Here is a 72,089-nt window from a genome sequence, read left to right as displayed (position 1 = left end):
AGTTGTTTCCAACTTCAATCTAGCAATAATGAAGCAACAAGTTGTTTACAGGCTCAACGAGTCAAGAATGAAACTACAAGTTGATTCTAATTTTAAACAACCGAAAATGAAGCTACAAGTTGTTTTCAACTTCAAACGAGTCTGGAATGAAGCTACAAGTTGTTCCAACTTCAATCTAGCCAATAATAAAGCAACAAGTTGTTTACAGGCTCAACGAGTCAAGAATGAAACTACAAGTTGATTCTAATTTTAAACAACGAAAATGAAGCTACAAGTTGTTTCAACTTCAAACGAGTCTGGAATGAAGCTACAAGTTGTTCCAACTTCAATCTAGACAATAATGAAGCAACAAGTTGTTACAGGCTCAACGAGTCAAGAATGAAACTACAAGTTGATCTAATTTTAAACAACCGAAAATGAAGCTACAAGTTGTTTTCAACTTCAAACGAGTCTGGAATGAAGCAACAAGTTGTTCCACGCAAGCTCAACGTGTTAAGAATGAAACTAAAAGTTGATTATAATTTTAAACAACTGAAAATGAGCTACAATTGTTTTCAACTTCAAACGAGTCTGGAATGAAGCTACAAGTTGTTTCCAACTCAATCTAGCCAATAATGAAGCAACAAGTTGTTTACAGGCTTAAACGAGTCAAGAATGAAACTACAAGTTGATTCTAATTTTAAACAACCGAAATGAAGCTACAAGTTGTTTTCAACTTCAAACGAGTCTGGAATGAAGCTACAAGTTGTTTCCAACTTCAATCTAGCCAATAATGAAGCAACAGTTGTTTACAAGCTCAAACGAGTCAGGAATGAAACTACAAGTTGATTCTCATTTTAAACAACCGAAAATGAAGCTACAAGTTGTTTTCAACTTCAAACGAGTCTGGAATGAAGCTACAAGTTGTTTCCAACTTCAATCTAGCAAATAATGAAGCAACAAGTTGTTTCCAGGCTCAAGCGAGTCAAGAATGAAACTACAAGTTGATTCTAATTTTAAACAACCGAAAATGAAGCTACAAATTGTTTTCAACTTCAAACGAGTCTGTAATGAAGCTACAAGTTGTTTCCAACTTCAATCTAGCCAATAATGAAGCAACAAGTTGTTTACAGGCTTAAACGAGTCAAGAATGAAACTACAAGTTCATTCTAATTTTAAACAACTGAAAATGAAGCTACAAGTTGTTTTCAACTTCAAACGAGTCTGGAATGAAGCTACAAGTTGTTCCAACTTCAATCTAGACAATAATGAAGCAACAAGTTGTTTACAGGCTCAAACGAGTCAGGAATGAAACTACAAGTTGATTCTCATTTTAAACAACCGAAAATGAAGCTACAAGTTGTTTTCAACTTCAAACGAGTCTGGAATGAAGCTACAAGTTGTTCCCAACTTCAATCTAGACAATAATGAAGCAACAAGTTCCTACAGGCTTAAACGTGTAAAGAATGAAATACAAGTTGATTCTAATTTTAAACAACCGAAAATGAAGCTGCAAGTTGTTTCCAACTTCAACTAGCCAATAATAAAGTAACAAGTTGTTTCCGGGCTCAAATGAGTCAAGAATGAAACTACAAGTTGATTCTAATTTTAAACAACCGAAAATGAAGCTACAAATTGTTTTCAACTTCAAACGAGTCTGGAATGAAGCTACAAGTTGTTCCAACTTCAATCTAGCCAATAATGAAGCAACAAGTTGTTTACAGGCTCAAACGAGTCAAGAATGAAACTACAAGTTGATTCTAATTTTAAACAACCGAAAATGAAGCTACAAGTTGTTTTCAACTTCAAACGAGTCTGGAATGAAGCTACAAGTTGTTTCCAACTTCAATCTAGCCAATAATGAAGCAACAAGTTGTTTCCAGGCTCAAACGAGTCAAGAATGAAACTACAAGTTGATTCTAATTTTAAACAACCGAAAATGAAGCTACAAGTTGTTTTCAACTTCAAACGAGTCTGGAATGAAGCTACAAGTTGTTTCCAACTTCAATCTAGCCCAATAATGAAGCAACAAGTTGTTACATGCCTAAACGATGTCAAGAATGAAACTACAAGTTGATTCTAATTTTAAACAACCGAAAATGAAGCTACAAGTTGTTTCAACTTCAAACTAGCTGGAATGAAGCAACAGTTGTTCCCGCGCTCAACGTGGTAAAGAATGAAACTAAAAGTTGATTATAATTTTAAACAACTGAAAATGATACTACAAGTTGTTTTCAACTTCAACTGAGTCTGGAATGAAGCTACAAGTTGTTTCCAACTACAATCTAGCCAATAATGGAGCAACAAGTTGTTTACAAGCTTAAACGAGTCAAGAATGAAACTAAAAGTTGATTCTAATTTTAAACAACCGAAAATGAAGCTACAAGTTGTTTTCAATTTCAAACGAGTCTGGAATGAAGCTACAAGTTGTTTCCAAGTTCAATCTAGCCAATAATGAAGCAACAAGTTGTTTACAGCTCAAACGAGTCAGGAATGAAACTACAAGTTGATTCTCATTTTAAACAACCGAAAATGAAGCTACAAGTTGTTTTCAACTTCAACGAGTCTGGAATGAAGCTACAAGTTGTTTCCCAACTTCAATCTAGCAAATAATGAAGCAACAAGTTGTTTCCAGGCTCAAGCGAGTCAAGAATGAAACTACAAGTTGATTCTAATTTTAAACAAACTGAAAATGAAGCCTACAAATGTTTTCAACTTCAAACGAGTCTGTAATGAACGCTACAAGTTGTTTCCAACTTCAATCTAGCCAATAATGAAGCAACAAGTTGTTTACAGCTTAAACGAGTCAAGAATGAAACTACAAGTTCATTCTATTTTAAACACTGAAAATGAAGCTACAAGTTGTTTTCAAATTCAAACGAGTCTGGAATGAAGCTACAAGTGTTCCAAACTCAATCTAGACAATAATTAAAGCAACAATGTCTGTTTACTAGGCTCAAACGAGTCAAGAATGAAACTACAAGTTGATTCTAATTTTAAACAACCGAAAATGAAGCTACAAATTGTTTTTCAACTTCAACGGACTCTGGAACGAAAACTACAAAGTTGTTTCAAACTTCAATCTAGCCAATAATGAAGCAACAAGTTTGTACGAGGCTTAAAAGAGTCAAGAATGAAACTCCAAGTTGATTATAATTTTAAACAACGAAATGAAGCTACAAGTGTTTTCAACTTCAACGAGTCTGAATGAAGCTACAAGTTGTTTCCAACTTCAATCTAGCCAATAATGAAGCAACAAGTTGTTTACAGGCTTAAACGAGTCAAGAATGAAACTAAAAGTTGATCTAATTTTAAACAACCGACAATGAAGCTACAAAGTGTTTTCAAATCTTCAAACGAGTCTGTAATGAAGCTACAAGTTGTTTCCAACTTCAATCTAGCAATAATGAAGCAACAAGTTGTTTACAGCTTCAACGAGTCAGAATGAAAACTACAAGTTCATTCTAATTTTAACAACTGAAAATGAAGCTACAAGTTGTTTTCAACTTCAAACGAGTCTGGAATGAAGCTACAAGTGTTCCAACTTCAATCTAGACAATAATGAAGCAACAAGTTGTTTACAGGCTCAAAGAGTCAGGAATGAAACTACAAGTTGATTCTCATTTTAAACAACCGAAAATGAAGCTACAAGTTGTTTTTCAACTTCAAACGAGTCTGGAATGAAGCTACAAGTTGTTTCCAACTTCAATCTAGCAAATAATGAAGCAACAAGTTGTTTCCAGGCTCAAGCGAGTCAAGAATGAAACTACAAGTTGATTCTATTTTATTTAAACAACTGAAAATGAAGCTACAAGTTGTTTTCAACTTCAAACGAGTCTGGAATGAAGCTACAAGTTGTTTCCAACTTCAATCTAGCCAATAATGAAGCAACAAGTTGTTTACAGGCTCAAACGAGTCAAGAATGAAACTACAAGTTGATTCTAATTTTAAACAACCGAAAATGAAGCTACAAGTTGTTTTCAACTTCAAACGAGTCTGGAATGAAGCTACAAGTTGTTTCCAAATTCCATCTAGCCAATAATAAAGCAACAAGTTGTTTCCGGGCTCAAACGAGTCAAGAATGAAACTACAAGTTGATTCTAATTTTAAACAACCGAAAATGAACCTACAAGTTGTTTTCAACTTCAAACGAGTCTGGAATGAAGCTACAAGTTGTTTCCAACTTCAATCTAGCCAATAATGAAGCAACAAGTTGTTTACAGGCTTAAACGAGTCAAGAATGAAACTAAAAGTTGTTCTAATTTTAAACAACCGAAATGAAGCTACAAGTTGTTTTCAACTTCAAACGAGTCTGGAATGAAGCAACAAGTTGTTCCCGCCTCAAACGTTTAAGAATGAAACTAAAAGTTGATTCTAATTTAAACAACCGAAAATGAGCTGCTACAAGTTGTTTTCAACTTCAAACGAGTCTGGAATGAAGCTACAAGTTGTTTCCAACTTCAATCTAGCCAATAATGAAGCAACAAGTTGTTTACAGGCTTAAACGAGTCAAGAATGAAACTACAAGTTGATTCTAATTTTAAACAACCGAAAATGAAGCTACAAGTTGTTTTCAACTTCAAACGAGTCTGGAATGAAGCTACAAGTTGTTTCCAACTTCAATCTAGCCAATAATGAAGCAACAAGTTGTTACAGGCTCAAACGAGTCAAGAATGAAACTACAAGTTGATTCTCATTTTAAACAACCGAAAATGAAGCTACAAGTTGTTTTCAACTTCAAACGAGTCTGGAATGAAGCTACAAGTTGTTTCCAACTTCAATCTAGCAAATAATGAAGCAACAAGTTGTTTCCAGGCTCAAGCGAGTCAAGAATGAAACTACAAGTTGATTCTAATTTAAACAACCGAAAATGAAGCTACAAATTGTTTTCAACTTCAAACGAGTCTGTAATGAAGCTACAAGTTGTTTCCAACTTCAATCTAGCCAATAATGAAGCAACAAGTTGTTTACAGGCTTAAACGAGTCAAGAATGAAACTACAAGTTAATTCTAATTTTAAACAACTGAAAATGAAGCTACAAGTTGTTTTCAACTTCAAACGAGTCTGGAATGAAGCTACAAGTTGTTCCCAACTTCAATCTAGACAATAATGAAGCAACAAGTTGTTTACAGGCTCAACGAGTCAGAATGAAACTACAAGTTGATTCTAATTTTAAACAACCGAAAATGAAGCTACAAGTTGTTTTCAACTTCAAACGAGTCTGGAATGAAGCTACAAGTTGTTTCCAACTTCAATCTAGCCAATAATGAAGCAACAAGTTGTTTACAGGCTCAAACGAGTCAAGAATGAAACTACAAGTTGATTCTAATTTTAAACAACCGAAAATGAAGCTACAAGTTGTTTTCAACTTCAAACGAGTCTGGAATGAAGCTACAAGTTGTTTCCAACTTCAATCTAGACAATAATGAAGCAACAAGTTGTTTACAGGCTCAAACGAGTCAGAATGAAACTACAAGTTGATTCTAATTTTAAACAACCGAAAATGAAGCTACAAGTTGTTTTCAACTTCAAACGAGTCTGGAATGAAGCTACAAGTTGTTTCCAACTTCAATCTAGCCAATAATGAAGCAACAAGTTCCTGCGCTCTCAAACGAGTAAAGAATGAACTACAAGTTGATTCTAATTTTAAACAACCGGAATGAAGCTACAAGTTGTTTCCAACTTCAACTAGCCAATAATAAGTCACAATGTTGTTTCCGGGCTCAAACTGAGTCAAGAATGAAACTACAAGTTGATTTAATTTTAAACACCGAAATGAAGCTACAAATTGTTTTCAACTTCAAACGAGTCTGGAATGAAGCTACAAGTTGTTTCCAACTTCAATCTAGCCAATAATGAAGCAACAAGTTGTTTACAGCTCAAACGAGTCAAGAATGAAACTACAAGTTGATTCTAGTTTTAAACACCGAAAATGAAGCTACAAGTTGTTTTCAACTTCAACGATGTCTAGAATGAAGCTACAAGTTGTTTCCAACTTCAATCTAGCCATATAATAGCAACGATGTTGTTACAAGGCTCAAACGAGTCAAGGAATGGAAAATACACAGTTATTCTAATTGTAAACAACGAAAATGAAGCTCTACAAGTTGTTTTCAACTTCACGATGTCTGGATGGAAACTACAAGTGTTTCTAACTTCAATCTAGCAATAATGAAGCAACAAGTTGTTTACAGCTTAAACGAGTCAAGAATGAAACTACAAGTTGATTCTAATTTTAAACAACCGAAAATGAAGCTACAAGTTGTTTTCAACTTCAAACGAGTCTGGAATGAAGCTACAAGTTGTTTCCAACTTCAATCTAGCCAATAATGAAGCAACAAGTTGTTTACAAGCTCAAACGAGTCAAGAATGAACTACAAGTTGATTCTAATTTTAAACAACCGAAAATGAAGCTACAAGTTGTTTTCAACTTCAACGAGTCTGGAATGAAGCTACAAGTTGTTCCAACTTCAATCTAGACAATAATGAAGCAACAAGTTGTTTACAGGCTCAAACGAGTCAAGAATGAAACTACAAGTTGATTCTAATTTAAACAACCGAAAATGAAGCTACAAGTGTTTTCAACTTCAAACGAGTCTGGAATGAAGCTACAAGTTGTTTCCAACTTCAATCTAGCCAATAATGAAGCAACAAGTTGTTTACAGGCTTAAACGAGTCAAGAATGAAACTAAAAGTTGTTCTAATTTTAAACAACCGAAAATGAATCTACAAGTTGTTTTCAACTTCAAACGAGTCTGGAATGAAGCAACAAGTTGTTCCGCGCTCAAAGTGTTAAGAATGAAACTAAAAGTTGATTATAATTTTAAAAAACAATGAAAATGAAGCTACAAGTTGTTTTCAACTTCAAACGAGTCTGGAATGAAGCTACAAGTTGTTTCCAACTTCAATCTAGCCAATAATGAAGCAACAAGTTGTTTACAGGCTTAAACGAGTCAAGAATGAAACTAAAAGTTGATTCTAATTTTAAACAACCGAAAATGATGCTACAAGTTGTTTTCAGATTCAAACGAGTCTGGAATGAAGCTACAAGTTGTTTCCAACTTCAATCTAGCCAATAATGAAGCAACAAGTTGTTTACAAGCTCAAACGAGTCAAGAATGAAACTACAAGTTGATTCTCATTTTAAACAACCGAAAAAATGAAGCTACAAGTTGTTTTCAACTTCAAACGAGTCTGGAATGAAGCTACAAGTTGTTTCCAACTTCAATCTAGCAAATAATGAAGCAACAAGTTGTTTCCAGGCTCAAGCGAGTCAAGAATGAAACTACAAGTTGATTCTAATTTTAAACAACCGAAAATGAAGCTACAAGTTGTTTTCAACTTCAAACGAGTCTGGAATGAAGCTACAAGTTGTTTCCAACTTCAATCAAGCCAATAATGAAGCAACAAGTTGTTTACAGGCTTAAACGAGTCAAGAATGAAACTACAAGTTCATTCTAATTTTAAACAACTGAAAATGAAGCTACAAGTTGTTTTTCAACTTCAAACGAGTCTGGAATGAAGCTACAAGTTGTTCCCAACTTCAATCTAGACAATAATGAAGCAACAAGTTGTTTACAGGCTCAAACGAGTCACGAATGAAACTACAAGTTGATTCTCATTTTAAACAACCGAAAATGAAGCTACAAGTTGTTTTCAACTTCAAACGAGTCTGGAATGAAGCTACAAGTTGTTCCAACTTCAATCTAGACAATAATGAAGCAACAAGTTCTGCGCTCAAACGAGTCAAGAATGGAACTACAAGTTGATTCTAATTTTAAACAACCGAATAAGCTACAAATTGTTTACAACTTCAAACGGCCAATAATAAGCAACATGTTGTTTCCGGCTCAAACGAGTCAAGAATGAAACTACAAGTTGATTCTAATTTTAACAACCGAAAATGAAGCTACAAATTGTTTTCAATTCAAACGAGTCTGGAATGAAGCTACAAGTTGTTTCCAACTTCAATCTAGCCAATAATGAAGCAACAAGTTGTTTACAGGCTCAAACGAGTCAAGAATGAAACTACAAGTTGATTCTAATTTTAAACAACCGAAAATGAAGCTACAAGTTGTTTTCAACTTCAAACGAGTCTGGAATGAAGCTACAAGTTGTTTCCAACTTCAATCTAGCCAATAATGAAGCAACAAGTTGTTTCCAGGCTCAAACGAGTCAAGAATGAAACTACAAGTTGATTCTAATTTTAAACAACCGAAAATGAAGCTACAAATTGTTTTCACTTCAAACGAGTCTGGAATGAAGCTACAAGTTGTTTCCAACTTCAATCTAGCCAATAATGAAGCAACAAGTTGTTTACAGGCTCAAACGAGGTCAAGAATGAAACTACAAGTGATTCTAATTTTAAACAACCGAAAATGAAGCTACAAGTTGTTTTCAACTTCAAACGAGTCTGGAATGAAGCTACAAGTTGTTCCAACTTCAATCTAGCCAATAATGAAGCAACAAGTTGTTTACAGGCTCAACGAGTCAAGAATGAAACTACAAGTTGATTCTAATTTAAACAACCGAAAATGAAGCTACAAGTTGTTTTCAACTTCAAACGAGTCTGGAATGAAGCTACAATTGTTTCAAACTTCAATCTAGCAAATAATGATAGCAACAAGTGTTTCAGGCTCAAACGAGTCAAGAATGAAACTACAAGTTGATTCTAATTTTAAACAACCGAAAATGAAGCTACAAGTTGTTTTCAACTTCAAACGAGTCTGAATGAAGCTACAAGTTGTTTCCAACTTCAATCTAGCAAATAATGAAGCAACAAGTTGTTTCCAGGCTCAACGAGTCAAGAATGAAACTACAAGTTGATTCTAATTTTAAACAACCGAAATGAAGCTACAATTGTTTTCAACTTCAAACGAGTCTGGAATGAAGCTACAAGTTGTTTCCAACTTCAATCTAGCCAATAATGAAGCAACAAGTTGTTTCCAGGCTAAACGAGTCAAGAATGAAACTACAAGTTGATTCTAATTTTAAACAACCGAAAATGAAGCTACAAGTTGTTTTCAACTTCAAACGAGTCTGTAATGAAGCTACAAGTTGTTTCCAACTTCAATCCAGCCAATAATGAAGCAACAAGTTGTTTACAGGCTTAAACGAGTCAAGAATGAAACTACAAGTTCATTCTAATTTTAAACAACTGAAAATGAAGCTACAAGTTGTTTTCAACTTCAAACGAGTCTGGAATGAAGCTACAAGTTGTTTCCAACTTCAATCTAGCCAAATAATGAAGCAACAAGTTGTTTACAAGCTCAAACGAGTCAGGAATGAAACTACAAGTTGATTCTCATTTTAAACAACGAAAATGAAGCTACAAGTTGTTTTCAACTTCAAACGAGTCTGTGGAATGAAGCTACAAGTTGTTTCCAAATTCAATCTAGCAAATAATGAAGCAACAAGTTGTTTCCAGGCTCAAACGAGTCAAGAATGAAACTACAAGTTGATTCTAATTTTAAACAACCGAAAATGAAGCTACAAATTGTTTTCAACTTCAAACGAGTCTGTAATGAAGCTACAAGTTGTTTCCAACTTCAATCTAGCCAATAATGAAGCAACAAGTTGTTTACAGGCTTAACGAGTCAAGAATGAAACTACAAGTTGATTCTAATTTTAAACAACCGAAAATGAAGCTACAAGTTGTTTTCAACTTCAAACGAGTCTGGAATGAAGCTACAAGTTGTTTCCAACTTCAATCTAGCCAATAATGAAGCAACAAGTTGTTTACAGGCTCAAACGAGTCAAGAATGAAACTACAAGTTGATTCTAATTTTAAACAACCGAAAATGAAGCTACAAGTTGTTTTCAACTTCAAACGAGTCTGGAATGAAGCTACAAGTTGTTTCCAACTTCAATCTAGACAATAATGAAGCAACAAGTTGTTTACAGGCTCAAACGAGTCAGGAATGAAACTACAAGTTGATTCTAATTTTAAACAACCGAAAATGAAGCTACAAGTTGTTTTCAACTTCAAACGAGTCTGGAATGAAGCTACAAGTTGTTCCCACTTCAATCTAGCCAATAATGAAGCAACAAGTTTCTGCGCTCAAACGAGTCAAGAATGAAACTACAAGTTGATTCTAATTTTAAAAAACCGAAAATAAAGCTACAAGTTGTTTTCAACTTCAACTGGCAATATAGAAGCAACAAGTTGTTTCCGGGCTCAAACGAGTCAAGAATGAAACTACAAGTTGATTCTCATTTTAAACAACGAAAATGAAGCTACAAGTTGTTTTCAACTTCAAACGAGTCTGGAATGAAGCTACAAGTTGTCCAACTTCAATCTAGCCAATAATGAAGCAACAAGTTGTTTACAGGCTCAAACGAGTCAGGAATGAAACTACAAGTGATTCTCATTTTAAACAACCGAAATGAAGCTACAAGTTGTTTTCAATTCAAACGAGTCTGGAAATGAAGCTACAGTTGTTTCCAACTTCAATCTAGCAAATAATGAGCGCAACAAGTTGTTTCCAGGCTCAAGCGAGTCAAGAATGAAACTACAAGTTGATTCTATTTTAAAACAACCGAAAATGAAGCTACAAATTGTTTTCAACTTCAAACGAGTCTGTAATGAAGCTACAAGTTGTTTCCAACTTCAATCTAGCCAATAATGAAGCAACAAGTTGTTTACCGGCTTAACACGAGTCAAGAATGAAACTCCAAGTTCATTCTAATTTTAAAACTGAAAATGAAGCCTACAAGTTGGTTTTCAAATTTCAACGAGTCTGGAATTGAAGCTACAAGTTGTTCCCAACTTCAATCTAGACAATAATGAAGCAACAAAGTTGTTTACAGGCTCAAACGAGTAAGAATAAACTACAAGTTGATCTAATTTAACAACGAAAATGAATAGCTACAAGTGCTTTTCAACTTCAAACGAGTCTGAGAAAAAGCTACAACTTGTTTCCAACTTCCATACTAGCCAATAATAAAGAAACAATGTGTTTCGGGGCTCAAACGAGGTCAGAATGATAACTACAAGTTGATTCTAATTTTAAACAACCGAAAATGAAGCTAAAAGTTGTTTTCAAACTTTTCAAACGAGTCTGGAATGAAAACTACAAGTTGTTTCCAACTTCAATCTAACCAATAATGGAAGCAACAAGTTGTTTTTACAGGCTTAAACGAGTCAAGAATAAACTAAAAGTGTACCTAATTTTAAAACAACCGAAAAATGAAACTACAAGTTGTTTTCAACTTCAAACGAGTCTGGAATGAAGCAACAAGTTGTTCCCGCGCTCAAAACGTGTAAGAATGAAACTAAAAGTTGATTATAATTTTTAAACAACTGAAAATGATGCTACAAGTTGTTTTCAACTTCAAACGAGTCTGGAATGAAGCTACAAGTTGTTTCCAACTTCAATCTAGCCAATAATGAAGCAACAAGTTGTTTACAAGCTTAAACGAGTCAAGAATGAAACTACAAGTTGATTCTAATTTTAAACAACCGAAAATGAAGCTACAAGTTGTTTTCAACTTCAAACGAGTCTGGAATGAAGCTACAAGTTGTTTCCAACTTCAATCTAGCCAATAATGAAGCAACAAGTTGTTTACAAGCTCAAACGAGTCAGGAATGAAAATACAAGTTGATTCTAATTTTAAACAACCGAAAATGAAGCTACAAGTTGTTTTCAACTTCAAACGAGTCTGGAATGAAGCTACAAGTTGTTTCCAACTTCAATCTAGCAAATAATGAAGCAACAAGTTGTTTCCAGGCTCAAACGAGTCAAGAATGAAACTACAAGTTGATTCTAATTTTAAACAACCCGAAAATGAAGCTACAAATTGTTTTCAACTTCAAACGAGTCTGTAATGAAGCTACAAGTTGTGTTCCAACTTCAATCTAGCCAATAATGAATGCAACAAGTATTTACAGGCTCAACACGAGTCAAGAATGAACTACAAGTTCATTCTAATTTTAAACAACTGAAAATGAAGCTTACAAGTGTGTTTACAACTTCAAACGAGTCTGGATGAAGCTACAAGTTGTTCCCAACTTCATCAGACAATAATGAAGCAACAAGTTGTTTACAGGCTCAAACGGTCAGGAATGAAACTACAAGTTGATTCTCGTTTAAACAACCGAAAATGAAGCTACAAGCTGTTTTCAACTTCAAACGAGTCTGGAATGAAGCTACAAGTTGTTCCCAACTTCAATCTAGACAAGAATGAAGCAACAAGTTCCTGCGCTCAAACGTGTAAAGAATGGAACTAACAGTTGATTCTAATTTTAAAAACAACCGAAAATGAAGTACAAGTTGTTTTCAACTTCAAACGAGTCTAGAATGAAGCTACAAATTGTTTCCAACTTCAACTAGCCAATAATAAAGCAACATGTTGTTTCCGGGCTCAAACGAGTCAGAATGAAACTACAAGTTGATTTTAATTTTAAACAACCGAAAATGAAGCACAAATTGTTTTTCAACTTGTTGTTTTCCAACTTCAAACGAGTCCTAGAATGAAGCTCACAAATGTTTCCAACTTCAAACTAGCCAATAATAACAGCAAATGTGTTTTCCGGGCTCAACGAGTCAAGAATGAACTACAAGTTGATTCTTTTTAAACAACCAAAATGAGCTCACAATGTTTTCAACTTCAAACGAGTCTGGAATGAAGCTACAAGTTGTTTCCAACTTCAATCTAGCCCATAATGAAGCAACAAGTTGTTTTACAGGCTCAAACGAGTTCAAAAATGAAAAAAAAAACTACAAGTTGATTCTAATTTTTAAACAACCGAAAATGAAGCTACAAATTGTTTTCAACTTCAAACGAGTCTTGAATGAAGCTACAATTGTTTCCAACTTCAATCTAGCCAATAATAAGCAACAGTTGTTTCCGGCTCAAACGAGTCAAGAATGAAACTACAAGTTGATTCTAATTTTAAACAACCGAAAATGAAGCTACAGTTGTTTTCAACTTCAAACGAGTCTGGAATGAAGCTACAAGTTGTTCCCAACTTCAATCTAGACAATAATGAAGCAACAAGTTCCTGCGCTCAAACATGTCAAGAATGGAACTACAAGTTGATTCTAATTTTAAACAACCTGAAAATGAAGCTACAAGTTGTTTTCAACTTCAAACGAGTCTAGAATGAAGCTACAAGTGTTTCCAACTTCAACTAGCCAATAATAAAGCAACATGTTGTTTCCGGGCTCAAACGAGTCAAGAATGAAACTACAAGTTGATTCTAATTTGAAACAACCGAAAATGAAGCTAAATTGTTTTCAACTTCAAACGAGTCTGGAATGAAGCTACAAGTTGTTTCCAACTTCAATCTAGCCAATAATGAAGCAACAAGTTGTTTACAGGCTCAAACGAGTCAAGAATGAAACTACAAGTTGATTCTAATTTTAAACAACCGAAAATGAAGCTACAAGTTGTTTTCAACTTCAAACGAGTCTGGAATGAAGCTACAAGTTGTTCCCAACTTCAATCTAGCCAATAATGAAGCAACAAGTTGTTCCTGCGCTCAAACGTGTCAAGAATGAAACTACAAGTTGATTCTAATTTTTAAACAACCGAAAATGAAGCTACAAGTTGTTTTCAACTTCAAACGAGTCTAGAATGAAGCTACAAGTTGTTTCCAACTTCAATCTAGCCAATAATAAAGCAACAAGTTGTTTCCGGGCTCAAACGAGTCAAGAATGAAACTACAAGTTGATTCTAATTTTAAACAACCGAAAATGAAGCTACAAGTTGTTTTCAACTTCAAACGAGTCTGGAATGAAGCTACAAGTTGTTTCCAACTTCAATCTAGCCAATAATGAAAGCAACAAGTTGTTTACAGGCTCAAACGAGTCAAGAATGAAACTACAAGTTGATTCTAATTTTAACAACCGAAAATGAAGCTACAAGTTGTTTTCAACTTCAAACGAGTCTGGAATGAAGCTACAAGTTGTTCCAACTTCAATCTAGCCAATAATGAAGCAACAAGTTGTTTCCGGCTCAAACGAGTCAAGAATGAAACTACAAGTTGATTCTAATTTTAAACAACCGAAAATGAAGCTACAAGTTGTTTTCAACTTCAAACGAGTCTGGAATGAAGCTACAAGTTGTTTCCAACTTCAATCTAGCCAATAATGAAGCAACAAGTTGTTTCCGGCTCAAACGAGTCAAGAATGAAACTACAAGTTGATTCTAATTTTAAACAACCGAAAATGAAGCTACAAGTTGTTTTCAACTTCAAACGAGTCTGGAATGAAGCTACAAGTTGTTTCCAACTTCAATCTAGCCAATAATAAGCAACAAGTTGTTTACCGGCTCAAACGAGTCAAGAATGAAACTACAAGTTGATTCTAATTTTAAACAACCGAAAATGAAGCTACAAGTTGTTTTCAACTTCAAACGAGTCTGGAATGAAGCTACAAGTTGTTTCCAACTTCAATCTAGCCAATAATGAAGCAACAAGTTGTTTACAGGCTTAAACGAGTCAAGAATGAAACTAAAAGTTGATTCTAATTTTAAACAACCGAAAATGAAGCTACAAGTTGTTTTCAACTTCAAACGAGTCTGGAATGAAGCTACAAGTTGTTTCCAACTTCAATCTAGACAATAATGAAGCAACAAGTTGTTTACAGGCTCAAACGAGTCAGGAATGAAATTACAAGTTGATTCTCATTTTAAACAACCGAAAATGAAGCTACAAGTTGTTTTCAACTTCAAACGAGTCTGGAATGAAGCTACAAGTTGTTCCCAACTTCAATCTAGACAATAATGAAGCAACAAGTTCCTGCGCTCAAACATGTCAAGAATGGAACTACAAGTTGATTCTAATTTTAAACAACCGAAATGAAGCTACAAGTTGTTTTCAACTTCAAACGAGTCTAGAATGAAGCTACAAATTGTTTCCAACTTCAACTAGCCAATAATAAAGCAACATGTTGTTTCCGGGCTCAAACGAGTCAAGAATGAAACTACAAGTTGATTCTAATTTTAAACAACCGAAAATGAAGCTACAAATTGTTTTCAACTTCAAACGAGTCTGGAATGAAGCTACAAGTTGTTTCCAACTTCAATCTAGCCAATAATGAAGCAACAAGTTGTTTACAGGCTCAAACGAGTCAAGAATGAAACTACAAGTTGATTCTAATTATAAACAACCGAAAATGAAGCTACAAGTTGTTTTCAACTTCAAATGAGTCTGGAATGAAGCTACAAGTTGTTCCCAACTTCAATCTAGCCAATAATGAAGCAACAAGTTGTTCCTGCGCTCAAACGTGTCAAGAATGAAACTACAAGTTGATTCTAATTTTAAACAACCGAAAATGAAGCTACAAGTTGTTTTCAACTTCAAACGAGTCTGGAATGAAGCTACAAGTTGTTCCCAACTTCAATCTAGACAATAATGAAGCAACAAGTTCCTGCGCTCAAACATGTCAAGAATGGAACTACAAGTTGATTCTAATTTTTACAACCGAAAATGAAGCTACAAGTTGTTTTCAACTTCAAACGAGTCTAGAATGAAGCTACAAATTGTTTCCAACTTCAACTAGCCAATAATAAAGCAACATGTTGTTTCCGGGCTCAAACGAGTCAAGAATGAAACTACAAGTTGATTCTAATTTTAAACAACCGAAAATGAAGCTACAAATTGTTTTCAACTTCAAACGAGTCTGGAATGAAGCTACAAGTTGTTTCCAACTTCAATCTAGCCAATAATGAAGCAACAAGTTGTTTACAGGCTCAAACGAGTCAAGAATGAAACTACAAGTTGATTCTAATTATAAACAACCGAAAATGAAGCTACAAGTTGTTTTCAACTTCAAACGAGTCTGGAATGAAGCTACAAGTTGTTCCCAACTTCAATCTAGACAATAATGAAGCAACAAGTTCCTGCGCTCAAACATGTCAAGAATGGAACTACAAGTTGATTCTAATTTTAAACAACCGAAAATGAAGCTACAAGTTGTTTTCAACTTCAAACGAGTCTAGAATGAAGCTACAAATTGTTTCCAACTTCAACTAGCCAATAATAAAGCAACATGTTTTTTCCGGGCTCAAACGAGTCAAGAATGAAACTACAAGTTGATTCTAATTTTAAACAACCGAAAATGAAGCTACAAATTGTTTTCAACTTCAAACGAGTCTGGAATGAAGCTACAAGTTGTTTCCAACTTCAATCTAGCCAATAATGAAGCAACAAGTTGTTTACAGGCTCAAACGAGTCAAGAATGAAACTACAAGTTGATTCTAATTATAAACAACCGAAAATGAAGCTACAAGTTGTTTTCAACTTTAAATGAGTCTGGAATGAAGCTACAAGTTGTTCCCAACTTCAATCTAGCCAATAATGAAGCAACAAGTTGTTCCTGCGCTCAAACGTGTCAAGAATGAAACTACAAGTTGATTCTAATTTTAAACAACCGAAAATGAAGCTACAAGTTGTTTTCAACTTCAAACGAGTCTGGAATGAAGCTACAAGTTGTTCCCAACTTCAATCTAGACAATAATGAAGCAACAAGTTCCTGCGCTCAAACATGTCAAGAATGGAACTACAAGTTGATTCTAATTTTTAAAAACTGAAAATGAAGCTACAAGTTGTTTTCAACTTCAAACGAGTCTAGAATGAAGCTACAAATTGTTTCCAACTTCAACTAGCCAATAATAAAGCAACATGTTGTTTCCGGGCTCAAACGAGTCAAGAATGAAACTACAAGTTGATTCTAATTTTAAACAACCGAAAATGAAGCTACAAATTGTTTTCAACTTCAAACGAGTCTGGAATGAAGCTACAAGTTGTTTCCAACTTCAATCTAGCCAATAATGAAGCAACAAGTTGTTTACAGGCTCAAACGAGTCAAGAATGAAACTACAAGTTGATTCTAATTATAAACAACCGAAAATGAAGCTACAAGTTGTTTTCAACTTCAAACGAGTCTGGAATGAAGCTACAAGTTGTTCCCAACTTCAATCTAGACAATAATGAAGCAACAAGTTCCTGCGCTCAAACATGTCAAGAATGGAACTACAAGTTGATTCTAATTTTAAACAACCGAAATGAAGCTACAAGTTGTTTTCAACTTCAAACGAGTCTAGAATGAAGCTACAAATTGTTTCCAACTTCAACTAGCCAATAATAAAGCAACATGTTGTTTCCGGGCTCAAACGAGTCAAGAATGAAACTACAAGTTGATTCTAATTTTAAACAACCGAAAATGAAGCTACAATTGTTTTCAACTTCAAACGAGTCTGGAATGAAGCTACAAGTTGTTTCCAACTTCAATCTAGCCAATAATGAAGCAACAAGTTGTTTACAGGCTCAAACGAGTCAAGAATGAAACTACAAGTTGATTCTAATTATAAACAACCGAAAATGAAGCTACAAGTTGTTTTCAACTTCAAATGAGTCTGGAATGAAGCTACAAGTTGTTCCCAACTTCAATCTAGCCAATAATGAAGCAACAAGTTGTTCCTGCGCTCAACGTGTCAAGAATGAAACTACAAGTTAATTCTAATTTTAAACAACCGAAAATGAAGCTACAAGTTGTTTTCAACTTCAAACGAGTCTAGAATGAAGCTACAAGTTGTTTCCAACTTCAATCTAGCAAATAATAAAGCAACAAGTTGTTTCCGGGCTCAAACGAGTCGAGAATAAAACTACAAGTTGATTTTAATTTTAAACAACCAAAAATGAAGCTACAAGTTGTTTTCAACTTCAAACGAGTCTGGAATGAAGCAACAAGTTGTTCCCGCGCTCCAACGTGTCAAGAATGAAACTACAAGTTGATTCTAATTTTAAACAACCGAAAATGAAGCTACAAGTTGTTTTCAACTTCAAACGAGTCTAGGATGAAGCTACAAGTTGTTTCCAACTTCAATCTAAGCCAATAATAAAGCAACAAGTTGTTTCCGGGCTCAAACGAGTCAAGAATGAAACTACAAGTTGATTCTAATTTTAAACAACCGAAAATGAAGCTACAAATTGTTTTCAACTTCAAACGAGTCTGGAATGAAGCTACAAGTTGTTTCCAACTTCAATCTAGCCAATAATGAAGCAACAAGTTGTTTACAGGCTTAAACGAGTCAAGAATGAAACTACAAGTTGATTCTAATTATAAACAACCGAAAATGAAGCTACAAGTTGTTTTCAACTTCAAATGAGTCTGGAATGAAGCTACAAGTTGTTCCCAACTTCAATCTAGCCAATAATGAAGCAACAAGTTGTTCCTGCGCTCAAACGTGTCAAGAATGAAACTACAAGTTGATTCTAATTTTAAACAACCGAAAATGAAGCTACAAGTTGTTTTCAACTTCAAACGAGTCTGGAATGAAGCTACAAGTTGTTCCCAACTTCAATCTAGACAATAATGAAGCAACAAGTTCCTGCGCTCAAACATGTCAAGAATGGAACTACAAGTTGATTCTAATTTTTAACAACCGAAAATGAAGCTACAAGTTGTTTTCAACTTCAAACGAGTCTAGAATGAAGCTACAAATTGTTTCCAACTTCAACTAGCCAATAATAAAGCAACATGTTGTTTCCGGGCTCAAACGAGTCAAGAATGAAACTACAAGTTGATTCTAATTTTAAACAACCGAAAATGAAGCTACAAATTGTTTTCAACTTCAAACGAGTCTGGAATGAAGCTACAAGTTGTTTCCAACTTCAATCTAGCCAATAATGAAGCAACAAGTTGTTTACAGGCTCAAACGAGTCAAGAATGAAACTACAAGTTGATTCTAATTATAAACAACCGAAAATGAAGCTACAAGTTGTTTTCAACTTCAAATGAGTCTGGAATGAAGCTACAAGTTGTTCCCAACTTCAATCTAGCCAATAATGAAGCAACAAGTTGTTCCTGCGCTCAAACGTGTCAAGAATGAAACTACAAGTTGATTCTAATTTTAAACAACCGAAAATGAAGCTACAAGTTGTTTTCAACTTCAAACGAGTCTGGAATGAAGCTACAAGTTGTTCCCAACTTCAATCTAGACAATAATGAAGCAACAAGTTCCTGCGCTCAAACATGTCAAGAATGGAACTACAAGTTGATTCTAATTTTAACAACCGAAAATGAAGCTACAAGTTGTTTTCAACTTCAAACGAGTCTAGAATGAAGCTACAAATTGTTTCCAACTTCAACTAGCCAATAATAAAGCAACATGTTGTTTCCGGGCTCAAACGAGTCAAGAATGAAACTACAAGTTGATTCTAATTTTAAACAACCGAAAATGAAGCTACAAATTGTTTTCAACTTCAAACGAGTCTGGAATGAAGCTACAAGTTGTTTCCAACTTCAATCTAGCCAATAATGAAGCAACAAGTTGTTTACAGGCTCAAACGAGTCAAGAATGAAACTACAAGTTGATTCTAATTATAAACAACCGAAAATGAAGCTACAAGTTGTTTTCAACTTCAAACGAGTCTGGAATGAAGCTACAAGTTGTTCCCAACTTCAATCTAGACAATAATGAAGCAACAAGTTCCTGCGCTCAAACATGTCAAGAATGAAACTACAAGTTGATTCTAATTTTAAACAACCGAAAATGAAGCTACAAGTTGTTTTCAACTTCAAACGAGTCTAGAATGAAGCTACAATTGTTTCCAACTTCAATCTAGCCAATAATAAAGCAACATGTTGTTTCCGGGCTCAAACGAGTCAAGAATGAAACTACAAGTTGATTCTAATTTTAAACAACCGAAAATGAAGCTACAAATTGTTTTCAACTTCAAACGAGTCTGGAATGAAGCTACAAGTTGTTTCCAACTTCAATCTAGCCAATAATGAAGCAACAAGTTGTTTACAGGCTCAAACGAGTCAAGAATGAAACTACAAGTTGATTCTAATTATAAACAACCGAAAATGAAGCTACAAGTTGTTTTCAACTTCAAACGAGTCTGGAATGAAGCTACAAGTTGTTTCCAACTTCAATCTAGCCAATAATGAAGCAACAAGTTGTTTCCGGCTCAAACGAGTCAAGAATGAAACTACAAGTTGATTCTAATTTTAAACAACCGAAAATGAAGCTACAAGTTGTTTTCAACTTCAAACGAGTCTGGAATGAAGCTACAAGTTGTTTCCAACTTCAATCTAGCCAATAATGAAGCAACAAGTTGTTTACAGGCTCAAACGAGTCAAGAATGAAACTACAAGTTGATTCTAATTTTAAACAACCGAAAATGAAGCTACAAGTTGTTTTCAACTTCAAACGAGTCTGGAATGAAGCTACAAGTTGTTCCAACTTCAATCTAGACAATAATGAAGCAACAAGTTGTTCCTGCGCTCAAACGTGTCAAGAATGAAACTACAAGTTGATTCTAATTTTAAACAACCGAAAATGAAGCTACAAGTTGTTTTCAACTTCAAACGAGTCTGGAATGAAGCTACAAGTTGTTCCCAACTTCAATCTAGACAATAATGAAGCGTGTCAAGAATGAAACTACAAGTTGATTCTAATTTTAAACAACCGAAAATGAAGCTACAAGTTGTTTTCAACTTCAAACGAGTCTAGGATGAAGCTACAAGTTGTTTCCAACTTCAATCTAGCCAATAATAAAGCAACAAGTTGTTTCCTGGCTCAAACGAGTCAAGAATGAAACTACAAGTTGATTCTAATTTTAAACAACCGAAAATGAAGCTACAAGTTGTTTTCAACTTCAAACGAGTCTGGAATGAAGCTACAAGTTGTTTCCAACTTCAATCTAGCCAATAATGAAGCAACAAGTTGTTTACAGGCTCAAACGAGTCAAGAATGAAACTACAAGTTGATTCTAATTTTAAACAACCGAAAATGAAGCTACAAGTTGTTTTCAACTTCAAACGAGTCTAGAATGAAGCTACAAGTTGTTTCCAACTTCAATCTAGCCAATAATGAAGCAACAAGTTGTTTCCAGGCTCAAACGAGTCAAGAATGAAACTACAAGTTGATTCTAATTTTAAACAACCGAAAATGAAGCTACAAGTTGTTTTCAACTTCAAACGAGTCTGGAATGAAGCTACAAGTTGTTTCCAACTTCAATCTAGCCAATAATGAAGCAACAAGTTGTTCCGGCTCAAACGAGTCAAGAATGAAACTACAAGTTGATTCTAATTTTAAACAACCGAAAATGAAGCTACAAGTTGTTTTCAACTTCAAACGAGTCTAGAATGAAGCTACAAGTTGTTTCCAACTTCAATCTAGCCAATAATAAAGCAACAAGTTGTTTCCGGCTCAAACGAGTCAAGAATGAAACTACAAGTTGATTCTAATTTTAAACAACCGAAAATGAAGCTACAAGTTGTTTTCAACTTCAAACGAGTCTGGAATGAAGCTACAAGTTGTTTCCAACTTCAATCTAGCCAATAATGAAGCAACAAGTTGTTTACAGGCTCAAACGAGTCAAGAATGAAACTACAAGTTGATTCTAATTATAAACAACCGAAAATGAAGCTACAAGTTGTTTTCAACTTCAAATGAGTCTGGAATGAAGCTACAAGTTGTTCCCAACTTCAATCTAGCCAATAATGAAGCAACAAGTTGTTCCTGCGCTCAAACGTGTCAAGAATGAAACTACAAGTTGATTCTAATTTTAAACAACCGAAAATGAAGCTACAAGTTGTTTTCAACTTCAAACGAGTCTGGAATGAAGCTACAAGTTGTTCCCAACTTCAATCTAGACAATAATGAAGCAACAAGTTCCTGCGCTCAAACATGTCAAGAATGGAACTACAAGTTGATTCTAATTTTTAACAACCGAAAATGAAGCTACAAGTTGTTTTCAACTTCAAACGAGTCTAGAATGAAGCTACAAATTGTTTCCAACTTCAACTAGCCAATAATAAAGCAACATGTTGTTTCCGGGCTCAAACGAGTCAAGAATGAAACTACAAGTTGATTCTAATTTTAAACAACCGAAAATGAAGCTACAAATTGTTTTCAACTTCAAACGAGTCTGGAATGAAGCTACAAGTTGTTTCCAACTTCAATCTAGCCAATAATGAAGCAACAAGTTGTTTACAGGCTCAAACGAGTCAAGAATGAAACTACAAGTTGATTCTAATTATAAACAACCGAAAATGAAGCTACAAGTTGTTTTCAACTTCAAACGAGTCTGGAATGAAGCTACAAGTTGTTCCCAACTTCAATCTAGACAATAATGAAGCAACAAGTTCCTGCGCTCAAACATGTCAAGAATGGAACTACAAGTTGATTCTAATTTTAAACAACCGAAAATGAAGCTACAAGTTGTTTTCAACTTCAAACGAGTCTAGAATGAAGCTACAAATTGTTTCCAACTTCAACTAGCCAATAATAAAGCAACATGTTGTTTCCGGGCTCAAACGAGTCAAGAATAAAACTACAAGTTGATTCTAATTTTAAACAACCGAAAATGAAGCTACAAATTGTTTTCAACTTCAAACGAGTCTGGAATGAAGCTACAAGTTGTTTCCAACTTCAATCTAGCCAATAATGAAGCAACAAGTTGTTTACAGGCTCAAACGAGTCAAGAATGAAACTACAAGTTGATTCTAATTTTAAACAACCGAAAATGAAGCTACAAGTTGTTTTCAACTTCAAACGAGTCTGGAATGAAGCTACAAGTTGTTCCCAACTTCAATCTAGCCAATAATGAAGCAACAAGTTGTTCCTGCGCTCAAACGTGTCAAGAATGAAACTACAAGTTGATTCTAATTTTAAACAACCGAAAATGAAGCTACAAGTTGTTTTCAACTTCAAACGAGTCTAGGAATGAAGCTACAAGTTGTTTCCAACTTCAATCTAGCCAATAATAAGCAACAAGTTGTTTCCGGGCTCAAACGAGTCAAGAATGAAACTACAAGTTGATTCTAATTTTAAACAACCGAAAATGAAGCTACAAGTTGTTTTCAACTTCAAACGAGTCTAGAATGAAGCTACAAGTTGTTTCCAACTTCAATCTAGCCAATAATGAAGCAACAAGTTGTTTCCGGCTCAAACGAGTCAAGAATGAAACTACAAGTTGATTCTAATTTTAAACAACCGAAAATGAAGCTACAAGTTGTTTTCAACTTCAAACGAGTCTGGAATGAAGCTACAAGTTGTTTCCAACTTCAATCTAGCCAATAATGAAGCAACAAGTTGTTTCCAGGCTCAAACGAGTCAAGAATGAAACTACAAGTTGATTCTAATTTTAAACAACCGAAAATGAAGCTACAAGTTGTTTTCAACTTCAAACGAGTCTGGAATGAAGCTACAAGTTGTTTCCAACTTCAATCTAGCCAATAATGAAGCAACAAGTTGTTTACAGGCTCAAACGAGTCAAGAATGAAACTACAAGTTGATTCTAATTTTAAACAACCGAAAATGAAGCTACAAGTTGTTTTCAACTTCAAACGAGTCTGGAATGAAGCTACAAGTTGTTTCCAACTTCAATCTAGCCAATAATGAAGCAACAAGTTGTTTCCAGGCTCAAACGAGTCAAGAATGAAACTACAAGTTGATTCTAATTTTAAACAACCGAAAATGAAGCTACAAGTTGTTTTCAACTTCAAACGAGTCTGGAATGAAGCTACAAGTTGTTTCCAACTTCAATCTAGCCAATAATGAAGCAACAAGTGTTCCTGCGCTCAAACGAGTCAAGAATGAAACTACAAGTTGATTCTAATTTTAAACAACCGAAAATGAAGCTACAAGTTGTTTTCAACTTCAAACGAGTCTGGAATGAAGCTACAAGTTGTTTCCAACTTCAATCTAGCCAATAATAAAGCAACAAGTTGTTTCCAGGCTCAAACGAGTCAAGAATGAAACTACAAGTTGATTCTAATTTTAAACAACCGAAAATGAAGCTACAAGTTGTTTTCAACTTCAAACGAGTCTGGAATGAAGCTACAAGTTGTTTCCAACTTCAATCTAGCCAATAATGAAGCAACAAGTTGTTTACAGGCTCAAACGAGTCAAGAATGAAACTACAAGTTGATTCTAATTTTAAACAACCGAAAATGAAGCTACAAGTTGTTTTCAACTTCAAACGAGTCTGGAATGAAGCTACAAGTTGTTCCAACTTCAATCTAGCCAATAATGAAGCAACAAGTTGTTTCCGGCTCAAACGAGTCAAGAATGAAACTACAAGTTGATTCTAATTTTAAACAACCGAAAATGAAGCTACAAGTTGTTTTCAACTTCAAACGAGTCTGGAATGAAGCTACAAGTTGTTTCCAACTTCAATCTAGCCAATAATGAAGCAACAAGTTGTTTCCTGGCTCAAACGAGTCAAGAATGAAACTACAAGTTGATTCTAATTTTAAACAACCGAAAATGAAGCTACAAGTTGTTTTCAACTTCAAACGAGTCTGGAATGAAGCTACAAGTTGTTCCAACTTCAATCTAGACAATAATGAAGCAACAAGTTCCTGCGCTCAAACATGTCAAGAATGAACTACAAGTTGATTCTAATTTTAAACAACCGAAAATGAAGCTACAAGTTGTTTTCAACTTCAAACGAGTCTGGAATGAAGCTACAAGTTGTTTCCAACTTCAATCTAGCCAATAATAAAGCAACAAGTTGTTTCCGGGCTCAAACGAGTCAAGAATGAAACTACAAGTTGATTCTAATTTTAAACAACCGAAAATGAAGCTACAATTGTTTTCAACTTCAAACGAGTCTGGAATGAAGCTACAAGTTGTTTCCAACTTCAATCTAGCCAATAATGAAGCAACAAGTTGTTTACAGGCTCAAACGAGTCAAGAATGAAACTACAAGTTGATTCTAATTTTAAACAACCGAAAATGAAGCTACAAGTTGTTTTCAACTTCAAACGAGTCTGGAATGAAGCTACAAGTTGTTCCCAACTTCAATCTAGACAATAATGAAGCAACAAGTGTTCCTGCGCTCAAACGATGTCAAGAATGAACTACAAGTTGATTCTAATTTTAAACAACCGAAAATGAAGCTACAAGTTGTTTTCAACTTCAAACGAGTCTAGAATGAAGCTACAAGTTGTTTCCAACTTCAATCTAGCCAATAATAAAGCAACAGTTGTTTCCTGGCTCAAACGAGTCAAGAATGAAACTACAAGTTGATTCTAATTTTAAACAACCGAAAATGAAGCTACAAGTTGTTTTCAACTTCAAACGAGTCTGGAATGAAGCTACAAGTTGTTTCCAACTTCAATCTAGCCAATAATGAAGCAACAAGTTGTTTACAGGCTCAAACGAGTCAAGAATGAAACTACAAGTTGATTCTAATTTTAAACAACCGAAAATGAAGCTACAAGTTGTTTTCAACTTCAAACGAGTCTAGAATGAAGCTACAAGTGTTTCCAACTTCAATCTAGCCAATAATAAAGCAACAAGTTGTTTCCGGCTCAAACGAGTCAAGAATGAAACTACAAGTTGATTCTAATTTTAAACAACCGAAAATGAAGCTACAAATTGTTTTCAACTTCAAACGAGTCTGGAATGAAGCTACAAGTTGTTTCCAACTTCAATCTAGCAATAATGAAGCAACAAGTTGTTTACAGGCTTAAACGAGTCAAGAATGAAACTACAAGTTCATTCTAATTTTAAACAACTGAAAATGAAGCTACAAGTTGTTTTCAACTTCAAATGAGTCTGGAATGAAGCTACAAGTTGTTCCCAACTTCAATCTAGACAATAATGAAGCAACAAGTTGTTTACAGGCTCAAACGAGTCAGGAATGAAACTACAAGTTGATTCTAATTTTAAACAACCGAAAATGAAGCTACAAGTTGTTTTCAACTTCAAACGAGTCTGGAATGAAGCTACAAGTTGTTCCCAACTTCAATCTAGACAATAATGAAGCAACAAGTTCCTGCGCTCAAACATGTCAAGAATGGAACTACAAGTTGATTCTAATTTTAAACAACCGAAAATGAAGCTACAAGTTGTTTTCAACTTCAAACGAGTCTAGAATGAAGCTACAAATTGTTTCCAACTTCAACTAGCCAATAATAAAGCAACATGTTGTTTCCGGGCTCAAACGAGTCAAGAATGAAACTACAAGTTGATTCTAATTTTAAACAACCGAAAATGAAGCTACAAGTTGTTTTCAACTTCAAACGAGTCTGGAATGAAGCTACAAGTTGTTTCCAACTTCAATCTAGCCAATAATGAAGCAACAAGTTGTTTACAGGCTCAAACGAGTCAAGAATGAAACTACAAGTTGATTCTAATTATAAACAACCGAAAATGAAGCTACAAGTTGTTTTCAACTTCAAATGAGTCTGGAATGAAGCTACAAGTTGTTCCCAACTTCAATCTAGCCAATAATGAAGCAACAAGTTGTTTCCTGGCTCAAACGTGTCAAGAATGAAACTACAAGTTGATTCTAATTTTAAACAACCGAAAATGAAGCTACAAGTTGTTTTCAACTTCAAACGAGTCTGGAATGAAGCTACAAGTTGTTCCCAACTTCAATCTAGACAATAATGAAGCAACAAGTTCCTGCGCTCAAACATGTCAAGAATGAACTACAAGTTGATTCTAATTTTAACAACCGAAAATGAAGCTACAAGTTGTTTTCAACTTCAAACGAGTCTAGAATGAAGCTACAAATTGTTTCCAACTTCAACTAGCCAATAATAAAGCAACATGTTGTTTCCGGGCTCAAACGAGTCAAGAATGAAACTACAAGTTGATTCTAATTTTAAACAACCGAAAATGAAGCTACAAATTGTTTTCAACTTCAAACGAGTCTGGAATGAAGCTACAAGTTGTTTCCAACTTCAATCTAGCCAATAATGAAGCAACAAGTTGTTTACAGGCTCAAACGAGTCAAGAATGAAACTACAAGTTGATTCTAATTATAAACAACCGAAAATGAAGCTACAAGTTGTTTTCAACTTCAAATGAGTCTGGAATGAAGCTACAAGTTGTTCCCAACTTCAATCTAGCCAATAATGAAGCAACAAGTTGTTTCTGCGCTCAAACGTGTCAAGAATGAAACTACAAGTTGATTCTAATTTTAAACAACCGAAAATGAAGCTACAAGTTGTTTTCAACTTCAAACGAGTCTGGAATGAAGCTACAAGTTGTTTCCAACTTCAATCTAGCCAATAATGAAGCAACAAGTTGTTTACAGGCTCAAACGAGTCAAGAACGAAACTACAAGTTCATTCTAATTTACCAAATGAAAATGAAGCTACAAGTTGTTTTCAACTTCAAATGAGTCTGGAATGAACGACAAGTTTGTCCCAACTTCAATCTAGACAATAATGAAGCAACAAGTTGTTTACAGGCTCAAACGAGTCACGAATGAAACTACAAGTTGATTCTAATTATAAACAACCGAAAATGAAGCTACAAGTTGTTTTCAACTTCAAATGAGTCTGGAATGAAGCTACAAGTTGTTCCCAACTTCAATCTAGCCAATAATGAAGCAACAAGTTGTTCCTGCGCTCAAACGAGTCAAGAATGAAACTAAAAGTTGATTCTAATTTTAAACAACCGAAAATGAAGCTACAAGTTGTTTTCAACTTCAAACGAGTCTGGAATGAAGCTACAAGTTGTTCCAACTTCAATCTAGACAATAATGAAGCAACAAGTTCCTGCGCTCAAACATGTCAAGAATGAACTACAAGTTGATTCTAATTTTAAACAACCGAAAATGAAGCTACAAGTTGTTTCAACTTCAAACGAGTCTAGAATGAAGCTACAAATTGTTTCCAACTTCAACTAGCCAATAATAAAGCAACATGTTGTTTCCGGGCTCAAACGAGTCAAGAATGAAACTACAAGTTGATTCTAATTTTAAACAACCGAAAATGAAGCTACAAGTTGTTTTCAACTTCAAACGAGTCTGGAATGAAGCTACAAGTTGTTTCCAACTTCAATCTAGCCAATAATGAAGCAACAAGTTGTTTACAGGCTCAAACGAGTCAAGAATGAAACTACAAGTTGATTCTAATTATAAACAACCGAAAATGAAGCTACAAGTTGTTTTCAACTTCAACGAGTCTGGAATGAAGCTACAAGTTGTTCCCAACTTCAATCTAGCCAATAATGAAGCAACAAGTTGTTTCCGGTCTCAAACGAGTCAAGAATGAAACTACAAGTTGATTCTAATTTTAAACAACCGAAAATGAAGCTACAAATTGTTTTTAACTTCAAACAAGTCTGGAATGAAGCTACAAGTTGTTTCCAACTTCAATCTAGCCAATAATGAAGCAACAAGTTGTTTACAGGCTCAAACGAGTCAAGAATGAAACTACAAGTTGATTCTAATTATAAACAACCGAAAATGAAGCTACAAGTTGTTTTCAACTTCAAATGAGTCTGGAATGAAGCTACAAGTTGTTCCCAACTTCAATCTAGCCAATAATGAAGCAACAAGTTGTTCCTGCGCTCAAACGTGTCAAGAATGAAACTACAAGTTGATTCTAAATTTAAACAACCGAAAATGAAGCTACAAGTTGTTTTCAACTTCAAACGAGTCTAGAATGAAGATACAAGTTGTTTCCAACTTCAATCTAGCCAATAATGAAGCAACAAGTTGTTTCCAGGCTCGAACGAGTCAAGAATGAAACTACAAGTTGATTCTAATTTTAAACAACCGAAAATGAAGCTACAAGTTGTTTTCAACTTCAAACGAGTCTGGAATGAAGCTACAAGTTGTTCCAACTTCAATCTAGCCAATAATGAAGCAACAAGTGTTCCTGCGCTCAAACGAGTCAAGAATGAAACTACAAGTTGATTCTAATTTTAAACAACTGAAAATGAAGCTACAAGTTGTTTTCAACTTCAAACGAGTCTAGAATGAAGCTACAAGTTGTTTCCAACTTCAATCTAGCCAATAATGAAGCAACAAGTTGTTTCCGGCTCAAACGAGTCAAGAATGAAACTACAAGTTGATTCTAATTTTAAACAACCGAAAATGAAGCTACAAGTTGTTTTCAACTTCAAACGAGTCTGGAATGAAGCTACAAGTTGTTTCCAACTTCAATCTAGCCAATAATGAAGCAACAAGTTGTTACAGGCTCAAACGAGTCAAGAATGAAACTACAAGTTGATTCTAATTTTAAACAACCGAAAATGAAGCTACAAGTTGTTTTCAACTTCAAACGAGTCTGGAATGAAGCTACAAGTTGTTTCCAACTTCAATCTAGCCAATAATGAAGCAACAAGTTGTTTACAGGCTCAAACGAGTCAAGAATGAAACTACAAGTTGATTCTAATTTTAAACAACCGAAAATGAAGCTACAAGTTGTTTTCAACTTCAAACGAGTCTGGAATGAAGCTACAAGTTGTTTCCAACTTCAATCTAGCCAATAATGAAGCAACAAGTTGTTTACAGGCTCAAACGAGTCAAGAATGAAACTACAAGTTGATTCTAATTTTAAACAACCGAAAATGAAGCTACAAGTTGTTTTCAACTTCAAACGAGTCTGGAATGAAGCTACAAGTTGTTCCAACTTCAATCTAGCCAATAATGAAGCAACAAGTTGTTTACAGGCTCAAACGAGTCAAGAATGAAACTACAAGTTGATTCTAATTTTAAACAACCGAAAATGAAGCTACAAGTTGTTTTCAACTTCAAACGAGTCTAGAATGAAGCTACAAGTTGTTCCAACTTCAATCTAGCCAATAATGAAGCAACAAGTTGTTTCCGGGCTCAAACGAGTCAAGAATGAAACTACAAGTTGATTCTAATTTTAAACAACCGAAAATGAAGCTACAAGTTGTTTCAACTTCAAACGAGTCTGGAATGAAGCTACAAGTTGTTTCCAACTTCAATCTAGCCAATAATGAAGCAACAAGTTGTTTACAGGCTCAAACGAGTCAAGAATGAAACTACAAGTTGATTCTAATTTTAAACAACCGAAAATGAAGCTACAAGTTGTTTTCAACTTCAAACGAGTCTGGAATGAAGCTACAAGTTGTTTCCAACTTCAATCTAGCCAATAATGAAGCAACAAGTTGTTTACAGGCTCAAACGAGTCAAGAATGAAACTACAAGTTGATTCTAATTTTAAACAACCGAAAATGAAGCTACAAGTTGTTTTCAACTTCAAACGAGTCTGGAATGAAGCTACAAGTTGTTTCCAACTTCAATCTAGCCAATAATGAAGCAACAAGTTGTTTCCAGGCTCGAACGAGACAAGAATGAAACTACAAGTTGATTCTAATTTTAAACAACCGAAAATGAAGCTACAAATTGTTTTCAACTTCAAACGAGTCTGGAATGAAGCTACAAGTTATTTCCAACTTCAATCTAGCCAATAATGAAGCAACAAGTTGTTTACAGGCTTAAACGAGTCAAGAATGAAACTACAAGTTGATTCTAATTTTAAACAATCGAAAATGAAGCTACAAGTTGTTTTCAACTTCAAACGAGTCTGGAATGAAGCTACAAGTTGTTCCCAACTTCAATCTAGCCAATAATGAAGCAACAAGTTGTTTACAGGCTCAAACGAGTCAAGAATGAAACTACAAGTTGATTCTAATTTTAAACAACCGAAAATGAAGCTACAAGTTGTTTTCAACTTCAAACGAGTCTAGAATGAAGCTACAAATTGTTTCCAACTTCAACTAGCCAATAATAAAGCAACATGTTGTTCTGCGCTCAAACGAGTCAAGAATGAAACTACAAGTTGATTCTAATTTTAAACAACCGAAAATGAAGCTACAAGTTGTTTTCAACTTCAAACGAGTCTGGAATGAAGCTACAAGTTGTTCCCAACTTCAATCTAGCCAATAATGAAGCAACAAGTTCCTGCGCTCAAACATGTCAAGAATGGAACTACAAGTTGATTCTAATTTTAACAACCGAAAATGAAGCTACAAGTTGTTTTCAACTTCAAACGAGTCTAGAATGAAGCTACAATTGTTTCCAACTTCAACTAGCCAATAATAAAGCAACATGTTTGTTTCCGGGCTCAAACGAGTCAAGAATGAAACTACAAGTTGATTCTAATTTTAAACAACCGAAAATGAAGCTACAAATTGTTTTCACTTCAAACGAGTCTGGAATGAAGCTACAAGTTGTTTCCAACTTCAATCTAGCCAATAATGAAGCAACAAGTTGTTTACAGGCTCAAACGAGTCAAGAATGAAACTACAAGTTGATTCTAATTTTAAACAACCGAAAATGAAGCTACAAGTTGTTTTCAACTTCAAACGAGTCTGGAATGAAGCTACAAGTTGTTCCAACTTCAATCTAGCCAATAATGAAGCAACAAGTTGTTCCTGCGCTCAAACGTGTCAAGAATGAAACTACAAGTTGATTCTAATTTTAAACAACCGAAAATGAAGCTACAAGTTGTTTTCAACTTCAAACGAGTCTAGAATGAAGCTACAAGTTGTTTCCAACTTCAATCTAGCCAATAATAAAGCAACAAGTTGTTTCCGGCTCAAACGAGTCAAGAATGAAACTACAAGTTGATTCTAATTTTAAACAACCGAAAATGAAGCTACAAGTTGTTTTCAACTTCAAACGAGTCTGGAATGAAGCTACAAGTTGTTTCCAACTTCAATCTAGCCAATAATGAAGCAACAAGTTGTTTCCGGCTCAAACGAGTCAAGAATGAAACTACAAGTTGATTCTAATTTTAAACAACCGAAAATGAAGCTACAAGTTGTTTTCAACTTCAAACGAGTCTGGAATGAAGCTACAAGTTGTTTCCAACTTCAATCTAGCCAATAATGAAGCAACAAGTTGTTTCCAGGCTCAAACGAGTCAAGAATGAAACTACAAGTTGATTCTAATTTTAAACAACCGAAAATGAAGCTACAAGTTGTTTTCAACTTCAAACGAGTCTGGAATGAAGCTACAAGTTGTTTCCAACTTCAATCTAGCCAATAATGAAGCAACAAGTTGTTTACAGGCTTAAACGAGTCAAGAATGAAACTAAAAGTTGATTCTAATTTTAAACAACCGAAAATGAAGCTACAAGTTGTTTTCAACTTCAAACGAGTCTGGAATGAAGCTACAAGTTGTTCCCAACTTCAATCTAGCCAATAATGAAGCAACAAGTTGTTTACAGGCTCAAACGAGTCAAGAATGAAACTACAAGTTGATTCTAATTTTAAACAACCAAAAATGAAGCTACAAGTTGTTTTCAACTTCAAACGAGTCTAGAATGAAGCTACAAGTTGTTTCCAACTTCAATCTAGCCAATAATGAAGCAACAAGTTGTTTACAGGCTCAAACGAGTCAAGAATGAAACTACAAGTTGATTCTAATTTTAAACAACCGAAAATGAAGCTACAAGTTGTTTTCAACTTCAAACGAGTCTGGAATGAAGCTACAAGTTGTTCCCAACTTCAATCTAGCCAATAATGAAGCAACAAGTTGTTTACAGGCTCAAACGAGTCAAGAATGAAACTACAAGTTGATTCTAATTTTAAACAACCGAAAATGAAGCTACAAGTTGTTTTCAACTTCAAACGAGTCTGGAATGAAGCTACAAGTTGTTCCAACTTCAATCTAGCCAATAATGAAGCAACAAGTTGTTTCCGGCTCAAACGAGTCAAGAATGGAACTACAATTTAATTCTAATTTTAAACAACCGAAAATGAAGCTCCAAGTTGTTTTCAACTTCAAACGAGTCTGGAATGAAGCTACAAGTTGTTTCCAACTTCAATCTAGCCAATAATGAAGCAACAAGTTCCTGCGCTCAAACGATGTCAAGAATGAACTACAAGTTGATTCTAATTTTAAACAACCGAAAATGAAGCTACAAGTTGTTTTCAACTTCAAACGAGTCTAGAATGAAGCTACAATTGTTTCCAACTTCAATCTAGCCAATAATAAAGCAACATGTTGTTTCCGGGCTCAAACGAGTCAAGAATGAAACTACAAGTTGATTCTAATTTTAAACAACCGAAAATGAAGCTACAAGTTGTTTTCAACTTCAAACGAGTCTGGAATGAAGCTACAAGTTGTTTCCAACTTCAATCTAGCCAATAATGAAGCAACAAGTTGTTTACAGGCTCAAACGAGTCAAGAATGAAACTACAAGTTGATTCTAATTTTAAACAACCGAAAATGAAGCTACAAGTTGTTTTCAACTTCAAACGAGTCTGGAATGAAGCTACAAGTTGTTCCAACTTCAATCTAGCCAATAATAAGCAACAAGTTGTTTCCGGGCTCAAACGAGTCAAGAATGAAACTACAAGTTGATTCTAATTTTAAACAACCGAAAATGAAGCTACAAGTTGTTTTCAACTTCAAACGAGTCTAGGATGAAGCTACAAGTTGTTTCCAACTTCAATCTAGCCAATAATAAAGCAACAAGTTGTTTCCGGGCTCAAACGAGTCAAGAATGAAACTACAAGTTGATTCTAATTTTAAACAACCGAAAACGAAGCTACAAGTTATTTTCAACTTCAAACGAGTCTTGAATGAAGCTACAAGTTCTTTCCAACTTCAATCTAGCCAATAATGAAGCAACAAGTTGTTTACAGGCTTAAACGAGTCAAGAATGAAACTAAAAGTTGATTCTAATTTTAAACAACCGAAAATGAAGCTACAAGTTGTTTTCAACTTCAAACGAGTCTGGAATGAAGCTACAAGTTGTTTCCAACTTCAATCTAGCCAATAATGAAGCAACAAGTTGTTTACAGGCTCAAACGAGTCAAGAATGAAACTATAAGTTGATTCTAATTTTAAACAACCGAAAATGAAGCTACAAGTTGTTTTCAACTTCAAACGAGTCTGGAATGAAGCTACAAGTTGTTTCCAACTTCAATCTAGCCAATAATGAAGCAACAAGTTGTTTACAGGCTGAAACGAGTCAAGAATGAAACTAAAAGTTGATTCTAATTTTAAACAACCGAAAATGAAGCTACAAGTTGTTTTCAACTTCAAACGAGTCTGGAATGAAGCTACAAGTTGTTCCCAACTTCAATCTAGCCAATAATGAAGCAACAAGTTGTTTACAGGCTCAAACGAGTCAAGAATGAAACTACAAGTTGATTCTAATTTTAAACAACCAAAAATGAAGCTACAAGTTGTTTTCAACTTCAAACGAGTCTAGAATGAAGCTACAAATTGTTTCCAACTTCAACTAGCCAATAATAATGCAACATGTTGTTTCCGGGCTCAAACGAGTCAAGAATGAAACTACAAGTTGATTCTAATTTTCAACAACCGAAAATGAAGCTACAAATTGTTTTCAACTTCAAACGAGTCTGGAATGAAGCTACAAGTTGTTTCCAACTTCAATCTAGCCAATAATGAAGCAACAAGTTGTTCCCGCGCTCAAACGTGTCAAGAATGAAACTACAAGTTGATTCTAATTTTAAACAACCGAAAATGAAGCTACAAGTTGTTTCCGGGCTCAAACGAGTCAAGAATGAAACTACAAGTTGATTCTAATTTTAAACATCCGAAAATGAAGCTACAAGTTGTTTTCAACTTCAAACGAGTCTGGAATGAAGCAACAAGTTGTTTCCAACTTCAATCTAGCCAATAATGAAGCAACAAGTTGTTCCCGCGCTCAAACGTGTCAAGAATGAAACTACAAGTTGATTCTAATTTTAAACAACCGAAAATGAAGCTACAAGTTGTTTCCGGGCTCAAACGAGTCAAGAATGAAACTACAAGTTGATTCTAATTTTAAACATCCGAAAATGAAGCTACAAGTTGTTTTCAACTTCAAACGAGTCTGGAATGAAGCAACAAGTTGTTCCCGCGCTCAAACGTGTCAAGAATGAAACTAAAAGTTGATTTTAATTTTAAACAACCGAAAATGAAGCTACAAGTTGTTTTCAACTTCAAACGAGTCTGGAATGAAGCTACAAGTTGTTCCCACCTTCAGTCTAGCCAATAATGAAGCAACAAGTTGTTCCTGCGCTCAAACGTGTCAAGAATGAAACTACAAGTTGATTCTAATTTTAAACAATCGAAAATGAAGCTACAAGTTGTTTTCAACTTCAAACAAGTCTAGAATGAAGCTACAAGTTGTTTCCAACTTCAATCTAGCCAATAATAAAGCAACAAATTGTTTCCGGGCTCAAACGAGTCAAGAATGAAACTACAAGTTGATTCTAATTTTAAACAACCGAAAATGAAGCTACAAGTTGTTTTCAACTTCAAACGAGTCTAGGATGAAGCTACAAGTTGTTTCCAACTTCAATCTAGCCAATAATAAAGCAACAAGTTGTTTCCGGGCTCAAACGAGTCAAGAATGAAACTACAAGTTGATTCTAATTTTAAACAATCGAAAACGAAGCTACAAGTTATTTTCAACTTCAAATGAGTCTTGAATGAAGCTACAAGTTGTTTCCAACTTCAATCTAGCCAATAATGAAGCAACAAGTTGTTTACAGGCTTAAACGAGTCAAGAATGAAACTAAAAGTTGATTCTAATTTTAAACAACCGAAAATGAAGCTACAAGTTGTTTTCAACTTCAAACGAGTCTGGAATGAAGCTACTAGTTGTTTCCAACTTCAATCTAGCCAATAATGAAGCAACAAGTTGTTTACAGGTTCAAACGAGTCAAGAATGAAACTATAAGTTGATCCTAATTTTAAACAACCAAAAACGAAGCTACAAGTTGTTTTCAACTTCAAACGAGTCTGGAATGAAGCTACAAGTTGTTTCCAACTTCAATCTAGCCAATAATGAAGCAACAAGTTGTTTACAGGCTGAAACGAGTCAAGAATGAAACTAAAAGTTGATTCTAATTTTAAACAACCGAAAATGAAGCTACAAGTTGTTTTCAACTTCAAACGAGTCTGGAATGAAGCTACAAGTTGTTTCCAACTTCAATCTAGCCAATAATGAAGCAACAAGTTGTTTACAGGCTCAAACGAGTCAAGAATGAAACTACAAGTTGATTCTAATTATAAACAACCGAAAATGAAGCTACAAGTTGTTTTCAACTTTAAATGAGTCTGGAATGAAGCTACAAGTTGTTTCCAACTTCAATCTAGCAAATAATGAAACAACAAGTTGTTTCCAGGCTCGAACGAGACAAGAATGAAACTACAAGTTGATTCTAATTTTAAACAACCGAAAATGAAGCTACAAATTGTTTTCAACTTCAAACGAGTCTGGAATGAAGCTACAAGTTATTTCCAACTTCAATCTAGCCAATAATGAAGCAACAAGTTGTTTACAGGCTTAAACGAGTCAAGAATGAAACTAAAAGTTGATTCTAATTTTAAACAACCGAAAATGAAGCTACAAGTTGTTTTCAACTTCAAACGAGTCTGGAATGAAGCTACAAGTTGTTCCCAACTTCAATCTAGCCAATAATGAAGCAACAAGTTGTTTACAGGCTCAAACGAGTCAAGAATGAAACTACAAGTTGATTCTAATTTTAAACAACCAAAAATGAAGCTAAAAGTTGTTTTCAACTTCAAACGAGTCTAGAATGAAGCTACAAATTGTTTCCAACTTCAACTAGCCAATAATAATGCAACATGTTGTTTCCGGGCTCAAACGAGTCAAGAATGAAACTACAAGTTGATTCTAATTTTAAACAACCGAAAATGAAGCTACAAGTTGTTTTCAACTTCAAACGAGTCTAGGATGAAGCTACAAGTTGTTTCCAACTTCAATCTAGCCAATAATAAAGCAACAAATTGTTTCCGGGCTCAAACGAGTCAAGAATGAAACTACAAGTTGATTCTAATTTTAAACAATTGAAAACGAAGCTACAAGTTATTTTCAACTTCAAACGAGTCTTGAATGAAGCTACAAGTTGTTTCCAACTTCAATCTAGCCAATAATGAAGCAACAAGTTGTTTACAGGCTTAAACGAGTCAAGAATGAAACTAAAAGTTGATTCTAATTTTAAACAACCGAAAATGAAGCTACAAGTTGTTTTCAACTTCAAACGAGTCTGGAATGAAGCTACTAGTTGTTTCCAACTTCAATCTAGCCAATAATGAAGCAACAAGTTGTTTACAGGTTCAAACGAGTCAAGAATGAAACTATAAGTTGATCCTAATTTTAAACAACCAAAAACGAAGCTACAAGTTGTTTTCAACTTCAAACGAGTCTGGAATGAAGCTACAAGTTGTTTCCAACTTCAATCTAGCCAATAATGAAGCAACAAGTTGTTTACAGGCTTAAACGAGTCAAGAATGAAACTAAAAGTTGATTCTAATTTTAAACAACCGAAAATGAAGCTACAAGTTGTTTTCAACTTCAAACGAGTCTGGAATGAAGCTACAAGTTGTTCCCAACTTCAATCTAGCCAATAATGAAGCAACAAGTTGTTTACAGGCTCAAACGAGTCAAGAATGAAACTACAAGTTGATTCTAATTTTAAACAACCAAAAATGAAGCTACAAGTTGTTTTCAACTTCAAACGAGTCTAGAATGAAGCTACAAATTGTTTCCAACTTCAACTAGCCAATAATAATGCAACATGTTGTTTCCGGGCTCAAACGAGTCAAGAATGAAACTACAAGTTGATTCTAATTTTCAACAACCGAAAATGAAGCTACAAATTGTTTTCAACTTCAAACGAGTCTGGAATGAAGCTACAAGTTGTTTCCAACTTCAATCTAGCCAATAATGAAGCAACAAGTTGTTCCCGCGCTCAAACGTGTCAAGAATGAAACTACAAGTTGATTCTAATTTTAAACAACCGAAAATGAAGCTACAAGTTATTCCGGGCTCAAACGAGTCAAGAATGAAACTACAAGTTGATTCTAATTTTAAACATCCGAAAATGAAGCTACAAGTTGTTTTCAACTTCAAACGAGTCTGGAATGAAGCAACAAGTTGTTTCCAACTTCAATCTAGCCAATAATGAAGCAACAAGTTGTTCCCGCGCTCAAACGTGTCAAGAATGAAACTACAAGTTGATTCTAATTTTAAACAACCGAAAATGAAGCTACAAGTTGTTTCCGGGCTCAAACGAGTCAAGAATGAAACTACAAGTTGATTCTAATTTTAAACATCCGAAAATGAAGCTACAAGTTGTTTTCAACTTCAAACGAGTCTGGAATGAAGCAACAAGTTGTTCCCGCGCTCAAACGTGTCAAGAATGAAACTAAAAGTTGATTTTAATTTTAAACAACCGAAAATGAAGCTACAAGTTGTTTTCAACTTCAAACGAGTCTGGAATGAAGCTACAAGTTGTTCCCAACTTTAGTCTAGCCAATAATGAAGCAACAAGTTGTTCCTGCGCTCAAACGTGTCAAGAATGAAACTACAAGTTGATTCTAATTTTAAACAATCGAAAATGAAGCTACAAGTTGTTTTCAACTTCAAACGAGTCTAGAATGAAGCTACAAGTTGTTTCCAACTTCAATCTAGCCAATAATAAAGCAACAAATTGTTTCCGGGCTCAAACGAGTCAAGAATGAAACTACAAGTTGATTCTAATTTTAAACAACCGAAAATGAAGCTACAAGTTGTTTTCAACTTCAAACGAGTCTAGGATGAAGCTACAAGTTGTTTCCAACTTCAATCTAGCCAATAATAAAGCAACAAGTTGTTTCCGGGCTCAAACGAGTCAAGAATGAAACTAAAAGTTGATTCTAATTTTAAACAACCGAAAACGAAGCTACAAGTTATTTTCAACTTCAAACGAGTCTTGAATGAAGCTACAAGTTGTTTCCAACTTCAATCTAGCCAATAATGAAGCAACAAGTTGTTTACAGGCTTAAACGAGTCAAGAATGAAACTAAAAGTTGATTCTAATTTTAAACAACCGAAAATGAAGCTACAAGTTGTTTTCAACTTCAAACGAGTCTGGAATGAAGCTACTAGTTGTTTCCAACTTCAATCTAGCCAATAATGAAGCAACAAGTTGTTTACAGGCTCAAACGAGTCAAGAATGAAACTATAAGTTGATCCTAATTTTAAACAACCAAAAACGAAGCTACAAGTTGTTTTCAACTTCAAACGAGTCTAGAATGAAGGTACAAGTTGTTTCCAACTTCAATCTAGCCAATAATGAAGCAACAAGTTGTTTACAGGCTTAAACGAGTCAAGAATGAAACTAAAAGTTGATTCTAATTTTAAACAACCGAAAATGAAGCTACAAGTTGTTTTCAACTTCAAACGAGTCTGGAATGAAGCTACAAGTTGTTTCCAACTTCAATCTAGCCAATAATGAAGCAACAAGTTGTTTACAGGCTCAAACGAGTCAAGAATGAAACTACAAGTTGATTCTAATTTTAAACAACCGAAAATTAAGCTACAAGTTGTTTTCAACTTCAAACGAGTCTGGAATGAAGCTACACGTTGTTCCCAACTTCAATCTAGCCAATAATGAAGCAACAAGTTGTTTACAGGCTCAAACGAGTCAGGAATGAAACTACAAGTTGATTCTCATTTTAAACAATCGAAAATGAAGCTACAAGTTGTTTTCAACTTCAAACGAGTCTGGAATGAAGCTACAAGTTGTTCTCAACTTCAATCTAGACAATAATGAAGCAACAAGTTGCTGCGCTCAAACGTGTCAAGAATGGAACTACAAGTTGATTCTAATTTTTAAGAACCGAAAAAGAAGCTACAAGTTGTTTTCAACTTCAAACGAGTCTAGAATAAAGCTACAAATTGTTTCCAACTTCAACTAGCCAATAATAAAGCAACATGTTGTTTCCGGGCTCAAACGAGTCAAGAATGAAACTACAAGTTGATTCTAATTTCAAACAACCGAAAATGAAGCTACAAATTGTTTTCAACTTCAAACGAGTCTGGAATGAAGCTACAAGTTGTTTCCAACTTCAATATAGCCAATAATGAAGCAACAAGTTGTTTACAGGCTCAAACGAGTCAAGAATTAAACTACAAGTTGATTCTAATTTAAAACAACCGAAAATGAAGCTACAAGTTGTTTTCAACTTCAAACGAGTCTGGAATGAAGCTAAAGTTGTTCCCAACTTCAATCTAGCCAATAATGAAGCAACAAGTTGTTTACAGGCTTAAACGAGTCAAGAATGAAACTAAAAGTTGATTCTAATTTTAAACAACCGAAAATGAAGCTACAAGTTGTTTTCAACTTCAAACGAGTCTGGAATGAAGCAAGAAGTTGTTCACGCGCTCAAATGTGTCAAGAATGAAACTAAAAGTTAATTCTAATTTTAAACAACCGAAAATGATGCTACAAGTTGTTTTCAACTTCAAACGAGTCTAGAATGAAGCTACAAGTTGTTTCCAACTCCAATCTAGCCAATAATGAAGCAACAAGTTGTTCCCGCGCTCAAACGTGTCAAGAATGAAACTACAAGTTGATTCTAATTTTAAACAACCGAAAATGAAGCTACAAGTTGTTTTTAACTTCAAACGAGTCTAGGATGAAGCTACAAGTTGTTTCCAACTTCAATCTAGCCAATAATAAAGCAACAAGTTGTTTCCGGGCTCAAACGAGTCAAGAATGAAACTACAAGTTGATTCTAATTTTAAACAACCGAAAATGAAGCTACAAGTTATTTTCAACTTCAAACGAGTCTGGAATGAAGCTACAAGTTGTTTCCAACTTCAATCTAGCCAATAATGAAGCAACAAGTTGTTTACAGGCTTAAACGAGTTAAGAATGAAACTAAAAGTTGATTCTAATTTGAAACAACCGAAAATGAAGCTACAAGTTGTTTTCAACTTCAAACGATTCTGGAATGAAGCTACAAGTTGTTCCCAACTTCAATCTAGACAATAATGAAGCAACAAGTTCCTGCGCTCAAACGTGTCAAGAATAGAACGACAAGTTGATTCTAATTTTAAATAACCAAAAATGAAGGTACAAGTTGTTTTCAACTTCAAACGAGTCTAGAATGAAGCTACAAATTGTTTCCAACTTCAACTAGCCAATAATAAAGCAACATGTTGTTTCCGGGCTCAAACGAGTCAAGAATGAAACTACAAGTTGATTCTAATTTTAAACAACCGAAAATGAAGCTACAAATTGTTTTCAACTTCAAACGAGTCTGGAATGAAGCTACAAGTTGTTCCCAACTTCAGTCTAGCCAATAACGAAGCAACAAGTTGTTCCTGCGCTCAAACGTGTCAAGAATGAAACTGCAAGTTGATTCTAATTTTAAACAATCGAAAATGAAGCTACAAGTTGTTTTCAACTTCAAACGAGTCTGGAATGAAGCTACAAGTTGTTCCCAACTTCAGTCTAGCCAATAACGAAGCAACAAGTTATTCCTGCGCTCAAACGTGTCAAGAATGAAACTACAAGTTGATTCTAATTTTAAACAATCGAAAATGAAGCTACAAGTTGTTTTCAACTTCAAACGAGTCTAGAATGAAGCTACAAGTTGATTCTAATTTTACACAACCGAAAATGAAGCTACAAGTTGTTTTCAACTTCAAACGAGTCTGGTATGAAGCTACAAGTTGTTCCCAACTTCAGTCTAGCCAATAACGAAGCAACAAGTTGTTCCTGCGCTCAAACGTGTCAAGAATGAAACTACAAGTTGATTCTAATTTTAAACAATCGAAAATGAAGCTACAAGTTGTTTTCAACTTCAAACGAGTATGGAATGAAGCTACAAGTTGTTCCCAACTTCAGTCTAGCCAATAACGAAGCAACAAGTTGTTCCTGCGCTCAAACGTGTCAAGAATGAAACTACAAGTTGATTCTAATTTTAAACAATCGAAAATGAAGCTACAAGTTGTTTTCAACTTCAAACGAGTCTGGAATGAAGCTACAAGTTGTTCCCAACTTCAGTCTAGCCAATAACGAAGCAACAAGTTGTTCCTGCGCTCAAACGTGTCAAGAATGAAACTACAAGTTGATTCTAATTTTAAACAATCGAAAATGAAGCTACAAGTTGTTTTCAACTTCAAACGAGTCTGGAATGAAGCTACAAGTTGTTCCCAACTTCAGTCTAGCCAATAACGAAGTAACAAGTTGTTCCTGCGCTCAAACGTGTCAAGAATGAAACTACAAGTTGATTCTAATTTTAAACAATCGAAAATGAAGCTACAAGTTGTTTTCAACTTCAAACGAGTCTGGAATGAAGCTACAAGTTGTTCCCAACTTCAGTCTAGCCAATAACGAAGCAACAAGTTGTTCCTGCGCTCAAACGTGTCAAGAATGAAACTACAAGTTGATTCTAATTTTAAACAATCGAAAATGAAGCTACAAGTTGTTTTCAACTTCAAACGAGTCTAGAATGAAGCTACAAGTTGATTCTAATTTTACACAACCGAAAATGAAGCTACAAGTTGTTTTCAACTTCAAACGAGTCTGGTATGAAGCTACAAGTTGTTCCCAACTTCAGTCTAGCCAATAACGAAGCAACAAGTTGTTCCTGCGCTCAAACGTGTCAAGAATGAAACTACAAGTTGATTCTAATTTTAAACAATCGAAAATGAAGCTACAAGTTGTTTTCAACTTCAAACGAGTCTGGAATGAAGCTACAAGTTGTTCCCAACTTCAGTCTAGCCAATAACGAAGCAACAAGTTGTTCCTGCGCTCAAACGTGTCAAGAATGAAACTACAAGTTGATTCTAATTTTAAACAATCGAAAATGAAGCTACAAGTTGTTTTCAACTTCAAACGAGTCTCGAATGAAGCTACAAGTTGATTCTAATTTTACACAACCGAAAATGAAGCTACAAGTTGTTTTCAACTTCAAACGAGTCTGGTATGAAGCTACAAGTTGTTCCCAACTTCAGTCTAGCCAATAACGAAGCAACAAGTTGTTCCTGCGCTCAAACGTGTCAAGAATGAAACTACAAGTTGATTCTAATTTTAAACAATCGAAAATGAAGCTACAAGTTGTTTTCAACTTCAAACGAGTCTGGAATGAAGCTACAAGTTGTTCCCAACTTCATTCTAGCCAATAACGAAGCAACAAGTTGTTCCTGCGCTCAAACGTGTCAAGAATGAAACTACAAGTTGATTCTAATTTTAAACAATCGAAAATTAAGCTACAAGTTGTTTTCAACTTCAAACGAGTCTGGAATGAAGCTACAAGTTGTTCCCAACTTCAGTCTAGCCAATAACGAAGTAACAAGTTGTTCCTGCGCTCAAACGTGTCAAGAATGAAACTACAAGTTGATTCTAATTTTAAACAATCGAAAATGAAGCTACAAGTTGTTTTCAACTTCAAACGAGTCTGGAATGAAGCTACAAGTTGTTCCCAACTTCAGTCTAGCCAATAACGAAGCAACAAGTTGTTCCTGCGCTCAAACGTGTCAAGAATGAAACTACAAGTTGATTCTAATTTTAAACAATCGAAAATGAAGCTACAAGTTGTTTTCAACTTCAAACGAGTCTGGAATGAAGCTACAAGTTGTTCCCAACTTCAGTCTAGCCAATAACGAAGCAACAAGTTGTTCCTGCGCTCAAACGTGTCAAGAATGAAACTACAAGTTGATTCTAATTTTAAACAATCGAAAATGAAGCTACAAGTTGTTTTCAACTTCAAACGAGTCTGGAATGAAGCTACAAGTTGTTCCCAACTTCAGTCTAGCCAATAACGAAGTAACAAGTTGTTCCTGCGCTCAAACGTGTCAAGAATGAAACTACAAGTTGATTCTAATTTTAAACAATCGAAAATGAAGCTACAAGTTGTTTTCAACTTCAAACGAGTCTGGAATGAAGCTACAAGTTGTTCCCAACTTCAGTCTAGCCAATAACGAAGCAACAAGTTGTTCCTGCGCTCAAACGTGTCAAGAATGAAACTACAAGTTGATTCTAATTTTAAACAATCGAAAATGAAGCTACAAGTTGTTTTCAACTTCAAACGAGTCTAGAATGAAGCTACAAGTTGATTCTAATTTTACACAACCGAAAATGAAGCTACAAGTTGTTTTCAACTTCAAACGAGTCTGGTATGAAGCTACAAGTTGTTCCCAACTTCAGTCTAGCCAATAACGAAGCAACAAGTTGTTCCTGCGCTCAAACGTGTCAAGAATGAAACTACAAGTTGATTCTAATTTTAAACAATCGAAAATGAAGCTACAAGTTGTTTTCAACTTCAAACGAGTCTGGAATGAAGCTACAAGTTGTTCCCAACTTCAGTCTAGCCAATAACGAAGCAACAAGTTGTTCCTGCGCTCAAACGTGTCAAGAATGAAACTACAAGTTGATTCTAATTTTAAACAATCGAAAATGAAGCTACAAGTTGTTTTCAACTTCAAACGAGTCTCGAATGAAGCTACAAGTTGTTCCCAACTTCAGTCTAGCCAATAACGAAGCAACAAGTTGTTCCTGCGCTCAAACGTGTCAAGAATGAAACTACAAGTTGATTCTAATTTTAAACAATCGAAAATGAAGCTACAAGTTGTTTTCAACTTCAAACGAGTCTGGAATGAAGCTACAAGTTGTTCCCAACTTCAGTCTATCCAATAACGAAGCAACAAGTTGTTCCTGCGCTCAAACGTGTCAAGAATGAAACTACAAGTTGATTCTAATTTTAAACAATCGAAAATGAAGCTACAAGTTGTTTTCAACTTCAAACGAGTCTGGAATGAAGCTACAAGTTGTTCCCAACTTCAGTCTAGCCAATAACGAAGCAACAAGTTGTTCCTGCGCTCAAACGTGTCAAGAATGAAACTACAAGTTGATTCTAATTTTAAACAATCGAAAATGAAGCTACAAGTTGTTTTCAACTTCAAACGAGTCTGGAATGAAGCTACAAGTTGTTCCCAACTTCAGTCTAGCCAATAACGAAGTAACAAGTTGTTCCTGCGCTCAAACGTGTCAAGAATGAAACTACAAGTTGATTCTAATTTTAAACAATCGAAAATGAAGCTACAAGTTGTTTTCAACTTCAAACGAGTCTGGAATGAAGCTACAAGTTGTTCCCAACTTCAGTCTAGCCAATAACGAAGCAACAAGTTGTTCCTGCGCTCAAACGTGTCAAGAATGAAACTACAAGTTGATTCTAATTTTAAACAATCGAAAATGAAGCTACAAGTTGTTTTCAACTTCAAACGAGTCTAGAATGAAGCTACAAGTTGATTCTAATTTTACACAACCGAAAATGAAGCTACAAGTTGTTTTCAACTTCAAACGAGTCTGGTATGAAGCTACAAGTTGTTCCCAACTTCAGTCTAGCCAATAACGAAGCAACAAGTTGTTCCTGCGCTCAAACGTGTCAAGAATGAAACTACAAGTTGATTCTAATTTTAAACAATCGAAAATGAAGCTACAAGTTGTTTTCAACTTCAAACGAGTCTGGAATGAAGCTACAAGTTGTTCCCAACTTCAGTCTAGCCAATAACGAAGCAACAAGTTGTTCCTGCGCTCAAACGTGTCAAGAATGAAACTACAAGTTGATTCTAATTTTAAACAATCGAAAATGAAGCTACAAGTTGTTTTCAACTTCAAACGAGTCTCGAATGAAGCTACAAGTTGTTCCCAACTTCAGTCTAGCCAATAACGAAGCAACAAGTTGTTCCTGCGCTCAAACGTGTCAAGAATGAAACTACAAGTTGATTCTAATTTTAAACAATCGAAAATGAAGCTACAAGTTGTTTTCAACTTCAAACGAGTCTGGAATGAAGCTACAAGTTGTTCCAACTTCAGTCTATCCAATAACGAAGCAACAAGTTGTTCCTGCGCTCAAACGTGTCAAGAATGAAACTACAAGTTGATTCTAATTTTAAACAATCGAAAATGAAGCTACAAGTTGTTTTCAACTTCAAACGAGTCTGGAATGAAGCTACAAGTTGTTCCCAACTTCAGTCTAGCCAATAACGAAGCAACAAGTTGTTCCTGCGCTCAAACGTGTCAAGAATGAAACTACAAGTTGATTCTAATTTTAAACAATCGAAAATGAAGCTACAAGTTGTTTTCAACTTCAAACGAGTCTGGAATGAAGCTACAAGTTGTTTCCAACTTCAATCTAGCCAATAATGAAGCAACAAGTTGTTCCTGGCTCAAACGAGTCAAGAATGAAACTACAAGTTGATTCTAATTTTAAACAACCGAAAATGAAGCTACAAGTTGTTTTCAACTTCAAACGAGTCTGGAATGAAGCTACAAGTTGTTTCCAACTTCAATCTAGCCAATAATGAAGCAACAAGTTGTTCCGGGCTCAAACGAGTCAAGAATGAAACTACAAGTTGATTCTAATTTTAAACAACCGAAAATGAAGCTACAAGTTGTTTTCAACTTCAAACGAGTCTGGAATGAAGCTACAAGTTGTTTCCAACTTCAATCTAGCCAATAATGAAGCAACAAGTTGTTTACGGCTCAAACGAGTCAAGAATGAAACTAAAAGTTGATTCTAATTTTAAACAACCGAAGATGAAGCTACAAGTTGTTTTCAACTTCAAACGAGTCTGGAATGAAGCTACAAGTTGTTCCAACTTCAATCTAGCCAAACGTTTCAAGAATGAAACCAAAAGTTGATTCTAATTTTAAACAACCGAAAATGATGCTACACGTTGTTTTCAACTTCAAACGAGTCTGGAATGAAGCTACAAGTTGTTCCCAACTTCAGTCTAGCCAATAATGAAGCAACAAGTTGTTCCTGCGCTCAAACGTGTCAAGAATGAAACTACAAGTTGATTCTAATTTTAAACAATCGAAAATGAAGCTACAAGTTGTTTTCAACTTCAAACGAGTCTAGAATGAAGCTACAAGTTGTTTCCAACTTCAATCTAGCCAATAATAAAGCAACAATTGTTTCCGGGCTCAAACGAGTCAAGAATGAAACTACAAGTTGATTCTAATTTTAAACAACCGAAAATGAACCTACAAGTTGTTTTCAACTTCAAACGAGTCTGGAATGAAGCTACAACTTGTTTCCAACTTCAATCTAGCCAATAATGAAGCAACAACTTGTTTACAGGCTTAAACGAGTCAAGAATGAAACTAAAAGTTGATTCTAATTTTAAACAACCGAAAATGAAGCTACAAGTTGTTTTCAACTTCAAACGAGTCTGGAATGAAGCTACAAGTTGTTCCCAACTTCAATCTAGCCAATAATGAAGCAACAAGTTCCTGCGCTCAAACGTGTCAAGAATGAACTACAAGTTGATTCTAATTTTAAACAACCGAAAATGAAGCTACAAGTTGTTTTCAACTTCAAACGAGTCTAGAATGAAGCTACAAGTTGTTTCCAACTTCAATCTAGCCAATAATAAAGCAACAAGTTGTTCCGGCCTCAAACGAGTCAAGAATGAAACTACAAGTTGATTCTAATTTTAAACAACCGAAAATGAAGCTACAAGTTGTTTTCAACTTCAAACGAGTCTAGGAATGAAGCTACAAGTTGTTTCCAACTTCAATCTAGCCAATAATAAAGCAACAAGTTGTTTCCGGGCTCAAACGAGTCAAGAATGAAACTACAAGTTGATTCTAATTTTAAACAACCGAAAATGAAGCTACAAGTTGTTTTCAACTTCAAACGAGTCTGGAATGAAGCTACAAGTTGTTTCCAACTTCAATCTAGCCAATAATGAAGCAACAAGTTGTTTACAGGCTTAAACGAGTCAAGAATAAACTAAAAGTTGATTCTAATTTTAAACAACCGAAAATGAAGCTACAAGTTGTTTTCAACTTCAAACGAGTCTGGAATGAAGCTACAAGTTGTTCCCAACTTCAATCTAGTCAATAATGAAGCAACAAGTTGTTTACAGGCTCAAACGAGTCAGGAATGAAACTACAAGTTGATTCTCATTTTAAACAACCGAAAATGAAGCTACAAGTTGTTTTCAACTTCAAACGAGTCTAGAATGAAGCTACAAGTCTTCAATCTAGACAATAATGAAGCAACAAGTTCCTGCGCTCAAACGTGTCAAGAATGGAACTACAAGTTGATTCTAATTTTAAACAACCGAAAATGAAGCTACAAGTTGTTTTCAACTTCAAACGAGTCTGGAATGAAGCTACAAGTTGTTTCCAACTTCAATCTAGCCAATAATGAAGCAACAAGTTGTTTACAGGCTCAAACGAGTCAAGAATGAAACTACAAGTTGATTCTAATTTTAAACAACCGAAAATGAAGCTACAAGTTGTTTTCAACTTCAAACGAGTCTGGAATGAAGCTACAAGTTGTTCCCAACTTCAATCTAGCCAATAATGAAGCAACAAGTTGTTCCTGCGCTCAAACGTGTCAAGAATGAAACTACAAGTTGATTCTAATTTTAAACAACCGAAAATGAAGCTACAAGTTGTTTTCAACTTCAAACGAGTCTAGAATGAAGCTACAAGTTGTTTCCAACTTCAATCTAGCCAATAATAAAGCAACAAGTTGTTTCCGGGCTCAAACGAGTCAAGAATGAAACTACAAGTTGATTCTAATTTTAAACAACCGAAAATGAAGCTACAAGTTGTTTTCAACTTCAAACGAGTCTGGAATGAAGCTACAAGTTGTTTCCAACTTCAATCTAGCCAATAATGAAGCAACAAGTTGTTTACAGGCTTAAACGAGTCAAGAATGAAACTAAAAGTTGATTCTAATTTTAAACAACCGAAGATGAAGCTACAAGTTGTTTTCAACTTCAAACGAGTCTGGAATGAAGCAACAAGTTGTTCCCGTGCTCAAACGTTTCAACAATGAAACTAAAAGTTGATTCTAATTTTAAACAACCGAAAATGATGCTACAAGTTGTTTTCAAGTTCAAACGAGTCTGGAATGAAGCTACAAGTTGTTCCCAACTTCAGTCTAGCCAATAATGAAGCAACAAGTTGTTCCCGCGCTCAAACGTGTCAAGAATGAAACTACAAGTTGATTCTAATTTTAAACAACCGAAAATGAAGTTACAAGTTGTTTTCAACTTCAAACGAGTCTGGAATGAAGCAACAAGTTGTTCCCGCGCTCTAACGTTTCAAGAATGAAACTAAAAGTTGATTTTAATTTTAAATAACCGAAAATGATGCTACAAGTTGTTTTCAACTTCAAACGAGTCTAGAATGAAGCTACAAGTTTTTTCCAATTTCAATCTAGCCAATAATAAAGCAACAAGTTGTTCCCGCCCTCAAACGAGTCAAGAATGAAACTACAAGTTGATTCTAATTTTAAACAACCGAAAATGAAGCTACAAGTTGTTTTCAACTTCAAACGAGTCTAGGATGAAGCTACAAGTTGTTTCCAACTTCAATCTAGCCAATAATGAAGCAACAAGTTGTTTCCGGGCTCAAACGAGTCAAGAATGAAACTACAAGTTGATTCTAATTTTAAACAACCGAAAATGAAGCTACAAGTTGTTTTCAACTTCAAACGAGTCTGGAATGAAGCTACAAGTTGTTTCCAACTTCAATCTAGCCAATAATGAAGCAACAAGTTGTTTACAGGCTTAAACGAGTCAAGAATGAAACTAAAAGTTGATTCTAATTTTAAACAACCGAAAATGAAGCTACAAGTTGTTTTCAACTTCAAACGAGTCTGGAATGAAGCTACAAGTTGTTCCCAACTTCAATCTAGCCAATAATGAAGCAACAAGTTGTTTACAGGCTCAAACGAGTCAAGAATGAAACTACAAGTTGATTCTCATTTTAAACAACCGAAAATGAAGCTACAAGTTGTTTTCAACTTCAAACGAGTCTAGAATGAAGCTACAAGTTGTTCCGAACTTCAATCTAGACAATAATGAAGCAACAAGTTCCTGCGCTCAAACGTGTAAAGAATGGAACTACAAGTTGATTCTAATTTTAAACAACCGAAAATGAAGCTACAAGTTGTTTTCAACTTCAAACGAGTCTGGAATGAAGCTACAAGTTGTTTCCAACTTCAATCTAGCCAATAATGAAGCAACAAGTTGTTTACAGGCTCAAACGAGTCAAGAATGAAACTACAAGTTGATTCTAATTTTAAACAACCGAAAATGAAGCTACAAGTTGTTTTCAACTTCAAACGAGTCTGGAATGAAGCTACAAGTTGTTCCAACTTCAATCTAGCCAATAATGAAGCAACAAGTTGTTCCTGCGCTCAAACGTGTCAAGAATGAAACTACAAGTTGATTCTAATTTTAAACAACCGAAAATGAAGCTACAAGTTGTTTTCAACTTCAAACGAGTCTAGAATGAAGCTACAAGTTGTTTCCAACTTCAATCTAGCCAATAATGAAGCAACAAGTTGTTTCCGGGCTCAAACGAGTCAAGAATGAAACTACAAGTTGATTCTAATTTTAAACAACCGAAAATGAACCTACAAGTTGTTTTCAACTTCAAACGAGTCTGGAATGAAGCTACAAGTTGTTTCCAACTTCAATCTAGCCAATAATGAAGCAACAAGTTGTTTACAGGCTTAAACGAGTCAAGAATGAAACTAAAAGTTGATTCTAATTTTAAACAACCGAAAATGAAGCTACAAGTTGTTTTCAACTTCAAACGAGTCTGGAATGAAGCTACAAGTTGTTCCAACTTCAATCTAGCCAATAATGAAGCAACAAGTTGTTTACAGGCTCAAACGAGTCAAGAATGAACTAAAAGTTGATTCTAATTTTAAACAACCGAAAATGAAGCTACAAGTTGTTTTCAACTTCAAACGAGTCTGGAATGAAGCTACAAGTTGTTCCAACTTCAATCTAGCCAATAATGAAGCAACAAGTGTTCCTGCGCTCAAACGTGTCAAGAATGAAACTACAAGTTGATTCTAATTTTAAACAACCGAAAATGAAGCTACAAGTTGTTTTCAACTTCAAACGAGTCTAGAATGAAGCTACAAGTTGTTTCCAACTTCAATCTAGCCAATAATGAAGCAACAAGTTGTTTCCGGGCTCAAACGAGTCAAGAATGAAACTACAAGTTGATTCTAATTTTAAACAACCGAAAATGAAGCTACAAGTTGTTTTCAACTTCAAACGAGTCTGGAATGAAGCTACAAGTTGTTTCCAACTTCAATCTAGCCAATAATGAAGCAACAAGTTGTTTCAGGCTCAAACGAGTCAAGAATGAAACTACAAGTTGATTCTAATTTTAAACAACCGAAAATGAAGCTACAAATTGTTTTCAACTTCAAACGAGTCTGGAATGAAGCTACAAGTTGTTCCCAACTTCAGTCTAGCCAATAACGAAGCAACAAGTTGTTCCTGCGCTCAAACGTGTCAAGAATGAAACTACAAGTTGATTCTAATTTTAAACAATCGAAAATGAAGCTACAAGTTGTTTTCAACTTCAAACGAGTCTGGAATGAAGCTACAAGTTGTTCCAAACTTCAGTCTAGCCAATAACGAAGCAACAAGTTGTTCCTGCGCTCAAACGTGTCAAGAATGAAACTACAAGTTGATTCTAATTTTAAACAATCGAAAATGAAGCTACAAGTTGTTTTCAACTTCAAACGAGTCTAGAATGAAGCTACAAGTTGATTCTAATTTTAAACAACCGAAAATGAAGCTACAAGTTGTTTTCAACTTCAAACGAGTCTGGAATGAAGCTACAAGTTGTTCCCAACTTCAGTCTAGCCAATAACGAAGCAACAAGTTGTTCCTGCGCTCAAACGTGTCAAGAATGAAACTACAAGTTGATTCTAATTTTAAACAACCGAAAATGAAGCTACAAGTTGTTTTCAACTTCAAACGAGTCTGGAATGAAGCTACAAGTTGTTCCCAACTTCAATCTAGCCAATAATGAAGCAACAAGTTGTTCCTGCGCTCAAACGTGTCAAGAATGAAACTACAAGTTGATTCTAATTTTAAACAACCGAAAATGAAGCTACAAGTTGTTTTCAACTTCAAACGAGTCTGGAATGAAGCTACAAGTTGTTCCAACTTCAATCTAGCCAATAATGAAGCAACAAGTTGTTCCTGCGCTCAAACGAGTCAAGAATGAAACTACAAGTTGATTCTAATTTTAAACAACCGAAAATGAAGCTACAAGTTGTTTTCAACTTCAAACGAGTCTGGAATGAAGCTACAAGTTGTTCCAACTTCAATCTAGCCAATAATGAAGCAACAAGTTGTTCCTGCGCTCAAACGAGTCAAGAATGAAACTACAAGTTGATTCTAATTTTAAACAACCGAAAATGAAGCTACAAGTTGTTTTCAACTTCAAACGAGTCTGGAATGAAGCTACAAGTTGTTTCCAACTTCAATCTAGCCAATAATGAAGCAACAAGTTGTTTACAGGCTCAAACGAGTCAAGAATGAAACTACAAGTTGATTCTAATTTTAAACAACCGAAAATGAAGCTACAAGTTGTTTTCAACTTCAAACGAGTCTGGAATGAAGCTACAAGTTGTTTCCAACTTCAATCTAGCCAATAATGAAGCAACAAGTTGTTTACAGGCTCAAACGAGTCAAGAATGAAACTACAAGTTGATTCTAATTTTAAACAACCGAAAATGAAGCTACAAGTTGTTTTCAACTTCAAACGAGTCTGGAATGAAGCTACAAGTTGTTCCAACTTCAATCTAGCCAATAATGAAGCAACAAGTTGTTTACAGGCTCAAACGAGTCAAGAATGAAACTACAAGTTGATTCTAATTTTAAACAACCGAAAATGAAGCTACAAGTTGTTTTCAACTTCAAACGAGTCTAGAATGAAGCTACAAGTTGTTTCCAACTTCAATCTAGCCAATAATGAAGCAACAAGTTGTTCCGGCCTCAAACGTGTCAAGAATGAAACTACAAGTTGATTCTAATTTTAAACAACCGAAAATGAAGCTACAAGTTGTTTTCAACTTCAAACGAGTCTAGGATGAAGCTACAAGTTGTTTCCAACTTCAATCTAGCCAATAATAAAGCAACAAGTTGTTTCCGGGCTCAAACGAGTCAAGAATGAAACTACAAGTTGATTCTAATTTTAAACAACCGAAAATGAAGCTACAAGTTGTTTTCAACTTCAAACGAGTCTGGAATGAAGCTACAAGTTGTTTCCAACTTCAATCTAGCCAATAATGAAGCAACAAGTTGTTTACAGGCTTAAACGAGTCAAGAATGAAACTAAAAGTTGATTCTAATTTTAAACAACCGAAAATGAAGCTACAAGTTGTTTTCAACTTCAAACGAGTCTGGAATGAAGCTACAAGTTGTTCCCAACTTCAATCTAGCCAATAATGAAGCAACAAGTTGTTTACAGGCTCAAACGAGTCAAGAATGAAACTACAAGTTGATTCTAATTTTAAACAACCGAAAATGAAGCTACAAGTTGTTTTCAACTTCAAACGAGTCTGGAATGAAGCTACAAGTTGTTCCAACTTCAATCTAGACAATAATGAAGCAACAAGTTGTTCCTGCGCTCAAACGAGTCAAGAATGAAACTACAAGTTGATTCTAATTTTAAACAACCGAAAATGAAGCTACAAGTTGTTTTCAACTTCAAACGAGTCTGGAATGAAGCTACAAGTTGTTTCCAACTTCAATCTAGCCAATAATGAAGCAACAAGTTGTTTACAGGCTCAAACGAGTCAAGAATGAAACTACAAGTTGATTCTAATTTTAAACAACCGAAAATGAAGCTACAAGTTGTTTTCAACTTCAAACGAGTCTGGAATGAAGCTACAAGTTGTTCCCAACTTCAATCTAGCCAATAATGAAGCAACAAGTTGTTCCTGCGCTCAAACGTGTCAAGAATGAAACTACAAGTTGATTCTAATTTTAAACAACCGAAAATGAAGCTACAAGTTGTTTTCAACTTCAAACGAGTCTAGAATGAAGCTACAAGTTGTTTCCAACTTCAATCTAGCCAATAATGAAGCAACAAGTTGTTTCCGGGCTCAAACGAGTCAAGAATGAAACTACAAGTTGATTCTAATTTTAAACAACCGAAAATGAAGCTACAAGTTGTTTTCAACTTCAAACGAGTCTGGAATGAAGCTACAAGTTGTTTCCAACTTCAATCTAGCCAATAATGAAGCAACAAGTTGTTTACAGGCTCAAACGAGTCAAGAATGAAACTAAAAGTTGATTCTAATTTTAAACAACCGAAAATGAAGCTACAAGTTGTTTTCAACTTCAAACGAGTCTGGAATGAAGCTACAAGTTGTTCCAACTTCAATCTAGCCAATAATGAAGCAACAAGTTGTTTACAGGCTCAACGAGTCAAGAATGAAACTAAAAGTTGATTCTAATTTTAAACAACCGAAAATGAAGCTACAAGTTGTTTTCAACTTCAAACGAGTCTGGAATGAAGCTACAAGTTGTTCCAACTTCAATCTAGCCAATAATGAAGCAACAAGTTGTTCCTGCGCTCAAACGTGTCAAGAATGAAACTACAAGTTGATTCTAATTTTAAACAACGAAAATGAAGCTACAAGTTGTTTTCAACTTCAAACGAGTCTAGAATGAAGCTACAAGTTGTTTCCAACTTCAATCTAGCCAATAATAAAGCAACAAGTTGTTTCCGGGCTCAAACGAGTCAAGAATGAAACTACAAGTTGATTCTAATTTTAAACAACCGAAAATGAAGCTACAAGTTGTTTTCAACTTCAAACGAGTCTGGAATGAAGCTACAAGTTGTTTCCAACTTCAATCTAGCCAATAATGAAGCAACAAGTTGTTTACAGGCTTAAACGAGTCAAGAATGAAACTAAAAGTTGATTCTAATTTTAAACAACCGAAAATGAAGCTACAAGTTGTTTTCAACTTCAAACGAGTCTGGAATGAAGCTACAAGTTGTTCCCAACTTCAATCTAGCCAATAATGAAGCAACAAGTTGTTACGGCTCAAACGAGTCAAGAATGAAACTACAAGTTGATTCTAATTTTAAACAACCGAAAATGAAGCTACAAGTTGTTTTCAACTTCAAACGAGTCTAGAATGAAGCTACAAGTTGTTTCCAACTTCAATCTAGCCAATAATGAAGCAACAAGTGTTTCCGGCTCAAACGAGTCAAGAATGAAACTACAAGTTGATTCTAATTTTAAACAACCGAAAATGAAGCTACAAGTTGTTTTCAACTTCAAACGAGTCTAGAATGAAGCTACAAGTTGTTTCCAACTTCAATCTAGCCAATAATGAAGCAACAAGTTGTTTCCGGGCTCAAACGAGTCAAGAATGAAACTACAAGTTGATTCTAATTTTAAACAACCGAAAATGAAGCTACAAGTTGTTTTCAACTTCAAACGAGTCTGGAATGAAGCTACAAGTTGTTTCCAACTTCAATCTAGCCAATAATGAAGCAACAAGTTGTTTACAGGCTAAACGAGTCAAGAATGAAACTAAAAGTTGATTCTAATTTTAAACAACCGAAAATGAAGCTACAAGTTGTTTTCAACTTCAAACGAGTCTGGAATGAAGCTACAAGTTGTTCCCAACTTCAATCTAGCCAATAATGAAGCAACAAGTTGTTTACAGGCTCAAACGAGTCAGAATGAAACTACAAGTTGATTCTCATTTTAAACAACCGAAAATGAAGCTACAAGTTGTTTTCAACTTCAAACGAGTCTAGAATGAAGCTACAAGTTGTTCCAACTTCAATCTAGACAATAATGAAGCAACAAGTGTTCCTGCGCTCAAACGTGTCAAGAATGGAACTACAAGTTGATTCTAATTTTAAACAACCGAAAATGAAGCTACAAGTTGTTTTCAACTTCAAACGAGTCTAGAATGAAGCTACAAGTTGTTTCCAACTTCAATCTAGCCAATAATGAAGCAACAAGTTGTTTACAGGCTCAAACGAGTCAAGAATGAAACTACAAGTTGATTCTAATTTTAAACAACCGAAAATGAAGCTACAAGTTGTTTTCAACTTCAAACGAGTCTAGAATGAAGCTACAAGTTGTTTCCAACTTCAATCTAGCCAATAATGAAGCAACAAGTTGTTCCTGCGCTCAAACGTGTCAAGAATGAAACTACAAGTTGATTCTAATTTTAAACAACGAAAATGAAGCTACAAGTTGTTTTCAACTTCAAACGAGTCTAGAATGAAGCTACAAGTTGTTTCCAACTTCAATCTAGCCAATAATAAAGCAACAAGTTGTTTCCGGGCTCAAACGAGTCAAGAATGAAACTACAAGTTGATTCTAATTTTAAACAACCGAAAATGAAGCTACAAGTTGTTTTCAACTTCAAACGAGTCTGGAATGAAGCTACAAGTTGTTTCCAACTTCAATCTAGCCAATAATGAAGCAACAAGTTGTTTACAGGCTTAAACGAGTCAAGAATGAAACTAAAAGTTGATTCTAATTTTAAACAACCGAAAATGAAGCTACAAGTTGTTTTCAACTTCAAACGAGTCTGGAATGAAGCTACAAGTTGTTCCCAACTTCAATCTAGCCAATAATGAAGCAACAAGTTGTTTACAGGCTCAAACGAGTCAAGAATGAAACTACAAGTTGATTCTAATTTTAAACAACCGAAAATGAAGCTACAAGTTGTTTTCAACTTCAAACGAGTCTGGAATGAAGCTACAAGTTGTTCCCAACTTCAATCTAGACAATAATGAAGCAACAAGTTCCTGCGCTCAAACGTGTAAAGAATGGAACTACAAGTTGATTCTAATTTTAAACAACCGAAAATGAAGCTACAAGTTGTTTTCAACTTCAAACGAGTCTAGAATGAAGCTACAAATTGTTTCCAACTTCAACTAGCCAATAATAAAGCAACATGTTGTTTCCGGGCTCAAACGAGTCAAGAATGAAACTACAAGTTGATTCTAATTTTAAACAACCGAAAATGAAGCTACAAGTTGTTTTCAACTTCAAACGAGTCTGGAATGAAGCTACAAGTTGTTTCCAACTTCAATCTAGCCAATAATGAAGCAACAAGTTGTTTACAGGCTCAAACGAGTCAAGAATGAAACTACAAGTTGATTCTAATTTTAAACAACCGAAAATGAAGCTACAAGTTGTTTTCAACTTCAAACGAGTCTGGAATGAAGCTACAAGTTGTTCCAACTTCAATCTAGCCAATAATGAAGCAACAAGTTGTTTACAGGCTCAAACGAGTCAAGAATGAAACTACAAGTTGATTCTAATTTTAAACAACCGAAAATGAAGCTACAAGTTGTTTTCAACTTCAAACGAGTCTGGAATGAAGCTACAAGTTGTTCCCAACTTCAATCTAGCCAATAATGAAGCAACAAGTTGTTCCGGCTCAAACGAGTCAAGAATGAAACTACAAGTTGATTCTAATTTTAAACAACCGAAAATGAAGCTACAAGTTGTTTTCAACTTCAAACGAGTCTGGAATGAAGCTACAAGTTGTTCCCAACTTCAATCTAGCCAATAATGAAGCAACAAGTTGTTTCCGGCTTAAACGAGTCAAGAATGAAACTAAAAGTTGATTCTAATTTTAAACAACCGAAAATGAAGCTACAAGTTGTTTTCAACTTCAAACGAGTCTAGAATGAAGCTACAAATTGTTTCCAACTTCAACTAGCCAATAATAAAGCAACATGTTGTTTCCGGGCTCAAACGAGTCAAGAATGAAACTACAAGTTGATTCTAATTTTAAACAACCGAAAATGAAGCTACAAATTGTTTTCAACTTCAAACGAGTCTGGAATGAAGCTACAAGTTGTTCCCAACTTCAATCTAGCCAATAATGAAGCAACAAGTTGTTCCTGCGCTCAAACGTGTCAAGAATGAAACTACAAGTTGATTCTAATTTTAAACAATCGAAAATGAAGCTACAAGTTGTTTTCAACTTCAAACGAGTCTCGAATGAAGCTACAAGTTGTTCCAACTTCAATCTAGCCAATAATGAAGCAACAAGTTGTTCCTGCGCTCAAACGTGTCAAGAATGAAACTACAAGTTGATTCTAATTTTAAACAATCGAAAATGAAGCTACAAATTGTTTTCAACTTCAAACGAGTCTAGAATGAAGCTACAAGTTGATTCTAATTTTAAACAACCGAAAATGAAGCTACAAGTTGTTTTCAACTTCAAACGAGTCTGGAATGAAGCTACAAGTTGTTCCCAACTTCAGTCTAGCCAATAACGAAGCAACAAGTTGTTCCTGCGCTCAAACGTGTCAAGAATGAAACTACAAGTTGATTCTAATTTTAAACAATCGAAAATGAAGCTACAAGTTGTTTTCAACTTCAAACGAGTCTGGAATGAAGCTACAAGTTGTTCCCAACTTCAGTCTAGCCAATAACGAAGCAACAAGTTGTTCCTGCGCTCAAACGTGTCAAGAATGAAACTACAAGTTGATTCTAATTTTAAACAATCGAAAATGAAGCTACAAGTTGTTTTCAACTTCAAACGAGTCTGGAATGAAGCTACAAGTTGTTCCCAACTTCAGTCTAGCCAATAATGAAGCAACAAGTTGTTCCTGCGCTCAAACGTGTCAAGAATGAAACTACAAGTTGATTCTAATTTTAAACAACGAAAATGAAGCTACAAGTTGTTTTCAACTTCAAACGAGTCTGGAATGAAGCTACAAGTTGTTCCAACTTCAATCTAGCCAATAATGAAGCAACAAGTTGTTCCGGCGCTCAAACGTAGTCAAGAATGAAACTACAAGTTGATTCTAATTTTAAACAACCGAAAATGAAGCTACAAGTTGTTTTCAACTTCAAACGAGTCTAGAATGAAGCTACAAGTTGTTTCCAACTTCAATCTAGCCAATAATAAAGCAACAAGTTGTTTCCGAGCTCAAACGAGTCAAGAATGAAACTACAAGTTGATTCTAATTTTAAACAACCGAAAATGAAGCTACAAGTTGTTTTCAACTTCAAACGAGTCTGGAATGAAGCTACAAGTTGTTCCCAACTTCAATCTAGCCAATAATGAAGCAACAAGTTGTTCCTGCGCTCAAACGTGTCAAGAATGAAACTACAAGTTGATTCTAATTTTAAACAACGAAAATGAAGCTACAAGTTGTTTTCAACTTCAAACGAGTCTGGAATGAAGCTACAAGTTGTTCCCAACTTCAATCTAGCCAATAATGAAGCAACAAGTTGTTCCTGCGCTCAAACGTGTCAAGAATGAAACTACAAGTTGATTCTAATTTTAAACAATCGAAAATGAAGCTACAAGTTGTTTTCAACTTCAAACGAGTCTGGAATGAAGCTACAAGTTGTTTCCAACTTCAATCTAGCCAATAATGAAGCAACAAGTTGTTCCTGCGCTCAAACGAGTCAAGAATGAAACTACAAGTTGATTCTAATTTTAAACAACCGAAAATGAAGCTACAAGTTGTTTTCAACTTCAAACGAGTCTGGAATGAAGCTACAAGTTGTTCCCAACTTCAATCTAGCCAATAATGAAGCAACAAGTTGTTTCCTGCGCTCAAACGTGTCAAGAATGAAACTACAAGTTGATTCTAATTTTAAACAACCGAAAATGAAGCTACAAGTTGTTTTCAACTTCAAACGAGTCTGGAATGAAGCTACAAGTTGTTCCCAACTTCAATCTAGCCAATAATGAAGCAACAAGTTGTTCCTGCGCTCAAACGTGTCAAGAATGAAACTACAAGTTGATTCTAATTTTAAACAACGAAAATGAAGCTACAAGTTGTTTTCAACTTCAAACGAGTCTAGAATGAAGCTACAAGTTGTTTCCAACTTCAATCTAGCCAATAATAAAGCAACAAGTTGTTTCCGGGCTCAAACGAGTCAAGAATGAAACTACAAGTTGATTCTAATTTTAAACAACCGAAAATGAACCTACAAGTTGTTTTCAACTTCAAACGAGTCTGGAATGAAGCTACAAGTTGTTTCCAACTTCAATCTAGCCAATAATGAAGCAACAAGTTGTTTACAGGCTTAAACGAGTCAAGAATGAAACTAAAAGTTGATTCTAATTTTAAACAACCGAAAATGAAGCTACAAGTTGTTTTCAACTTCAAACGAGTCTGGAATGAAGCTACAAGTTGTTCCCAACTTCAATCTAGCCAATAATGAAGCAACAAGTTGTTTACAGGCTCAAACGAGTCAAGAATGAAACTACAAGTTGATTCTAATTTTAAACAACCGAAAATGAAGCTACAAGTTGTTTTCAACTTCAAACGAGTCTGGAATGAAGCTACAAGTTGTTCCAACTTCAATCTAGACAATAATGAAGCAACAAGTGTTCCTGCGCTCAGACGAGTCAAGAATAGAACTACAAGTTGATTCTAATTTTAAACAACCGAAAATGAAGCTACAAGTTGTTTTCAACTTCAAACGAGTCTAGAATGAAGCTACAAATTGTTTCCAACTTCAACTAGCCAATAATAAAGCAACATGTTGTTTCCGGGCTCAAACGAGTCAAGAATGAAACTACAAGTTGATTCTAATTTTAAACAACCGAAAATGAAGCTACAAGTTGTTTTCAACTTCAAACGAGTCTGGAATGAAGCTACAAGTTGTTTCCAACTTCAATCTAGCCAATAATGAAGCAACAAGTTGTTTACAGGCTTAAACGAGTCAAGAATAAAACTAAAAGTTAATTCTAATTTTAAACAACCGAAAATGAAGCTACAAGTTGTTTTCAACTTCAAACGAGTCTGGAATGAAGCTACAAGTTGTTCCCAACTTCAATCTAGTCAATAATGAAGCAACAAGTTGTTTACAGGCTCAAACGAGTCAGGAATGAAACTACAAGTTGATTCTCATTTTAAACAACCGAAAATGAAGCTACAAGTTGTTTTCAACTTCAAACGAGTCTGGAATGAAGCTACAAGTTGTTCCGAACTTCAATCTAGACAATAATGAAGCAACAAGTTCCTGCGCTCAAACGTGTCAAGAATGGAACTACAAGTTGATTCTAAATTTAAACAACCGAAAATGAAGCTACAAATTGTTTTCAACTTCAAACGAGTCTGGAATGAAGCTACAAGTTGTTTCCAACTTCAATCTAGCCAATAATGAAGCAACAAGTGGTTTACAGGCTCAAACGAGTCAAGAATGAAACTACAAGTTGATTCTAATTTTAAACAACCGAAAATGAAGCTACAAGTTGTTTTCAACTTCAAACGAGTCTAGAATGAAGCTACAAGTTGTTTCCAACTTCAATCTAGCCAATAATAAAGCAACAAATTGTTTCCGGGCTCAAACGAGTCAAGAATGAAACTACAAGTTGATTCTAATTTTAAACAACCGAAAATGAACCTACAAGTTGTTTTCAACTTCAAACGAGTCTGGAATGAAGCTACAACTTGTTTCCAACTTCAATCTAGCCAATAATGAAGCAACAAGTTGTTTACAGGCTTAAACGAGTCAAGAATGAAACTAAAAGTTGATTGTAATTTTAAACCACCGAAGATGAAGCTACAAGTTGTTTTCAACTTCAAACGAGTCTGGAATGAAGCAACAAGTTGTTCCCGCGCTCAAACGTTTCACGACTGAAACTAAATGTTGATTCTAATTTTAAACAACCGAAAATGATGCTACAAGTTGTTTTCAACTTCAAACGAGTCTAGAATGAAGCAACAAGTTTTTTCCAACTTCAATCTAGCCAATAATGAAGCAACAAGTTGTTCCCGCCCTCAAACGTGTCAAGAATGAAACTACAAGTTGATTCTAATTTTAAACAACCGAAAATGAAGCTACAAGTTGTTTTCAACTTCAAACGAGTCTAGGATGAAGCTACAAGTTGTTTACAACTTCAATCTAGCCAATAATAAAGCAACAAGTTGTTTCCGGGCTCAAACGAGTCAAGAATGAAACTACAAGTTGATTCTAATTTTAAACAACCGAAAATGAAGCTACAAGTTATTTTCAACTTCAAACGAGTCTGGAATGAAGCTACAAGTTGTTTCCAACTTCAATCTAGCCAATAATGAAGCAACAAGTTGTTTACAGGCTTAAACGAGTCAAGAATAAAACTAAAAGTTGATTCTAATTTTAAACAACCGAAAATGAAGCTACAAGTTGTTTTCAACTTCAAACGAGTCTGGAATGAAGCTACAAGTTGTTCCCAACTTCAATCTAGTCAATAATGAAGCAACAAGTTGTTTACAGGCTCAAACGAGTCAGGAATGAAACTACAAGTTGATTCTCATTTTAAACAACCGAAAATGAAGCTACAAGTTGTTTTCAACTTCAAACGAGTCTAGAATGAAGCTATAAGTTGTTCCGAACTTCAATCTAGACAATAATGAAGCAACAAGTTCCTGCGCTCAAACGTGTCAAGAATGGAACTACAAGTTGATTCTAATTTTAAACAACCGAAAATGAAGCTACAAGTTGTTTTCAACTTCAAACGAGTCTAGAATGAGGCTACAAGTTGTTTCCAACTTCAATCTATCCAATAATGAAGCAACAAGTTGTTTACAGGCTCAAACGAGTCAAGAATGAAACTACAAGTTGATTCTAATTTTAAACAACCAAAAATGAAGCTACAAGTTGTTTTCAAGTTGAAACGAGTCTAGAATGAAGCTACAAGTTGTTTCCAACTTCAATCTAGTAAATAATGAAGCAACAAGTTGTTTACAGGCTTAAACGAGTCAAGAATGAAGCTAAAAGTTAATTCTAATTTCAAACAACCGAAAATGAAGCTACAAGTTGTTTTCAACTTCAAACGAGTCTGGAATGAAGCTACAAGTTGTTCCCAACTTCAATGTAGCCAATAATGAAGCAACAAGTTGTTTACAGGCTCAAACGAGTCAGGAATGAAACTACAAGTTGATTCTCATTTTAAACAACCGAAAATGAAGCTACAAGTTATTTTCAACTTCAAACGAGTCTGGAATGAAGCTACAAGTTGTTCCCAACTTCAACCTAGACAATAATGAAGCAACAAGTTCCTGCGCTCAAACGTGTCAAGAATGGAACTACAATTTAATTCTAATTTTAAAGAACCGAAAATCAAGCTCCAAGTTGTTTTCAACTTCAAACGAGTCTAGAATGAAGCCACAAATTGTTTCCAACTTCAACTAGCCAATAATAAATCAACATGTTGTTTCCGGGCTCAAACGAGTCAAGAATGAACCTAAAAGTTGATTCTAATTTTAAACAACCGAAAATGAAGCTACAAGTTGTTTTCAACTTCAAACGAGTCTCGGATGAAGCTACAAGTTGTTTCCAGCTTCAATCTAGCCAATAATGAAGCAACAAGTTGTTTCCGGGCTCAAACAAGTCAAGAATGAAACTACAAGTTGATTCTAATTTTAAACAACCGAAAATGAAGCTACAAGTTGTTTTCAACTTCAAACGAGTCTGGAATGAAGCTACAAGTTGTTTCCAACTTCAATCTAGCCAATAATGAGTCAAGAATGAAACTAAAAGTTGATTCTAATTTTAAACAACCGAAAATGAAGCTACAAGTTATTTTCAACTTCAAACGAGTCTGGAATGAAGCTACAAGTTGTTCCCAACTTCAATCTACCCAATAATGAAGCAACAAGTTGTTTACAGGCTCAAACGAGTCAGGAATGAAACTACAAGTTGATTCTCATTTTAAACAACCGAAAATGAAGCTACAAGTTGTTTTCAACTTCAAACGAGTCTGGAATGAAGCTACAAGTTGTTCCCAACTTCAATCTAGACAATAATGAAGCAACAAGTTCCTGCGCTCAGACGTGTCAAGAATAGAACGACAAGTTGATTCTAATTTTAAAGAACCGAAAATCAAGCTCCAAGTTGTTTTCAACTTCAAACGAGTCTAGAATGAAGCCACAAATTGTTTCCAACTTCAACTAGCCAATAATAAAGCAACATGTTGTTTCCGGGCTCAAACGAGTCAAGAATGAACCTAAAAGTTGATTCTAATTTTAAACAACCGAAAATGAACCTACAAGTTGTTTTCAACTTCAAACGAGTCTCGGATGAAGCTACAAGTTGTTTCCAGCTTCAATCTAGCCAATAATGAAGCAACAAGTTGTTTCCGGGCTCAAACAAGTCAAGAATGAAACTACAAGTTGATTCTAATTTTAAACAACCGAAAATGAAGCGACAAGTTGTTTTCAACTTCAAACGAGTCTGGAATGAAGCTACAAGTTGTTTCCAACTTCAATCTAGCCAATAATGAAGCAACAAGTTTTTTACAGGCTTAAACGAGTCAAGAATGAAACTAAAAGTTGATTCTAATTTTAAACAACCGAAAATGAAGCTACAAGTTATTTTCAACTTCAAACGAGTCTGGAATGAAGCTACAAGTTGTTCCCAACTTCAATCTACCCAATAATGAAGCAACAAGTTGTTTACAGGCTCAAACGAGTCAGGAATGAAACTGCAAGTTGATTCTCATTTTAAACAACCGAAAATGAAGCTACAAGTTGTTTTCAACTTCAAACGAGTCTAGAATGAAGCTACAAATTGTTTCCAACTTCAACTAGCGAATAATAAAGCAACATGTTGTTTCCGGGCTCAAACCAGTCAAGAATGAAACTACAAGTTGATTCTAATTTTAAACAACCGAAAATGAAGCTACAAATTGTTTTCAACTTCAAACGAGTCTGGAATGAAGCTACAAGTTGTTTCCAACTTCAATCTAGCCAATAATGAAGCAACAAGTTGTTTACAGGCTCAAACGAGTCAAGAATGAAACTACAAGTTGATTCTAATTTTAAACAACCGAAAATGAAGCCACAAGTTGTTTTCAACTTCAAACGAGTCTGGAATGAAGCTACAAGTTGTTCCCAACTTCAATCTAGCCAATTATGAAGCAACAAGTTGTTCCTGCGCTCAAACGTGTCAAGAATGAAATTACAAGTTGATTCTAATTTTAAACAACTGAAAATGAAGCTACAAGTTGTTTTCAACTTCAAACGAGTCTAGAATGAAGCTACAAGTTGTTTCCAACTTCAATCTAGCCAATAATGAAGCAACAAGTTGTTTCCGGGCTCAAACGAGTCAAGAATGAAACTACAAGTTGATTCTAATTTTAAACAACCGAAAATGAACCTACAAGTTGTTTTCAACTTCAAACGAGTCTGGAATGAAGCTACAAGTTGTTTCCAACTTCAATCTAGTAAATAATGAAGCAACAAGTTGTTTACAGGCTTAAACGAGTCAAGAATGAAACTAAAAGTTGATTCTAATTTTAAACAACCGAAAATGAAGCTACAAGTTGTTTTCAACTTCAAACGAGTCTGGAATGAAGCTACAAGTTGTTCCCAACTTCAATCTAGCCAATAATGAAGCAGCAAGTTGTTTACAGGCTCAAACGAGTCAAGAATGAAGCTAAAAGTTAATTCTCATTTTAAACAACCGAAAATGAAGCTAGAAGTTGTTTTCAACTTCAAACGAGTCTGGAATGAAGCTACAAGTTGTTCCCAACTTCAACCTAGACAATAATGAAGCAACAAGTTCCTGCGCTCAAACGTGTCAAGAATGGAACTACAATTTAATTCTAACTTTAAAGAACCGAAAATCAAGCTCCAAGTTGTTTTCAACTTCAAACGAGTCTAGAATGAAGGCACAAATTGTTTCCAACTTCAACTAGCCAATAATAAAGCAACATGTTGTTTCCGGGCTCAAACGAGTCAAGAATGAACCTAAAAGTTGATTCTAATTTTAAACAACCGAAAATGAACCTACAAGTTGTTTTCAACTTCAAACGAGTCTCGGATGAAGCTACAAGTTGTTTCCAGCTTCAATCTAGCCAATAATGAAGCAACAAGTTGTTTCCGGGCTCAAACAAGTCAAGAATGAAACTACAAGTTGATTCTAATTTTAAACAACCGAAAATGAAGCTACAAGTTGTTTTCAACTTCAAACGAGTCTGGAATGAAGCTACAAGTTGTTCCCAACTTCAATCTAGCCAATAATGAAGCAACAAGTTGTTTACAGGCTCAAACGAGTCAGGAATGAAACTACAAGTTGATTCTCATTTTAAACAACCGAAAATGAAGCTACAAGTTGTTTTCAACTTCAAACGAGTCTGGAATGAAGCTACAAGTTGTTCCCAACTTCAATCTAGACAATAATGAAGCAACAAGTTCCTGTGCTCAGACGTGTCAAGAATAGAACGACAAGTTGATTCTCATTTTAAACAACCGAAAATGAAGCTACAAGTTGTTTTCAACTTCAAACGAGTCTGGAATGAAGCTACAAGTTGTTCCCAACTTCAATCTAGCCAATTATGAAGCAACAAGTTGTTCCTGCGCTCAAACGTGTCAAGAATGAAATTACAAGTTGATTCTAATTTTAAACAACTGAAAATGAAGCTACAAGTTGTTTTCAACTTCAAACGAGTCTGGAATGAAGCTACAAGTTGTTTCCAACTTCAATCTAGCCAATAATGAAGCAACAAGTTGTTTCCGGGCTCAAACGAGTCAAGAATGAAACTACAAGTTGATTCTAATTTTAAACAACCGAAAATGAACCTACAAGTTGTTTTCAACTTCAAACGAGTTTGGAATGAAGCTACAAGTTGTTTCCAACTTCAATCTAGTAAATAATGAAGCAACAAGTTGTTTACAGGCTTAAACGAGTCAAGAATGAAACTAAAAGTTGATTATAATTTTAAACAACCGAAAATGAAGCTACAAGTTGTTTTCAACTTCAAACGAGTCTGGAATGAAGCTACAAGTTGTTCCCAACTTCAATCTAGCCAATTATGAAGCAACAAGTTGTTCCTGCGCTCAAACGTGTCAAGAATGAAATTACAAGTTGATTCTAATTTTAAACAACTGAAAATGAAGCTACAAGTTGTTTTCAACTTCAAACGAGTCTGGAATGAAGCTACAAGTTGTTTCCAACTTCAATCTAGCCAATAATGAAGCAACAAGTTGTTTCCGGGCTCAAACGAGTCAAGAATGAAACTACAAGTTGATTCTAATTTTAAACAACCGAAAATGAACCTACAAGTTGTTTTCAACTTCAAACGAGTCTGGAATGAAGCTACAAGTTGTTTCCAACTTCAATCTAGTAAATAATGAAGCAACAAGTTGTTTACAGGCTTAAACGAGTCAAGAATGAAACTAAAAGTTGATTCTAATTTTAAACAACCGAAAATGAAGCTACAAGTTGTTTTCAACTTCAAACGAGTCTGGAATGAAGCTACAAGTTGTTCCCAACTTCAATCTAGCCAATAATGAAGCAGCAAGTTGTTTACAGGCTCAAACGAGTCAAGAATGAAGCTAAAAGTTAATTCTCATTTTAAACAACCGAAAATGAAGCTACAAGTTGTTTTCAACTTCAAACGAGTCTGGAATGAAGCTACAAGTTGTTCCCAACTTCAACCTAGACAATAATGAAGCAACAAGTTCCTGCGCTCAAACGTGTCAAGAATGGAACTACAATTTAATTCTAATTTTAAAGAACCGAAAATCAAGCTCCAAGTTGTTTTCAACTTCAAACGAGTCTAGAATGAAGCCACAAATTGTTTCCAACTTCAACTAGCCAATAATAAAGCAACATGTTGTTTCCGGGCTCAAACGAGTCAAGAATGAACCTAAAAGTTGATTCTAATTTTAAACAACCGAAAATGAACCTACAAGTTGTTTTCAACTTCAAACGAGTCTCGGATGAAGCTACAAGTTGTTTCCAGCTTCAATCTAGCCAATAATGAAGCAACAAGTTGTTTCCGGGCTCAAACGAGTCAAGAATGAAACTACAAGTTGATTCTAATTTGAAACAACTGAAAATGAAGCTACAAGTTATTTTCAAGTTCAAACGAGTCTGGAATGAAGCTACAAGTTGTTCCCAACTTCAATCTACCCAATAATGAAGCAACAAGTTGTTTACAGGCTCAAACGAGTCAGGAATGAAACTACAAGTTGATTCTCATTTTAAACAACCGAAAATGAAGCTACAAGTTGTTTTCAACTTCAAACGAGTCTAGAATGAAGCTACAAATTGTTTCCAACTTCAACTAGCCAATAATAAAGCAACATGTTGTTTCCGGGCTCAAACCAGTCAAGAATGAAACTACAAGTTGATTATAATTTTAAACAACCGAAAATGAAGCTACAAATTGTTTTCAACTTCAAACGAGTCTGGAATGAAGCTACAAGTTGTTTCCAACTTCAATCTAGCCAATAATGAAGCAACAAGTTGTTTACAGGCTCAAACGAGTCAAGAATGAAACTACAAGTTGATTCTAATTTTAAACAACCGAAAATGAAGCCACAAGTTGTTTTCAACTTCAAACGAGTCTGGAATGAAGCTACAAGTTGTTCCCAACTTCAATCTAGCCAATTATGAAGCAACAAGTTGTTCCTGCGCTCAAACGTGTCAAGAATGAAATTACAAGTTGATTCCAATTTTAAACAACTGAAAATGAAGCTACAAGTTGTTTTCAACTTCAAACGAGTCTAGAATGAAGCTGCAAGTTGTTTCCAACTTCAATCTAGCCAATAATGAAGCAACAAGTTGTTTCCGGGCTCAAACGAGTCAAGAATGAAACTACAATGAAAGGCATATGTTCAGCCTATTTGTATTTAAAGAGGTACAACTCAACTCAGATCAGAAAGCTCAGTAAATAGCAAGTCATCGGAATCAGTACGAAGAACGTCAAATGATTTATGGAAATCATATGTCAGATAAGTTCCAGGATGCTGCTGCACGCCACTGAAAGAAGTTCATTAATATGTTCAAGCCTCAGTGCACAAATAATCTTTTGTGGCACGTCCAGGAATTCAGAAGACATAAAGTTTCTATACTTTATTTCATCAGAAGATTCCATTTAATGAAGATGTACGTACAAGACGAAGACTCGACGAACTAACCAAATTCTTATTGTTTATTTGACGAAGAATATTTGATTTAACTAGATACAGATGAACCAGACAGTACATCTGTGTATCAGTTATTCAAATTAAATATTTGAAGTCAAGCAGAAGTGGTAGTTCGTTCGTTCGACAAATCAAGAAAAAGTTATTCAAGTTTAAAGAAGACCGGAAGCTGTTCTACTGAAGATTGTGTGATTAAATATTTTAATAGACTATTATTTCACTTCTCAAATAATTATATTAATTATGTAATTTATTTATTAAATTAATTCACTCTCGAATTAATTTAATTTATGAATTTATGTGATTAAATTAATTAAGTGAATAATTTTCTATTTTAATATACTATTTTATTTCTTTATTTAATCACAAAAACCACCTCAGCAAGACAATTCTGGATTGTCTTGCCGAGTGGCTTCACTTTGCTTCCAAGACAATTCTCCATTGTCTGCCTGGGTCTTGATTGAATCAGCAAGACAATTCTTAATTGTCTTGCCGAGTCAAGTGAATGGTGTGCAAGACAATCATGGATTGTCTTGCCGATTCATTTCAGCTGTTCAAATGGTGTGCAAGACAATTCTTGTGAATTGTCTTGCCGAAGGATTGTGTAAGACAGCAAGACAATCTCTTTGTCTTGTCTTGCCGAGTCAAGTGGATGGTGTGCAAGACAATCCTGGATTGTCTTGCCGATTCTTGCAATTGTCTTACTGACTTGTGCAATTGTCTTCCCTTCCCTTTGATTGTCTTTCTGACTTGGTTAAAGCTTGGTAGACAATCTGTGATTGTCTTCCCTTGCCCCTTTTTGTCTTGCCCAAGCCTAGATTGTCTTACCCTTCTTGTAATTGTCTTTGCTAGCTTGTAATTGTCTTGTCTAGTGATTGTCTTGCATGTACAATGCTTTGCCTATAAATATGGCATCCATTCTTCATTTTCAAGTGTTCATTCACTTTGTATTCAAAGCATTTGTAAAGCTTTCAAGTTGTTAGTAACTTGCTTGTTCGTTATATCCACAGTTTTCTGTGCTTTGATAACCCGGTTGTTTTAATCACTAAATCTAGAATATACCCTGTCGAATTTATTCTACGAACTTTAGTGGACATTAAAACTGAACCATTTTAATTATATAACGACTTCAACCATTGTTATATTAATTAATTATAATCTGATTAACAAATCATATTCAATCAGATTCACTTCCGCGACGATTTGGTACTGATTGTATTCAACCCCCCCCCTTCTACAATCATATCTGGACCTAACAATTGGCATCAGAACGGTTGATACCATTTTTCCGTATCAGATCCTATACACACTCTGTAACGTCCAAATATTTTTTATTCGAATTAATTTTATTCCAAAAATTAATTTTAATTTAAAATATTTTTCTTTCAAAAATCCAAATCTCATCCAAACACTATTCATTTCAAATCCTTAAACATGAGTACACAAAAGATCAGTAGCATCAAAATCCCACCGTTCAGCCAGGAACACTTTGGCCTATGGAAAAGGCACATGTTCCTATTCCTTCGAACAGCGAACAGAAAATACATTGGGATTTTAGACAAAGGTGTTACTACTCCTATGAAGGTCATATTAGCACACGAAGAGGATGGTGTGTTGATACCTCATCAGGTCATTCCGAAAGAACTTTCTGAGTTCACAGATGAAGAGAGTGAACAGATGAATTTAGATGATGCTCTTCAACTAATTTTGGTTGAATCTCTAGATCCAGTGATGTACAATGCTGTTGTAAATTGTAAGAACGCCAAGCAAATCTGGGATACGTTAGAGATTATCAATGAAGGCTCAGAGGAAGTTAGGGAAAACAAGAAAGAGATACTGATGGCTCAGTATGAACAGTTTGGTTCCCATCCCGGTGAAGGGATTTCAGAAGTATTTATCAGACTTAATAATTTGATAAATAATTTAAATCTGAATGGGAAATTCTACGACAAGAAAGAGGTCAACATGAAGTTTCTCTTAACCCTTCCTGAACATCTGGAACACAGAATCACTGCCATCAGGGAAAGCAGAGATCTGAATGAGATTTCTCTGGAAAGACTCTACGGAGTTTTGAAAACTTATGAACTGGAGCAAGTTCAGAGTAAACAGAGATATGGCTGGGGTAAAACACAGAACCAGTCGAGAGCTCTAGTTGTTGAGTCACCTGTACTGGAAGAGAAGAAGAAGGATGTTGTTGTTCCTTCTAAGACTACTCAGGAATTTGTTGTACCTGAGATGGGTCAGACTGCTTCTACCAGTGGTGACGAAGAGTTCTATACAATGGAAGAGCTTGAACAGTTAGAAGATCAATCTCTATCACTGTTTGCCAAGAAGTTTGGAAAAATGAGATTCCGGAAGAACCCTTCCTATAAATACAAACCTACTGTTAGTAAGTTTCAGAAGGGAGGCTATTCATCTTCTACAAGCAAAGGAGGATACAAGACTGGGATGGTGGACAGAAGCAAGTTCAAATGCTTCAATTGTGGTGAACCTGGACACTTTGCAACTGAATGCAAACAGCCCAAGGTTCAAGGAAAAAGAAAAGATTCGTATGATGAGCTGAAGCAGAAGTATGATGCACTGGTTAGAAAACATCATGGTACTTCTGGAAGTCAAAGTTTCAAAAGCAAATCTTATCTGGCAGAAGGCAAAAGCTGGGATGATACAGATAGTGATGAAGAGGAGCAGCTAGGGAATGTTGCTTTCATGGCTAATACTGGATCATCTTCACCTCCTCCTGCTGGAAGCTTTCAGGTAGATCCTACATGCCCTAAACTGTTTATGAAATTAGGACTTGAAAGAGATGATGCTATTAAAAAGATGAAAGCTGCCAATCTTAAAATTGATACTTTAGTCTTAGAAATTCATGCTTATAAGATGAATGAGATGAAAGTATTAAAACCTAAAATAGAACAATTGACTATGGATTTAGGATTACAATGTGCTAAAGTCAAAGTTCTAGAGAAAGGTGAGATTGCTTTAAGACTTCAGCTAGACGAAGAGAAAGTGAAATGTAAAGCCTTTAAGGATGCCTCCTTGATAGTCAAAGAACTTAATGATAAACAAGAGATCAAGAGAACTGTTGGAATAGGCTTTGACTATAACAAATCTGTAGGTAAGGCTAGTAACATTACTCCTTTTAAGAAGAGTGCTGAGGAAAGAGGGATTCCTTTTGTTTTGAAAGATTCCCTTAAACCTTTGTTTAAAACCTCAGAAGCTGAACCTCTTTTAGAGACTCCTGTTGTCATTAGATATGAACTCAAACAGGAAGACCTTAAATTGAAAGAGAGTAATGAGAAGAGAGATGAGATCTTGACATCACTAAAACCAATCAAAGTGAAAGGCAATGTTAGGTTGCCTAAAGCTGGTTTAGGTGTCAACTCTGAGAGAACTAAATTCAACAAGCCCAATAATTTTGTTAATAGTAAGAACAAGAACAATAGGTGTCATTCTACTGAGAACTTTAAATCTGATAACAAGGTTAGAGTAGAATCTATTGATGTTCCTACTACTATGACTGATATTTCTGTTGTTCCTGCTTTTGATGCATGTCATAAATCTTGTAGTGTTGATAATTGTATGACTTGTGCTTTCAATTTGATGTCTGCTTATTTTAAAAATTTGCATGCTAAAAATGAAAACACATCACCTAGACAACACACAAACAACAAGCATGCTAGATCAAAGACTGCTAGTCCTTCTCATAAGAGAAAGGAGACTTATGTTCCAAAGCCTAAAACTAAGGTTTATAAGGCTGTTGTTAAGGAAGTAAGTTCAGTCAAGTCTGAACCAAGTATCAGTCCAAGAGGCTCTGTTGTTACACCTGATAGAAATCAGTTCTTTAAGTTTGCTGGACCCAATCAAGTGTGGGTCCCAAAGACTGTCTAATCAAGTTGTCTTTTGCAGGGTGCCAGTGGAGTTGTTCGTGTTAC

The sequence above is a fragment of the Daucus carota genome, chromosome 5 (assembly GCF_001625215.2).
Source record: "Daucus carota subsp. sativus chromosome 5, DH1 v3.0, whole genome shotgun sequence".
NCBI lineage: Eukaryota > Viridiplantae > Streptophyta > Magnoliopsida > Apiales > Apiaceae > Daucus > Daucus carota.
This window is presented reverse-complemented; position numbering follows the sequence as displayed.